This window comes from Sylvia atricapilla, chromosome 2 (assembly GCF_009819655.1).
Source record: "Sylvia atricapilla isolate bSylAtr1 chromosome 2, bSylAtr1.pri, whole genome shotgun sequence".
Lineage (NCBI taxonomy): Eukaryota > Metazoa > Chordata > Aves > Passeriformes > Sylviidae > Sylvia > Sylvia atricapilla.
Genome location: NC_089141.1, coordinates 84438435 through 84497651, shown reverse-complemented (window position 1 = coordinate 84497651; position 59217 = coordinate 84438435). Strand labels below are relative to the sequence as shown.

The 59217-nt window shown below is 40.1% G+C and overlaps 5 protein-coding genes across 5 annotated transcripts; 3 read left to right on the top strand and 2 right to left on the bottom strand.

Annotated features, from left to right (window-relative positions):
• The first annotated feature begins 7172 nt into the window (after positions 1-7172).
• Positions 7173-11580, top strand: LOC136375164 (lysozyme g-like). Its single transcript, XM_066340530.1, is given in 4 exon segments — positions 7173-7328; positions 7330-7386; positions 9164-9322; positions 9631-11580. Coding segments are annotated over 4 exon segments (423 nt in total). The 5' UTR covers positions 7173-7289; the 3' UTR covers positions 9799-11580.
• A 932-nt stretch (positions 11581-12512) lies between these two features.
• On the bottom strand, positions 12513-14784 carry MRPL30 (mitochondrial ribosomal protein L30). The gene is made up of 5 exons (XM_066313660.1): positions 14680-14784; positions 14281-14361; positions 13674-13820; positions 12789-12862; positions 12513-12695 (listed from the first exon to the last, which is right to left on the bottom strand). Exons 1-5 carry the CDS (start codon positions 14728-14730, stop codon positions 12563-12565), a joined length of 486 nt encoding a protein of 161 aa, XP_066169757.1. The 5' UTR covers positions 14731-14784; the 3' UTR covers positions 12513-12562.
• A 43-nt stretch (positions 14785-14827) lies between these two features.
• MITD1 (microtubule interacting and trafficking domain containing 1) lies at positions 14828-19195 on the top strand. The gene is made up of 7 exons (XM_066313648.1): positions 14828-15048; positions 15227-15328; positions 15792-15928; positions 16011-16097; positions 16780-16895; positions 17218-17278; positions 17365-19195. The coding sequence occupies exons 1-7, from the start codon at positions 14895-14897 to the stop codon at positions 17458-17460; spliced, it is 753 nt and encodes a 250-aa protein (XP_066169745.1). The 5' UTR covers positions 14828-14894; the 3' UTR covers positions 17461-19195.
• A 1251-nt stretch (positions 19196-20446) lies between these two features.
• LIPT1 (lipoyltransferase 1) lies at positions 20447-21950 on the bottom strand. The gene has a single exon (XM_066313625.1). The coding sequence runs from the start codon at positions 21733-21735 to the stop codon at positions 20617-20619; it is 1119 nt and encodes a 372-aa protein (XP_066169722.1). The 5' UTR covers positions 21736-21950; the 3' UTR covers positions 20447-20616.
• Positions 21951-28993: 7043 nt separating this feature from the next.
• Positions 28994-44233, top strand: TSGA10 (testis specific 10). The gene is given in 17 exon segments (XM_066340517.1): positions 28994-29093; positions 29096-29257; positions 29508-29586; positions 29588-29657; positions 30013-30197; positions 30371-30461; positions 32862-33013; positions 34038-34153; positions 35343-35506; positions 36334-36448; positions 36985-37093; positions 37095-37134; positions 37136-37181; positions 41298-41514; positions 41829-41937; positions 43054-43139; positions 44164-44233. Coding segments are annotated over 17 exon segments (1857 nt in total). The 5' UTR covers positions 28994-29047.
• The last annotated feature ends 14984 nt before the right edge of the window (positions 44234-59217 follow it).

Below are 59217 nucleotides of genomic sequence, written 5' to 3'. Positions count from 1 at the left end.
TAGCCTTTCAAATTAGCATTTTGGAGGTGTCAGGTACTTTTCTTCCAGCTGCCACCATTGCTGACACAGAAGCAATGTGCCTGGCAGTCATTGCCTGGCAGCAAGGGGCAGTGCTGTGCATCTACCTGGGCTGCCAGGCAGGGTCAGCACAGGCAGGATGAGAGCTGGATTGGAGACAGCTTTGCAAGCAGAGCAATTTTAATCCTGTGCCCCTTGTATTGCCAGTCACTCATCTGCTTACCATCATGGCAAGGACTCTGCATGATAAGCATACCTTACAAGTGGCAAGGACTCTGCATGATAAGCATACCTTACAAGCAAACTAATTTTATCACCTCTGGAGACCAGGGGGAACCCTAGGTGGTCTCAACTGTCACTGTTTTTTGGGTTTTTTAAGACTACCATAAACAGTTCAGCGTTGAGCAACCACAGATATTGAGCTATATTTCATTTAGTCTTTCACGAATTCCACACTATATTAATATAATGTTACTAAAATCATTACTTTGTAATACAAACGTATGAAACATATCACACGGTCGTCTACTTGAAAACTTATGTAAAATTCATAGAATGAAGCCTTTGCTGTATGATATTTATGTAAACCTCTGTGTTACAGAAACCTCTTATGTAAAGCATACGAATGAATTTTTTGTAGATCAGTGTAAACTTCAGATGGGGCAGGGAATCTCATTGCTGCCTATGTGTACAAAGCTGGGGGTTGAGTTCCAAGGGTGAACAATAGTGGAGCTTTCTTTGGTTGCCCTCATGTGATCTTCAGTGACTGCCAGCAAGCTTCTTGTCATCACTACTGGTGCTGCCAACCCTGCAGATCTCTGAGCTCCTCAGGAGTCCAATTTGTGCATGCATTAACTATGAAGCTGCTGCTTCATGTTGGGGTAGCAACACCCAAGGGCCTGCAGACCTACCTGCTGAGTCGTGCAGCATCACTACAAAGGATTATTTATATTTTAAAGTCTATTTAAAATTCCAAGTTATGGAAATTCCGTATTTTGTTCCAAATGTTGTTTTAGGGCATCAGCACTTTGCAGTGAATATAGAAAATCTCTGCAGAAAATGAGCTAAAGCTTGAAATTGGTAGGAAGGAGTAAATAAAGAAAGTTTAACAGTAGCATGCTGCCTGAAGATTTGAGCAAAAGGTTTCCTGACAAATAATGAGTTCAGTTTGTCATTCCCCTCTGATCTTTTTCTGGTCACCTTTGTCCATGTTACTGGAAGTTCCTTTTCTGTCTGATGTAGACAGAGCAACTGCAGTCACACTCTTGGTCACCCTTTTGACCCATGGCCCATTGGAAAAATAAACAAAAACAAACCCCAAAACAAGAGACATCTTGCAAAGCAAATAATCTAATGTCAAGCAACATATCAGAAAAAGCAGAAGCACAGGCAAGGAAAGAGAAAAGCAAAACAGAGGGGAAAGAAAGGTCCAGGGAATCAAAGACCAAGACACCTGCCTGAAATATCAAGGAAGACGCTAGAGCAAAGGATTGAATGGTTCCTTCAAGAGATCCTGTGGGACAACAAAGAAACTAGAAACTGTCAGGAGGGTTCTGGCAGTCTGCTTGGCAAAGAAAAACCATCTCAGATCAATTAAACTTTTTTATCTAACTGGGTTAAGTGGCCAAAGGAGAAACCATGGTTGTGCCATATCATGAGGTCAATAATGCTTTCAGCATAAATATAAAGTGCCCTCATATGTGAAGGGCTTTAAAATAAGTAGAAAAAGCAGTGTTTATGAACAGCTTCTGGCCAAACTGGTGAGATTTTCAATTGGAGCTACACCAGTCTGTCCTACACCAGTTTCTCTGAAATTTGTGGTCAGAAAATGAATGGAGGATATGAGCTATCAAACCATGGGCTACATGGAAATGGAACATGAGCACTTCCACTGTGGTTAGAAACTGTGGAAACCAGTCAGGAACCAAAGCACTGAAATCAATTAAACACAGGTGCAAAACACTAGATGAGGTCAAGAAGTGGTGTAGCGGGTGGGCAACCATCCCACAGAAAGGGCTGGGGATTCTAGTGGGAAACAAAGAAGCTGGTGCCAGAGACAGGAGAAATCCAAAAGTAGGAATTTTTGGGGATTATCTTCGTTACAGCACTGTGTGTGAAGCACCTGGGATAACTCTTCTCTCAGCTATTCAGCTGTCAGTCAGTGAGGCTTGGCAACAGTGTTTGAGCCTGTTGCACCAATAAAAATATATTCAGGACAATCACAACCCTGAGGGAAAGCACAGCCTGGGGAAATTATATTTAAAAAAAAAAAAAAAAAAAAAAGAGAAAGCACACAGTTATGATTCACTAATATGAAAAAAAAAAAAAACCCAAAAAAAAAAAAACGAAGGGCAATGACCAACATCCATTTCCCTTGAGGATAAGACAAATAGCAGTGAGTTCCAAAGGGGATTTGCTGGATAGTTAAAAAATCTTTCAGGATAATGAAGCAATGCAACATTTCCTGGGTGTTTTAAACAAAATTCAAGACTGACGTGTAAAAGTAGCTGTACATCATATATAATCACAGAATGGTTTGAGTTTAAAATGGCCTTAAAGATCACCAAGTTCCAACTCCCCTGCCATACATAGGGACACTTTCTACTAGACCAGGTTACTCAGGGCTCCATCCAACCTAGCCCTGAACAATTCCAAGGATGGGGCATCCACTACTTCTCTGGACAACTTATTCCAGTGCCTCACCACACTCACAGTAAAGAATTTTTTCCTAATATCTAATCTAAACCTGCACTCTTTGCAGTCCTGTTTTGTAGAGAGGGGAAATGCAATAAGTGCTGTTTAAGGACTTTTCCAGGCTAATGCTGCTGAATGAGAATCAGCAGTCAGCAGATGGAAAACAAAAGGCATACAGGGAAGAAAACCTTCTCTGTTGGGGTCCTGTGATTTGGTTTTACAACTGATGTTACTGCTGGGAAATCTATTTAAATGTGCTTCCTACAATAAAGAGCAAGTGTGAGGCGGAGTCTTTCTCTCTCATCAGCTTGTTAAGCTGTAGGTGGCGTGGGCTGGTCCCTCTGCGGCTCAGGCAGGGATTTGCCTGGAGTCTGGAGTTGCAATGACTGGCTTTCATAGAAACCAGGCAGAGGGGCCAATTAAACAATCTCTTTCAGCAGTAACTGAAGCAGCAGGAAAACACTGTCAAAACCAAGTCCCTGTCAGAGCCCTAAGCCACATGGGAGAACAGTTTGTTCCATTGGCTGATTCCGAATGCTGCAGCTGAATCTATTAGAGCCATGTCCGTGTCTCTCTCTCTCTGAGGCATGCAGAAAACAAAGGGAAACACCAGCACATCAGTGCAGTGCTGAGTAACTGTGTTTGTTGTGCTTTGTTAGTCATTGCACAACTGGGCTGGGATTTCCTAGCCAGCAACTTGTGCCCAGGATGGCACCTCATTTATTGCCCAGGATGGACGCCAGCCTGTGGTCCCAGGAACCCCTATGGAGCCTGTGCTCCAGCTGGGCTAAGCTGTTTCTAATGCTTGCCTCAGTTTATTTAATTGCCTGCCTTGAAACTGAATACTCTTATTGGATGCACAGGGCCTGCTTTTTCCCATGTCAGGGTTAAAAGAGATCATGTTGTAGGACTGCAGCCTCAGCAGCTTCCTACTAACATCCCTCAAACAAAATCCTTGTGCTTCTCCCTAGCATTTGTTTCTGTGCTTCAGCTTGTCCTAGAAGCAGGGATTTATTGCAACCAAAATTTCTGCTTCTGCACCTCATCCTAATGAAGCACTGATCCAGCCAGTATGCAGGCTCCCACTCGTGCCACCATCCCACATTTAGTGCTCCTCTGGCCTCAGTGACCACCCTCACAGAACTCAAAAAGGATAGTACAGTCCTACTACAGCTTTTTTATCAGTAGCAACTGGGATTTCCACCCACAGGTTTTTAAGGTGCTTCTCTTTTCCTGTAATGTTTTTATGCTGCAACATTTTTATCCTTCACATACAGCATCACTCCTCCACCTCTACATCCCACTCAGTCATTCCAGTGAGGCTGGCAGTGCTGTATCTCACTGGTTTTCTAACCTCCACCAAGTCTCTGAGACACCTTCTGTCTCATTTGGTTGTCATTTGGTCGAGGCATTTGGATTGATTTTGAAGTCTCTAGCAACTCTACAAAAACACTTGAAAGTTTGTCATTACTTAATGCTGCATTTGCCAAATCTTTGAAACTGTATTCGATTTTGTCTTTCTCATATATTGTGTTTATTTCCCTCATGTTTTTTTCAGAGGCAAACTGAACACCAGCCTTGTCCACCTTGCAGATCACATGAGTTCAAACAAAAGACTCCTCTCTACTTGTCAGCTTTCTCCTGCTTCTAGTGGAAATGTTCCTCTAAAAGCTCTTCAATTTCCAGTGACACGGGCTGTCTGTGCTACTGCTCAGGTGCAGCCTGCCCCTTCTAGACTGCAGCTCTCATCCATATTTTGCCAGTTCTTCACATGCCTCAACTATCTACAGATCCCTGCATTTCTCCATGAGGCCATCTTGCAGCCTCAGGACACAGACCTTCTCTCAGCATCCAGAGCACTGTGCCTTCCTAATGCAGGCTGGGTAACCTCCCACAGCTTAAATGGGCTTGATTGCCATGGGAAGCTTGTGTCACCCCAGTTTCTCCCCTGAAAACATAACTATGATCACTCATTTCTTGCCCACTCCTTATTAAGCTAATTAGCAATTAGGAGAAATGTTCAAGAGCATGAAAAAACCCACACAGCCAGGATGTGGCTAACCTATGACTCTACTACTGCAGCCCTCAGTCTTCCACAAGCACTCAATTTCCAAGAACTGGAAAGGTTTTTTGTTCCAAAGCAGGCAAGGAAAAATTTGACTCATTACTGTCCTTTAAATCAGGTTTTATTTTATGAATTCCCTGCTTATTCAGACATCCCTTAGCTGATTCAGATCAAGAAACTAACAAAGTTTTCAAATGCGTTTGGGTGTGTGCATGGTTGCAGAAATCAGAGTTATAGATTCCTGTCATAGTAATAAAAATCCTGGCAGCATATTTTTGTGTACCTTTCCTCTGGAAATGAAGACAAATTCTAAAAAGGCACAGCTGCATGCCTGAGCCATAAATGCCATATAGAGGACCAGATTGTCCCACAGATGTTTGTCCTGAACCACTTAATTGCCAGAGGCAATTCTTCCTTCCTGTCAGACACAGGAGGGAAGAGTGAAGAGTAGCTGGTACTAGATCTGCTCCAGTGCTCTGCAGAGTGGCTTCTGGGGAAACCAAATTGTCCTTCCCCTGTGACTCTTGTGATCAGTGAAGAGCTGCTTGCTAATCGATCATGGATACTGATATTGAGTGGATCACTGTGGCTCTATCTATATGGACTATAGGTGGATATCCTACACTTACCTCATGCACAAAGTATTTCAGCAGCAGGGCTGTCAGGTTGCTCTATATGGAGGCTGAAGAGCTAGTTGAGTATAAATAAAGTCCCAGGGAATTCAGGTGAAACTGTCTAGGTGTGGCAAAGGAAGTTTTTATAGAGAATATGGGCAGGGAATAAAGATGTTCATGGTGGGAGTGCCTCAATCACTGTGATGGAAGCAGCAAACTAGTACATCCTTTATATTTCTGCCCCAGAAACAAGGAAATAGTAGCAGAGACCATATGGAGATTAATGGCTTGCGAATCACCTTTGGTGGTATTTTGATTTTTTTTTAATGTTACTCGTTTTGAGCCACATCTGTTTTCCTTCCTGCCAGATGGGCTTTCCTCTGTTTCAAACCTCTTTACACTCAGTCATAATTGTGAACATGAAGAGCCCCATGCATGAGCTTCTGTGACTTTCTGCAGCTGGTTCTCTATAGGAAGTATCAACAGTTACAGCAAAAACTTACAGAATCTCTCAGCGCAATGACACGGGACGAATTCCCCCGTTAAAAATGTAAAAGGGCTGCTGAAAGAGCAAAACAGCATTTCACACCCACGAAATCTACCGAGGGGGAGAAGCGGGTCAGGATAGATTCTGCCGGGGGAGTTCTGCCATCCAGTGGCTGTTTTCCTTGCTGCCGCACAGCTACAGTAGCTTTGAAATCCACACTGCCTGCTAATTTGGCGTTGTTGACCTTTGTTGTCTCTGTGCAAGACGGGATAACAACAGGGGCCTGGCGTAGTCTCTTCATATCCAAATTCTCAGCAGTTGCAGCTCTGGCCATGTTATTGTTCCTGGATCTTTGCCTGCAAAAATTCGATTAGATCCAGAAGCGCATTTTCCCATTGTCAGCATGTTATTGCTCCCAAGAACTGAAGGGGAGCAGTCATTTTCAGACAAGCTTCCTCCTAGTTCTAAACTGCTAGCAATGGGATTTTAAATCAAATTAAAAGCTATTTCATTTTTTAAATTGTAATTGTGTTTTTGCTGTAGAACAGGATCCCTGTTGTGTTTGGGAGGATGCACAAGTCGTTAGGTGTTTCTGTTTCTTGTACAACCAGTGGGGGTGGGAAGTACACAGAGCCAGCTGTTCCAGAACACTGCCAGCAGATAGAAAGCCCATTTGTCTCCAGGAAGCACACTGAGAATGAGGGGAGACATCCTGCAGCAAACATGTCAGGTCTGTGATCTTTGTCTAATATTCTTGTAAATGACTCACTGTACCAAAGTCTGTTTTCCATTAGGTGTTAGCATTGCTCCTCTCGGTTGATGTTTGTGTGTTTTCCCTCCTGCAATGGTACGTTAAGACAACAGATACATGCAAATAAATTGCAAGCCAAACAATCTACAAGTCAGATAAATTGTAATGGGTGTAATTGAAGGATGTTTATCTTTGATTTGTAGCTATGGAAAAGCAAGCTGGAGCCAGTAAATAGTGTAGGATTTCAATTGACTCTCTTATTTTTTTCTTTACCTTTTTTTTTTTTTTTTTTAATTTGGAACAGAAAACCTGCCTTTTTGAGATGCCTTCCTCCACTGACCATGCAGGCAGCCCAAATCACAAGCTTAGATTAAGACAGCTAAATTTTAGGTAATTAGGGGAGATAAACTGGGCACAAAGTACCAATTCAGCTCACAAGATACACATGAGCTAGCATGACCAAGAGGTAATCCCCTCCAGAGCAGGCTGTACATCCCATGACTGCATCTGCTAGCACAAACACCTGCACTAGGATCAAAAGGATGCCATGGGTTACAGTCACGGATCTGAAAGCATTTTAACAGCATGAGTCACACATTGCATTGGCCTGACATCTGGTTGTAAATACTGCTCTGTGCTGGTTTCAGCTGAAACCAGCACATGCTCTTACACTGTTCAGAGCGTTATGGGAATATACTGAAATGTTGACACAACTGGAGCTTTGGAGGCAACTGTGAAACCAGATGGTCTGAGCTGTGTAGGTAGGCACTAATTCAGTTATTCATTCTTCCCTTACACACATGCACAAGCTCATCCCTATTATGGATCCTGGTCTCTGATTGTCAGTCATTGCCAAGCAAGCAGATTTTTTCACAACCAACAAAGATTCTACTTGGGCACATAAGTTTATGTTGCGAATAGAGTGGGAATAGAGTTGCCTTTGAGATGACATGTGAGACCATCACGGAAAAATGGAAGTCTGCTCGTTGCATCCAAACCCTGAACCTACTTTTCCCTCTCAGTTGACAGTTTCCCTCAAAACCTGAACTTCTGAACATTTCTACACTATAGTCCTACATTAAAAGGGACTAAATCTGGGATTAATCCACCCAAAGACTTAGATTTAAAATAAGACTCATCTCACTCTCAATCTGCATGCTAGAGAACTGCCCTCTGAATCTGAAGAAAAAAGTCTTTTATATCATCTATATATTGATTTCTAAGGCACCCCTCAGTAAAATTAGTCAATTCTATCTTTGTTTCACTCTAAACACATTCAGAAGGATTTAAAATGTCAGCTCAGCCATAAGACCTTTGGAAATACTGGGTTTGGATTCTAAAAATGAAAGGCAAAATCATGCATGTCATATTGCTCCTGCCTCAGAGAAGACAGCAGAAGAAGAACATGGAGAAATACCATGGTAAGATGACAAAAGCTGGCAATGGTGAGGGTCTTGCTCCAGCTGTGATTGACTGCTGGTATTACCTTTCAAGAGTCACATGCTGGGAGAGTGCTGAAGGATGGCCTGGGTGACCACGGGAATGCATTTGGCCTAATGCAGGTATGGTCAACCTTCTTAAAAACACAAATCTCATCCTTCCTTTGAAGCAGAGACAGAAGAGTGGCAGAGGCCCTGTTGAAAGGCAACCCCCTAAACCTTTTCAGCCAACTCTTTGGCCAAGCTAAGGCCCATGCCAACCAGGCTAAGGCCAATATTGACCAAGCTGTCAGCTCCCAACACCAGGGAAGGACCTGGGTGAGTATCTGCAGTCTGCATGAGCAGACTGCTTTTACACTGTGAAACTGATGATTGCTTGCCAGCACTCCCTTGGGATTGAAGAGATTAATTGTTCCTATTTCACACTTAATAATAAGTCTTGTTTCAAAAAGCACCTTTTTAAACTTAGCACACTGTAGGCTGCAGCTACATACCATCAGGTTAATTACACTTTATGCACCACAGGGACCTACCTAGTGGGAATCTTGCTTCATTATTCATGCCTACATTTGTACCTAACTTGTTTGCCAAGTTGTATCCTTATCTGTAAAATCCCTAAACATTTGCTGCATGCATAGGATCTGCTTTTGTAACAGCTCCAGCCCTCTCAGACTTGCGCTTTACTACCTCACGGATTAAGGGGAAATCCCTATAGGAAATGGATTTTCCCACCCTTGACTCAGCTGGGGAGGACAGGACCAGTCACCTTGTACCTGGAAACACTGTGAAGCAGCAGTAATCCTGCTTTCTGCATACTGCCACCTTTACAACAGCAGCTGTGCTCTTTTTTAGGGCTCTGACAGACAAGGAAGTAGGGCTGGAATTCCTCTTCCGTGCCCAAATGTCTGCCCTTCACACATCTGCTAGCTTTGCCTGCAGTGATTCTGCCCCCTCCATAAAGTCACAGAAGAGGTAAATCCTGAGATTAAGGACCAAAATGAACACAAGCAGCCTGTAAGCAACAAAGAGCTCTGTATTAACAATGGATAATAGTTCTGGTGTGGTAATGTTGCTGTTTCCTTTCAGGCTGGATAACAGCACCGTAGGATTGGTGCGCCATGGGACACTGAAGAGCACTCAGCACAAGACACAGAGATTTTATACAAGATGATAAATCCAGAAAAAAATCCCCAGCTTGGACAAAGGAATGACACCTCAGAGGTTGAGTTTTGTCAGTTTCGAAACCCTTCACATGTATAAAGTCAAGCATGACAATGCTGTAAGCATGGCAGAAAGTTAAATACACCCCAGTCCCTATGTTCATGTGGAATATTCCTTAGTATGCACTAAAATGGATAGAGTAGTAAGATTTGGTTAGCCTTCTAGCAGGTTTTTCCTTGAAATGTGGCAAATACCATGGCATTTGTCAGTTGCAAGGAGCAAAGGTGGGCTCTCCCCCTCCTTTCTCCATTCACTTTGTGGTTCTAGACTCACCTACAAAAAGCAACCCATCCTGGTTGCCTATCCTGGCAACTCTGAGGTATTATTTACAGATGAAGTAGCACCTTTGCTCATGTGTTTCTTTCACCCTCATTCCAGGTGGGCTCTCAGCCTATAATGCAGGAGTTAACACTGTCCACACCTACCACAAAATGGATGTTGGCAAAACACACAACTATGCCAACGATGTGGATGTGAGAGCCAGGTTTTATAAGGGAGATGGACATTGAGATCTCTGAGTAATGATTAGATTTGAGGCCCTGGTTGCATGTTTTGCTTCTAATTAAAAACATTCTAGATTTAGCCTGCCCAGAAACAGTAACAATCAGGGAGGACAAGGAAGCCAGGAACAAGTACAAACTTGCAATAGGGTTTTTTCCAGGTAAGCCTGTAAAAATAACTTCAAAAGTAACACAGCCAACAGTCCAAGATGTAACTTAACCTTTTGCCTTTTATTTTTCATCTTGCTTCATGAGACTATTCAGAATTTTCATCTGCACCTGAAGTTTCTCAAGCAGCAGATAAATGCTGCAAGGAAGTTCTAACACCACTTAACAAGATTTTATCCACCTTATATTTTATCTGTTGCCACACGTGTCTAACAGCTGTACAGAACAGCAGCACTGGCTGCTGAGAGAGGCTGAGCTGTCCTTGTCATAGGCTTTCAAGACCCAACTGGACAAAGCACTGAGCAACCTCATCTGACCTCAGTGCTGGCCCTGTGTAGAGCAGGAGGTTGGACTAGAGACCAAAAAGGTACCTTCCAACCTGAATTTTGCAATCATCTTAAGTCAGTCATTTGTTCCCTACACAAAAAGGCAACGTCTCTTATCTGTGCTTCACAAAGATCTATGTGGAGCCTTACAAAGCTCCATTACTGAAAGGTTGTGGACACACATTGTGTTTGTGCACCCTGCTGGTTCAAATTTTAGGGTTGAGAGCAAATCTTTAGAGAATGTATGCTCATACAGAGAAGGTTTGGGATAGCAGACTAAGTGTATGAGAGTGGGGGCCCTTGGGGTAATACCATTTCAGAAACACCCAAATGTACACGTATATTAGAAAGTTTGAAAAAATACAGTTTTCTTTTTCATTGGAACTATCAGCTTGTCAATTCAATTAAACATCTCTGTAAACATCTCCTGTAGCTGAATCTCAGTCAGATGTAACTGGTACTATGTATTTTTCCTTCTCTCTATGTGGGAGCCTGCTATTATAAAGCTCTGCTTTAGCTTTGATAGTTTATCAGACACTTGTTAAGCTGTGAATGGTACCAAGTCTTTCCACTAACACAGTCCCTCAGGAATGCCCCGCAGCGCCAGAGATCCATATGCATATTCATAGGCAGAGCCCTCTGCTGGAAGCTCCCCAGGCTGCAGTGCCACGGACACGAATCTCAAACACGCCTGGCAAGGCTGAGGCAGCCTGCTTCTGGTGCTCTGCGACACCGACCCAGGCACAAGTCTTATTTGCTATCCACCAGCAGCAAGATCCATTTGCCTAATTTTTTGTGTCCTAGTACTTGCACCATCTCTTTAAAGAATGCCCTGTGCCTTGGTTGCACTACACACATGCTTCAAAAAGGCTCAAATTCCAGCTTGTACTTCCCTGTTGGGAATACAATCAACACCTCACAGAGACTGCAGTTGAAACACACTGCAGCACAAGATCCTGAGCAGATGCTGGAAGAAAGGAGGGAGGTGAGAAAAGCAACATTAATTTATCTGAAAAATATTTAATTTATCTACAACGTGATTAATTTATCACTTTTCCCATGCTATTTTATTTCAGCTTAAATTCTCATTTCTGCCTTCAGCCTGGCCATAGGGGCCATTATGCACAATGCCACTACAACAGCCTATCCTTTTCTCCTTTTCTCTCTGCACAGTGCCTCCAGCTTTTATGCCCCTGTACTGATAAACAGTACAGTTTTGAACTCCTTTGAACTCCTACAGGTGTTTATTCTTCTCTGCAAACAGGCAGAAAGGATAAACACTGATTTTCAGCCACTGTATCCCTCTGATGTTCTCACAACATGAAGTCATTAATATTAACTCCTCTTCAGTGTGTTTAATGTGGGAGAGGCTCACAGCATGTTAAATTACAGAATTTATCCTGGCTCAAATTCCAAATACTTTATGATTTGATACAGCAGCAGCTTGCTGACTTTGGCCACAGTTCTTAAAACTGTAAATAAAACTACACATGCAGCACTGTTTTATAAGCTTGCAGCCCATAATTTTAACTCACATCAGAGGTTTGCTTCAGGGTCTCTACATTTCTAACATCTGCCATTTTAGAAAAGGAAAAACATTAACTTCCACACAGACCGCAGCTCTTAGGCTGTTCTTACTAAACCCTTAGGATCAGGGGATACATATGAAGACAGCAGGTTTCCTGAAGTTAGACAACCAACCAAGAGGTGATTAACTCCTGTTAGTCCCAAATGGAGAGTTCACATGCTTTGTAAGCTACAGAAGAAGCCAGATGACAGACTGTATGCTAGGGAACAAGCATGAGATCTGGATAACTGTAATAAATCACTCTCTGTGGACAGCCAGTCAGTTCTCATGTGACTACTAAACACGGCTTTCCAATTCCAATTACCTCCTCTGTGCAGTGAAAGTCCTGCAGTATTGCTGTAAATCTTTGCTGCTAGCTTGAAATGTCCTCACCATCATCAGCTATATCTATTCTACTCTCTTCCCTGCTTATTTGAATTTATAAATAAAGTTGTCTCACAGTTAGCCAAAAACTGCAGCAATCTAGCCACAAAATTAAAACACAAAGACAGAGAGCCTATAATTCATTTAAGATTTCAGGTAACTATTAACAACATTGAGTTTCATATCTGTACACCTGCAATTCTTCTTTAAGCATCAGTATCATCTTTGACATTCATAGCAGAGTAAGAACTTTTACATTTTATACACAAACTCTTAACTGGGGATTTAAAGTATTTATTTTATAAACTCTAAATCCAACCAGCACACCTTATGACTTAATTTCCTTCTGCTCCACAGGTTTCAGGCGCTTTTTAATGACAAGCTCTCCCCTGGTTGTCAGAAAGGTGCTGGACACTTCCTCTTCTGTTGGCAGCCCGTGGGGTAGTTTCAGTGGCTGTATTCTACAGGCAAAAGAGTTTGCTTAGTGAAGTCCTGTGATTAGAAGGGAATTACATTAAATGTTCCAAATATAAATAAACAAATAGTTAACAAACCTTATGAGATGTTTAACAACTTTCAGTCTGGAATTCACAGAAGGGATATTTTTGTGCAGTCTTGGCTGATGTGCCTACAAAAGGGATAAAACAAGTTTTACAAACGTGTTGCCAAATCTCAAATCTTTGTTCACTGAACTTTGCACATTACCAGTAAAAAAATAAACCATATTTGCAAATATAAGATTTAGAGAAGTGCCATGCATCAAGTACATACATAAAAATATGCAATCAAAACTTGATTCCAGTAAAAAGATAATTTCATTTTTATTCCTATTTCACTATACATGTATTTTTATTCCAACTGTTAAAAATACCACAAATGTAAATACAAGAGTTTAGGAGCAAAATTGCTTTCTTCAGTTATAACTTAAATTGTTTAAGCACACTTTTTTTTCATCTGCATTATAGCACTGACTAGACAAATCTTTGCACAATGTGCAGTTGGCCTGAAAAACTTGGATAAACACATCTTTGACACAAATTTTACAGTCTTGATTTGGAAGCCTTTTCACTGATAAGCGAGTTTTATTTACCTTCCTACAATTTCTGAATAATATGAGCCGCAGAGACCTGAATTCAAAGTATTTACAAACCTATTTCTATTATTTTAGAATAATTCTCAGGGTAAAGTTTTCCTCAGGCAATGCAGCACAATACCATACAGAGATATTCTGAATTCTCTTTAAAAGTACATTTGCCCCAAATATTCCTTAATATTCCTTTATTCCTCAGCTCTTAAACACATCATCATCACCTCAGATTGCTTTATGGCTGCTATAAATGTAATTCTGGTTTGTGACTGCAAAATGGAGGTCCTTATAAAACCCATCACCTTAGTGCTACATTTCTGATATACACAAGTATAAAACCCAACAATCATACTTTATCCAGTCCCAGATCACGTATTATCTTCTTTTCCCAATACGGGCGACCAACGACACTTTTTATTCTGGTAATAACGTGGATTTTGTGGGGCTCCTCAGGGTTACCTCCATACTTTTCATGATCTTCAGGCCGTGGCTGAAATACCTAGAATAAAAAGTTCACAAAACCAGAGGGTTTTTTTCCCTATATATCTTGGTCATCAGTACTGCAGTTAACTACTGTCTAAAACATACTTCAGCTTCGGTAAAAATTCTTACATATTTTTCTTTTCAGGCGGTGAAAGCACCAACAAAGTGACCTCAAATTTAGCTTTTATAACATGAAGTCAAACATATTTCTATAATGGTTTGCTGAAAAATATAGTAATTCTTGAGTTTAGCCACACAACGGCACAGAAATACAAGGACAACACCCTGTACCAGCACAACACCTAATTCACGTGCATTTTATCAGGAAGTCAGTGCTCAGCCTCTGGATGGCAAGTTTTTCCACAGGCTTTGAGAGTGCTCTTAGGGAAAAGAGCCAACTGACACCAGATGGTATCTCGCAAAAAATAAACTAAAACCATAAATGTAAAAATGTAAAGTGAAAGTCAAGCCCATACCGAGTCTGGAATTCTCGACCTGGTAAAGAGACAACGAACCCACACCGGGGACGCCATCCCCTCCATCCTCTTGCCCAGCACCTGCAAAAAGAGGAGGGCATAACTTGGCTGCACTTTCCTTCTGGCTCTGAATACTTGCGAACAGATGACACTGCTACGAGCCCCAGCTCCACCTGGGTCCCCACCTTCCCAGCGGCCGCGGAGACCCGAACAGGATGCCTCACTGCATCAACCCCCCCGAGACCCCGCTCGGATCCTTTTCCCGGAGCCGCATCTGGATCCCCACTTTCCCGGGGGCTGCAAGCCTCGGCCCCAGCCCAGATCTCTCCACAGATCCCCACCGGGGTTCCCCCTTCCCCCGGATTCCCCACACACCCGATCCGCACCCCAGAGCCTCACCTTCCCGGCGCCCGCAAGGCCCAGGCCCGCCCGGCCCGCCGCCGCCGCCATCTCGGTGCGCACGGCCCGTCCCGCCCGGACACCGGTGCTGCGGCACTTCAGTTCCGAGCGGGAGGAAGAAGAACGCTGAGACACCTCCGCTCCGTTCCCCCGCCCAGTCCCCGCTCCCCGTCCCGCTCCCGTCGCCGTCCCGCTCCGCGTCCCCGTCTGGGTCCATGTCGCGGGCGGGGAGCGATGGCTATGCCGCGCTGGAGCGGGCCGGGGCGGAGACGGTGAAGCGGGCGGTGCAGCTGGATGTGGCGTGCCGGTTCCAGGAGTCGCTGGTGTGTTACCAGGAGGGCATCGACCTCCTGCTGCAGGTGGTGAAAGGTACCGGGCTGGGCGCCGCGGTCGGGCTCGGGGCGGCCCCGGGGACACACGAGCGGTGTTGGAGCCCGGCGGGGAGGGAGGGGAGCCGGCGGTCTCCTCCCGGGGGAGCCGGGTCAGGCAGGGCTCGGGAGGACCGGCCCCTGTGTTTAACCGGCCCGTGACTTTTTGTCATTCGCAGCCACGACAGATGAGGCGAAAAAGCAACGCTACCGGCAGAAGATAAAGGAGTACATGACCAGGGCCGAGGACATTAAAAAACACATTGAGAAAGAGAAACAAGGTATAAATACCTAAATGGAGGGGCTGGTACCAAAAGGAGGAAGTTAGGCCCTTCCCGGAGATGCCAATGACCAGGACACGAGGCAAAGGGCAGGCATTGATGCACAGAAAGTTCCACTTGAATATGAGGAAGAACTTCTTTACTATGCAGGTGGCCGAGCACTGGAACAGATTGCACAGAGAGGCTGTGGAGTCTCCCTCTCTGGAGATACTCAAGAACCGTCTGGACACAATCCTGTCCGTGTGCTCTGGGGTGAACCTGCTGGAGCAGGAGGTTGGACCAGATGTCCCACTGTGGTCCCTTCCAGCCTGACCTGTTCTGTGATTCCATGAGCTGTCATGTACCCGACGTCCCCCTTTGCTCTTAATTGTCTGTTGTTGCGTGAATGTTTGATGGGGGAGGTGGTTTAACATGGAAATTATGTCCTGACCTTTAGTTTAAAAGAGATTTACTTTCCTTTCAGATGGCAAATACCATAAGCAAATCAGGATAGAGGAAAATGCAACAGGTTTTGGCTATGAAAAGCTTTTCCACGAGTACCTCACTGAGATTGTTTCTGAAGTTTGGGTAGAGGACCCCTACATTCGGCAGGTTCATCAGGCAAGTAGACATTTGGTGTAACTGATACAAGTGTAGCCACTAGAGAAATTCCAAGCTACTAAACTAAATAAAACTTTTTCAGTTGTATAACTTTCTACGATTCTGCGAGATGCTAGTTAAGGGGCCGTGCAAGGTGAAAACAATCCACCTCCTCACTTCCTATGATGAGGTAAGTGTCTAGATTTTGGGTTCTATTTCCCTGTACTCAGATGATGCCACATGCAAAACAAAATATAAAAATACAGACTTGTTCCTGCTTACCAGGGCTTGATATACTCAGGCTGTGATGCTTTCAGCAGAAAACACAGATTAAGAGAAAAATAAAAATGTGATAGTTGAACATAAGTAATTTTGTAAGTTCAGAGTTTTCTGGTTAAGAAATTCTGGGTAAACAGAATTTTAAATTGAAATTTCTGTGAAAGTTTTATTGTGGAAAATATCATAAAAACCAAAGCATCTGTTGAGACAAGGAGTTTTTTGTTCCTCTGACTGCTGTACTTGTCATTTTAGAGACTTTCATGAGCTGAAATCTCTCAAACTACCACTGCACTTATTTAAACTACTACCACACTTAATTTGGCTCAAATAGTACATATCTAGTTTCAAAGGGCTGAGAGTGAGCTCCTCCTCCACATCCCTCAGCAAATATACCTGAAGTCTGTCTGTTTTTTATCCTGTCTTTGAAACTGTTAATCTGCCTTCATCCAAGTTACTTTCTTTTGGTTTACTTTGCTACTGAAAAGGTTTTGTGCATGAGTTTAAGCAGTGGTGACCAGAAGTAGAATATATAGTTAAAAAAAGAAAAGAAAAAAAAAAAAAACAACCTATCACATTATTTTTACTTTTGGTAGGGTAGTGGGAGGAGTCAACAGATGACTGCCTTGGAAGAAATAAAACAATCATTGAGTAATTATGGGGTAACACTGAATATTGACTTCTCATCTTCAATACATGATCGAGAAATCAGGTGGGTGATATAAAAAAAGACCAAATGTCAGTTTTTTGAAGTCAAACTATTTAACCTTAACTTTTGAGATAACTGCAGCTGTGGTTAACAAAGTAAAAGGCAGTGGCCCTCATTAGATGTAATCAGCCCTCTGTAGTTTCATATTTTCTAGTTGTGAATATATTAGTTGTCTCTATACAGAATGGTGCCTTCTGTAGTTCACACAGGTATTGGTGACACTAGGAAATAATTGTGATTGAAACAAGGAGCTTGTGCATCATGTGCATATAACCTTTTTATTCAGCATACTCATAGTATTCAAATTTGTGCATTTTTGAAACAGATTCAACAATGGGTGGATGATTAAGATTGGAAGGGGTCTTGATTATTTTAAGAAACCACAGGTAAGGATGCTTTGACTTTTTAATTAACTTAAAATGAGCTCTTCTACAGTATATGCTCAACATGTCAATTCTGTTCATTTCTGCAGGGTCGTTTCAGCATTGGATACTGTGACTTTGACTTGAGACCTTGTCATGAAACAACAGTGGATGTCTTTCACACTAAACACACAAAGAAAATGTGATCAGAAATGACTGGTTTTAATAAGTGTTTTCATAGGCATAAAAATGTAAGACTGAAGGATGTTGCTTGAGTCCAGCTGGTTGCCCACAGAAGCAAGTCTTCTAACTACTTACTGCAGCTTTTATAATCTATATGTTTAAGAATATTTGAGACTTTCCAGTCTGAGAAAACAAAACTGTGTGATTCCTTCATTGTACTTCTTCTGTAATCTTAATTAATACAATCCATGTTGAAATTTTATCTTGATTTCATATCAGACCCTCAAGAGTGTCTTTCAAAAGCCTCTTTACTGTCATTTCTGCTTTTACTGTTGATTTTGTCTTGAGCCTGTTTTGAATCTTCTATCTTTAACTGACCACCTCATAATCATTGGAAGCTGGGCTGCCACATGTCCTCTTTTACAAGCAGTCTTATTTATTTCCTTTAATTCCTGTATTCTAGTCATGACTACTATTTTTCTGGGGTTTTGTAAATCCTGTGATACTTTATTTCCCAGACTTTACTAGTAATTCCAAATTTCACATTCCATTTTCCAAGCCCTTTGCCTACAAATGTGGTAGTGTTCAGTACACAGTCAGTTTAGGGTTGTCTTATGTGTCTCTGCATAATGGATTTGGGACTGGGAATGCTGCAAACAGCTGTATTCTCTTCCCTGTCATTCCTATGTGTTCTTTTATTCCATGATACATGGTCATCTACCTGACATCCATCCTTTGCATTAAGTGGAAAGGATGTGTGATCTTCTCCCAGTCTTACTCTTTAAAGTCCAATGACTGGCTTTTCATGCCACTCTCAACTGCAGTAAGCTATTTTGCTACTACTAAGGTAGTCCTCTGAAAAGAATAAATTTATGTTCTTTCCGAAGTTGGATACCCTCAGTAACTCAGTTGGTCAGAGCATGGTGTGAATAATGCCAAGGTCATGTGTTTTATCCCTGTAAGGGCCATTCACTTAAGAGCTGGATTTGATCCTTCTGGGTCCCTTGCAACTTAAAATATTTTGCAATTCTAAGCAATATGCTCTTTAGAATAAAGATAAAGTCTTCCCTTGTCATTCCTTCAGGCTTTGGAAAGCAGAAGGTATTACCAGAGGTACTGCCTTTTTTTTTTTTTTTCCCTCCATATACAAGAGTCCTTTGTAAGCAAGAATCTGCCTAAGTCATACACTCTGACATAAAAAACAGGCAGTGGCCTCTTTTTCAGGTCCCATGAAAATCTTTTCAGCCTCAGGACTGACACGTGCCTTACACCTTCTGCCTTGTAGTAAGCAGACCTCTATATTCTAGTAATATATTTATTGCTAGAACCTTGTTTCTTTTTCCTGATGGTTAGTGTATTCCATTATTTTTTTTTTCTTAATGTGCTTTATTTTTTAATTTTCTGTCATCTAATGCTGCTGTTCTTTTCCTCTTTCTTCTAACAACAAATCTATTCCACAGCAATCAATAGGAAATGGAGCTGGTCTTTGCCTTGTTTTCTGGGTCACAATTTGCCAGTGGTCTGCCTTATTTATCCTTTCTCATAATAGTATTTCAGCTTTGCAGTGTTGCATCAGCAAAAGGAATAATATGTGTGCCACAGAGCTGTGTGCTGTTAGTCATTCCCCCAAACATTCCATAGGAGCTCCCTGGCTTGCTACTGTGATATGAAGTTTCTAGTCACTTGTGAATTTTATTCAATTGTGTACAATATATGTCTATTTTTAATGGGAATAAAGGTTATTTTTTATTATTTGTAGCTTCAGTCATCTGTTTGATTTCTTCACTACATAAGGAAATTCAAGGAAGCTATGTAATGCCTCATAGATCCAGCCATGTTCTGGAGAAAGCTCACTGTAAATACAGTAATTTCCCAAATGTGAAGCTCTGTGTCTTTTAACCTAGTCCAGCAATTTCAAACGTAGAAAATCACAGAATTCACTAGGCTGGAGAAGACCTTTGAGATCATCGAGTCCAACCTATGACCTAGCATCATCACCTTATCAACTAGACCATGGCACTGAGTGCCACATCCAGTGTTTTCTTAAACACCTCCAGGGATGGTGACTCTACCACCTCCCTGGGCAGCCCATTCCAGTGCCGAATCACTCTTTCTGTGAAGAATTATTTCCTAATGCCCAGCCTAAACTTTCCCTGGTGCTGCTTAAGGCCTCTTGTCCTGTCACTGGTTACCTGGGAGAAGAGCCCGAACCCCATCTGGCCACAGCCATCTTTCAGGTGTCTGTTCTGACCTAATCAAAATTGCATTACACTTATTCTTCAACAACAGTTAAATACATATTGAGCCTTTCTTTCATAATTTTAATATATATATATATATAGCTATTACTTAATATTAAAACTGTCACCTTCAGTTCATTGTTGCCTTTTATGAGAAAATCTGCTAGGTGATAACATAAGGAACCTTTCCCCTAGATCTGTATTTGCATTTCCAAATGTTTAGCTTTGACACCAGTACCCATGGCAGCAGGGAATCCCAGGTTTGTGCCAGGCACGAGAACAGAGGAGGCACATGTGGCCTCTGTCCCAGTTAGCCTCTCCTGCCTTCATCACATACTCCCCCACTGAACTTCCTAATCTTCCCCTCCCCTTGCACATGCATGGACAAAAGCCCTAACCCACGGTGGACCTACAGTGATTCACTACCCAGTGGTGAGCTGAGCTCACTACAGTGCTTGTACAGCAGAGGCACAGGGACACCAGCACTCTGCAAGAAAGGCCTTTCAGTCAGAAACCAGGGAACATCCCTCTCCAGACAGCTCACTGGCTGCAATATGGACTTTGGGCTACTGTCCCCAACGAGCAGGATGCAGTTTGGGGCATCCAGTGCAGCAGCACAACATCAGTTTTACACCTACCCCATTTCATTTGTGTCAGCCATTTATACCTTCTCTGCTCCAGGGCCAATTGGGATGCCCCCACCATCTTCCCTGGTTCAAGCAGCAATTATGTCTTGTCAGCAGTGGTTTCAATCCTACAGTTTGTGAACATCAGGTGCAGGAAGTGAAATTTAATTGTAATATTAAACAAAAGCACAAGATCGAACAGTTTGTTTTCTACAAGGTGAATTTTTCTCTTAATAGTGAATGTTTTAATTGTGTTTTCAATACATTAAATAAAAAAGCAGCAGAAGTTAAACTTACATTTTCAAAATGCAAGTCACATTAACCTTATCATATTCTCACATAGTAGACTCCACCTGCTGTGCAACTCATCATCCTGTGGACACACCTTTAGCAATGTTGTCACTAGCATAGTGATTTCATTTGGGCAAAACTTACTGCCAGTAAGACTCTTGACCAGTTCACTGTACAGGCCTGGTGGCAGCCACTGTTCTGGCAGATCAATGTTACAGGCTTCAATCCTTCCATGCTTTACATCCATATCTACTTTAACGTCAAGAACAGAATCTTTATAGGCCATGTTAAGACACGTGCTGATGCTGAACTTTGGTGTCTTTCCATAAACCCATTCCCAGGTTTGTAGTTCTTTAGTTTTGTTACTAATTCCAGGAAGCAGAGTCTCATCAGCTGGATTTATTAAGGTGATATGGTGATCTATCTGGTGTTGCACAGCATATTCTTTAGCAATGGCATCCAGGAGTATCTCAGAAGTTAAACTAGCATCCTCTTCAAAGAGGTTTTTCACTGAGGCAGGCACGCTAGGAGTGGCATTGCTCTTTAGCCCTTTATAAGGACTTTTAAGCACAGAAGACAGAACAAACTTATCTGCATTACAGAGTAAGGTACAGTGGTGATAAGCACTTGTCCTTCCCAACTTTGCAGCAGTGCCTGAGATTTTGTACTGCTTGTTTAGCAAGATGTCGTATCTGTCAGTGACATGTACATCTAACTGGGGTCGCAAGGTTTTCAGTGCCTTCACAACGAGTTTCAGGTTTCCCATTCGTTCATATTTTTTTCTGGTTGTGAAGAAAGTCAAATTGACATTACCTAAGTCATGGTAAACTGTCCCTCCTCCACTTCTTCTCCTGGCTAGTTTTATATTTTTTTGCCTCAATAGCCTGAGGTTGCATTCCTGCCAGGGATTCTGATGTCTCCCTATTACCACAGCAGGGGAATTTCTCCAAAGGAAAAGGATCTGTTGCTTCTCTAAATCCATGTGGTCATGGATCCAGTCTTCCACAGCTAGATTTTGGTAAACATCATTAGAAACAGATTGGATAATGAGGCCTCCACCAGCTGTGCTCCAGAAGCAAGCTTTTGGAGTCCTGAGGACACAGGGCAGCCAAAGGCAGTTTTTTAATGACGGGAGTACCATGTTTTTAGTAACTGGACAGCGGATGGACGGAACGCCCGCTCTGCTAACGCTGAATGCGGCAGGCGCGTATCTGGCTTCTGTGACAGGACTGAAATGCCAGTGGGGGCATGAGACAGTCAAGCCCTTCGCACAGCAGCAGGCGCGTTCCAAGGCATGGTGCTCCCCCGGTGATGCCGCTCAGACCCTGGCGGGAGCCTCACAGCACATCTAGGGGTGTCAGCAGCTGCTCCTGCAGTCCCTGGTGCCTGAAAGACCAAAGGGAGAAACGGAATGTGTATTTTCCCCTCACTCAACGCAGCCTCGCTAATGCGGTTTCAATTTGCGTGGTGCAGCTTTGTTAGGGTTTTCCGCCTTCTTTTCCATGGGGTTCCTGGCGCGGAGCCCCCTCAGTCCCCGGCGCCGCGTCCCCGCCCGCACAGCCCCGCCGGGCGCCCTGCGCTACTCACGGCGGGGAGCGAAGCGATCCCAGCGCCGGCCCCGTGCGCTCCTCCCGGCCAGCAGCCTCGGCAGCGCCTTCCGCTTCCCGGGTGAGAGGTGCTGGGGGCGGGCGCTGCGCCGGCCCTGCGGCCGGGGAGAGCCGGGGGGAGCCGGGGGAGAGCCGGGCAGGGCCGGGGGAGCCGGGGAGAGCCGGGGGAGAGCCGGGCAGGGCCGGGGGGAGCCGGGCAGGGCCGGGGGAGAGCCGGGGCAGGGCCGGGGGAGAGCCGGGGCAGGGCCGGGGGAGAGCCGGGGCAGGGCCGGGGGAGAGCCGGGGGGAGCCGGGGGGAGCCGGGGAGAGCCGGGCAGGGCCGGGGGAGAGCCGGGGCAGGGCCGGGGGAGAGCCGGGCAGGGCCGGGGAGAGCCGGGCAGGGCCGGAGGAGAGCCGGGCAGGGCCGGGGGAGAGCCGGGCAGGGCCGGGGAGTGCCGGGGAAGTGCCAGGCAGTGCCGGGGGAGGCCCGGGCAGGGCCGGGGGGAGCCGGGGAAGTGCCAGGCAGGGCCGGGCAGGGCCGGAGGCGGCGGGCTGCGAGCGCGGCTCGGTGCTCGGTGGGTGCCGGGCTCCCGCCTGTCCCAGCGCTGCCGCGGCACTGGGCGGCGGAGGGAGCTGGAGAGCGAGAATGACCAGGTCACAGAACCGGTCGGGTTGGGAGGGACCACAGTGGGTCACCTGGTCCAACCTCCTGCTCCAGCAGGGTCATCCCAGAGCACATGGCACAGGATTGTGTCCAGACGGTTCTTGAATATCCCCAGTAAGGGAAACTCCACAGCCTCTCTGGGCAGTGTGTTCCAGTGCTCGGTCACTTCCACTGTAAGGTCTTCCTCATGCTCAGGTAGAATTTTCTGTCCATCAGTTTCTGGCTATTGCTTCTCATCCTATTGCTTGGTACCTCCAAGAAGAGCCTCACTTCATCCTCTTCACACCTTTACTTCAGATACTTATGGGCATTGCCCGCAATATTTACAGGGCAACAACAGGCCGGTGCACAATGCATAAAATGGATGATTTTTCTTGCAAGACCCAGATGTGCAGTTCCTCTCTGCACGATATTCTGGATGCTACAAGCTTTTATGAGTTCACAAGGAGACAGAGTTAACACAAATGCGCAGAGACTTGTGAAATACACTGTCTATGGTGCTCATGAAGATATGGAAGCTAAATGTCAATAGTATAATTCATTAACAAGCTGAAAAGTGATCAAAGACTAGACGTATTGCTGGCAGCAGATTGTCCTCAGATTTGCATTTAAGCCATTCTCAAAGTCTACCAGACCTTAGCTATAATTCTTTTTCAAAAGCAATTGTCCTTGCTTAAGCTTACTATGTTTAAGCTTGTACTGTGGGACAATGTTCAGTGCCAGCTGAAGCTTTTTATCCACAGTAGTATCCCTATGGACAAATATGTGCTGCATTTCTCTTGTTCATGAATGTGTATTTCTAAAAGGTACATTACATGCCTTTGTCCATTCTGCCTTAAAAGAACTGGATGGGTGTAGTAGGGTAAGTAAAAAGTAAGGAACCATAATAACGTGTGCTGGTGGTGATTAGTGAGAGAAACACACTCTGAAAGGAGCTTGATGTAATGTGTGTGCCAGCACCTTTAATGTTGTACTGTCACATTAAAAAAAAATTAAAGCAATTTGAAATGGACATAACTTTTTGCTGAATTAGACTGGTAATTTTTCGCTACAGTGAACTATTCTGTAATGCACAAGGTAAAAAGCATGTAGACTTTGTCATGAAAATGTGCTGGAAATCAATGTTGAAGGCAGTTGACAAGATGCAAACGTGAACCCGTGCATTCTAGCACTGGTCAGAAATATGGAAATGCATCTTGTGAGGCAACAGATGTTACTAAAACCCTCAAAAAATGTGGGACCACTTTTCTTCGTTTTGACACTTGCTTCTTTAACATTTGCAATGTGTCATTTTGCCACGGGGTGTCCCTAAAAACCTACTGAGAGCTGTTGCAGTCTGTGTTTTTCTAGTCATAAACTGTTTTCATAGTTAGAGCCATAATTTGGTAAAAAAGGTAAAGTGTGCAGAATAGTAGGTGGACAGATAAAAATATCATGGGTCTGTTTCTGATAAGCTGAAAGATGAAATACACGTGCAACAATAAATGTCTTCCTATTGTTGAAGACAAATCCAGCAAGATAATTAGAAATAGTCTGACAATAAACAAAAAATATAAATTTTTAAAAGCATACCATTTATTTATCTCTTCTGGACTGGATGTTTAAATTTGTTTATGTCCCAACTACTATTGTGTAAATCACATACCTGTAAAATACACCAATTATTATTTTCACTTTTGAGAACAGTCCTGTGTATGAATTTAATCTCTTTTTTTATCAACAAAGCATTTTTTGGTATACAAAAAGCAATGCAACTGCTTTGCACAACATTAACCAGCATTAAGATATAAAAGATAATTCGCCATATGTCCCTTAGAGGATATTTTAGACATACCAGAACAAAACCAATTAAAAATGTATCCTTTCACTCCTAAAATGAATTTTCATGAAGAATAATTTTGTTAAAGTTGTGAAAATATGAAATGCCCTTTTCACATCTCTTTTTAGAGATAGACTTGATAATGCAGAGTCTCCTCTTCCACCATGCCAAAATCTGAAATCCAGGATGGGGAAAGGGAAAAGGAAAATACTTGTTTCTCTAGCTTTGTTTCTGGAAGTTAAAGTCTTCCAATTTCTATTCTGGCTTTAAGTGGGGATTGTATTTCAGAGGTGTTATTCACCCCTAATGTCTGAAAAGGCAAGCTGTATCCATGAGTGCTTAATAGTGGCTGCTTGGCAAAAACTCCCATTTTCACCCTGCATTGTTTCCAGAATATTAAACCTGTGCTAGTGGCTAGCAGGCAAGAGAGGACATTTTGTCTAGTTTCTCAGCTTGACTTTGGGAATACCTGAAGCAGCCTCTTTCAAAGGCTGTTTATATCCTTGCCATGAGCAGGCAATAGGAGTCCCAGGGTTCACATGGCCTCCTTACCCTTTTTGCATCCCTTTTTTCGAAGGCACCAGTCTGCTTTGTCCCTGTCTGTGCTATTCCAAGAAGAAGAAAGGTGCAGCCAGAGGTACCGTAAATAAGAACTCCTATATAAGAAAACGTAAAAAGTATTTTCTCTCAGATGATTTTGTTGGCGGAATAAAGAAAAGCTTAATAAATAATAATAATAGCAATAACAACAATAATAATAAGCTTGTAAATACTCTGTAAAAAGCTTGTAATACTCTGATGTTTTAACTTCACAATGACTAACATGTTAGTCCTGGCATTAAAAATCAGGCATGAGTTCAGACTGGAGTTTATCATGTGTGAGGCTAATGTTTGACACTGTCAAGGAAAGAGTGTAGTGCAAAGAGTAATATTTATTCTGGATGATACAACTGGCACATAGTCTTACAAATTATACATAAATTAGATGGGTTTTGGATAGAAGATAAGGTTTAATTAAAGGAAGCTATTTTTGCAAGATTAAGTCGGTCTTATCTAACACTTGTTTTGTTCTTGTCAGGCCTGAGAGATTGTGTGGCAATTGCTGGAGTTTTCATCTGTAAAAGTGTCTCCTTGGATATTTGTTTCTGGAAGAGATGAGCCTCGTTAGAGTAGAGGTGCTTAGCTGAGCTCCCTGAGTTTGCTGTCAGTCCCACCTGATCAGCTGTGGCAGTTTCAGAATACCCGTCTCTCTCCTAGGGCTGGACTGGCAAGACTTGGCTGCTTGGCTTTTTCTCTGAAATCTTCTGACCTGCAAGCATTGCTCATATTGCCGTTCCCTAAGGCTTTTGCATTAATCACTGGCATGGCCTATGCTTCATGTGTGGGCCCGGGAGGTTTGGATTAAAGGTGCTTTAAAAGAATTCTTTAAAAGAATTTCATTCAAAACAACAATGGGTTGTGGTATTGCGTGTGTCTGAGTGTGCCAGTTTATCATCCATCCTCCTGCTTCCATCCCCAAACAGCTATGAAGGATTTAACCATTATTTGAGAAAGTCATCTTTTTATCTGCCAAGGTGTGGAGAGAGTGTTGTGTCACTTGAGGAGAACCTTGGCTTAACTCCCTCCTCCAACATAAAAGCTTTTCAAAAAGATGTAGCAGCAACTAGTCACTCAGTGTTCATTTGTACTTAAAACCAGAAAGAAATATGAGCACCTTTCCTTGACTTTAGTAATGTTTATTGAAAAACTGTGCTCTGTATCATAAACCTGATACAGAAAGTTGAATTTCATAGATAAGAGGTATTCAAAAAACCTCCCAAAATGAAACTAAGTAGAGAAATAATTAAAGTTTCTATGAAAGCAGTGGTCATAAATATTTATATTAGCATTAATGGGGAAAGTGTTTTACTGATAATTTTGTACAGGATTTTACAATGCATCTTTTAAAAAATGATTTTTAGGAGTATTTCTAACATCTGATTTTGTTTTGCCTTTAGAATTTCAGTCATGGACACCTATAAGGACAACAGATGTTATGATCATCTTGGAAAGCAAGAATAAAGGAAATAAAAGTGCTGAGATGTCATGCTTGCTAGAAAGCTGTTCAGGTAAGCTGTTGTGCTGGTACTGAGCCAAAAGTCAATGTGTTCATCACAGCTGCTTGGCTGCTGTCCTACAGAACTCCTGGCTCAAGGAAATCAGAGACATAGAATAGTTTGGATTGGAAGGGACGTCAAAGATTACCTACTTCCAACTCCTCTTCCATGGACAGGGACACCTTCCACTAGACCAGGTTGCTCAGAGCTCCATCCAGAGCTTGTTGAACACCTCCAGATGTGGGAATGTTGAACACCTCCAGATGTGGGAATTCCACAGCCTTTTTAGGCAATCTCTTCCAGTGCCTCACTACCCTCCAAAGAAGTGAATTCTTCTTGAAAACATTGGATTCCTGCCTATTATCTAATTTAAACCTTCCCTCCTTCAGCTTAAGGTCATTCCCCCTTGCTCTATCACTACATTCCCTTGTGAAAAGTCCCTCTGCAGCCTTCTTGTAAGCTCTGTTTAGGTACTGGAGTCTCCCTGAAGCCTTCTGCAGGCTGAGCAATCCCAGCTCTCTCAGCCTGTCTTCATAGGAGGGATGCTCCAGCCCACTGATCAGCTTAGTGGCCCTCCTCTGGACTTGTTCCAACAGATCAGTGTCTTACTTGAGCTGAGGGCTCCAGAGCTGGATGCAGCACTCCAGGTGGGGTCTCATGAGGGCAGAGTAGACAGGGAGAATGACCTCCTTTGCCCTGTTGGGCATGCCTCTTTTTCTGCAGCCCAGGATGTGGTTGGCCTTCTGGCTGCGAGGCCACATTGCCAGCTCATGTTGAACTTCTTGTCCACCAGCGTTCCTAAGTCCTTCTCCCCAGGGCTGCTCTCCATCCATTCTCCTCCCAGCTTGTGCCCATGTCACTGACAGATGTTAAACAGCACCAGCCCAGTATCAGCCCTTGAAGAGCCCCACTGGTCTTCGCCTGGACACTGAGTCATTGGCCAGTTTGAGTGCAACTGTCCATCTAATTCTTTATCCACAGAATGGCCCATCTGTGAAGTCCCTGTCTCTCGTGATTAGAGACAAGGACATTGTGCAGGACAGTGTCAAATGTCTTGCACAAGCCCGGGCAGATGATTGCAGTTGCTTTTTCCTCACCACTTACTTAACACCTCTGCTGTAACCCCCTGGTGGAAGGCCACCAAATTTGTCAGGCATGATTTGCCATGGTGAAATTGTGCTGACTGCCACTAATTACCTCCCTTATTTTCTGTGTGCCGTAGGATAGTTTCCAGGGGGATCTGCTCCATGATCTTGGTAGGTACTGAGGCAAGAGTTAGTGGCCGGTATTTCCCTGGGTCTTCCATATTTCTTTTCAAATCAGTGGTGAAATGTGTCACAGCAGTAAATTCTTACCACTACATGGCAAGTGTAGCACAAGTATATATTTTAGGATATATAAATATATTATCATGTTTTCCAAAAAGTGCTCTTTCACTAGTTGGTAAAAGTAATATTGTGAGTGAGCAAACACTGTGTGTAAATTCTGTGTGTAAATTTGAGTCCTCAATGCTCAGTGAGGTACTGAGGGTGCCAATTGCTTGATTGCTCTGATCTGTTCCCTTCCCTAGGACTAGAGAAATGCATATAACTGCAGAACTTCAAAGTGCCTCTTTCAGAGAGAACAGTATATTATGATGGGATTCACCTAATCTAATTGATATGTCAACAGTGATGTCTAGGCTGTCTTTATCATCAGAGGTACTCCTAGGACATGGTTAATTTTAGTATGAATGGCAAAATCTATTGTAAGAATCTCCTTCTAGAAATTACTTTTTGTAGTGACTCAAAATTGCAGTAGCTTACTCTTAAACAAATGGGATTTGAGGTGCAAATTTGAATTCCAGAATTGCAGTTTATCTTCAGAATCTTTTTTAGGCTATTACATTACTTTCTGGATTTCAATAATACTTACACAGCACTTTATTTTCATGGAAAAAGTTCACCTTTCGTGGACCTTAAACAAACATGGTGGCCTACTTTCTATCATATTTAAAAATTCATTATATATTCCAGTACAAATCTACTCTTAGTTTTGAACAGATATATTTCATGTTAATTAATATTTATGTCCCTTTCTTCCTTGTTAGATCCATATTAGAATGACATTCAGGCATATTTGCAGTATAACAAAAAGAGAAAATACGGGCATTCAGAAGTTACTTTAAAGTGTTATATGGATATTTATTTTAATTAAATGTCTGTTTTGTCTTCATTTTGAAGAGTGTATTTATATTGAAGTATCACTAATTACAAAAGTTTTATTTAGGTCCATGCATTCTCTCATTTATGCTGATACAGGTTATGTTACAAACAGAATCTGAAATAAAGCAAGGGAGTCAACTTCAAGGCATGATGCCTTTATTAAGTCACTGGAAAAGGACAGAGATTGCTATAAATGTAAGACTGAGAATTTGTTGAAAGTATTAAGAGACACATTCTCAAGTGAACCTCTGCTTGTGGCAGCATTAAAAAAAAAAAAATCATCCATCCAAATGAGCTTGGGAAATCACTTTGGAAGAGGAGAAATATATTTTTTAGAATATCTCCCATGTTAAAATATTAAAGCTGTAACTTCCAGGAAGAAAAACTAATTGATTGTAAACAGAGGGATGCATAAGATCCTTCTTATGGGACCCTTCTTTTGGGAACGGGCCAATAATAGAAGTTTTCAAACCAGATATAATAAGAAAGTGTTTCAAGTTTTGTTTCTCTACTTTAACACTGTATCACCATATTCTTTAGGGAGTGGTTTCTGATCCAGAAGTCTTGCAAATATTGAGAGAATGTGAAGAACGTGAGTCAACCTGGAAAATAAATGAACATTATGGCAGAAATTCAGGGTAACTTCCAAGTCTTAACAGCTGAGAGAGACTAAATTCTCAATCTTTATGAACAGGTAATTTTACTTATATTTGTGTGATTAACTGAAATAACAGGGTAATGTACAAGAAAAAATTATACTTTTGGCTTTGTATGAAAAAAAGGAAGAAAGCAAAGTATCTGTTTAAAAACATAGAAAAAAGAAAAGTTAATGGAAATTCTGTAATTTGAATCTGTCAGTTCAATATAAGTTTGTAAGTGCTGTCCTGAGTTAAAAATGCTTTGCTGAATCAAAGAATGCATGCACAAATGATTACTTCATCTCAGATATGACACAGTTTCTGGGATGCTCTACGTTACCAGCCACAGGACCCAGTAATATATTGATTATCTATTCCATGTTTCTGTTATTCTCCTGTTTTTAAAAACAGGCACAGGAGGAGATTTCCCAGCTTTGTCAGGAAGTTATAAAATGCCCCAGGACTCCTAAAAGCATTGTGACAGCTCAAGCTGTATTAAGACACATGGAGATAGAAAGGGATACAGTGCTGTCAGATTTCCAAAGGATGCCTACAGAACGTGCTAACCTCAGGGAGCAGTTACAAGGTTTGATTCTGTCCCATCCCACCGCAGCCCCATCCCACAGGTTATTTAAACATGAACACTACTTAGCAGTGTAATTAAAATTAAAATTACTGCTAAGGATTTCTATTCTGGTCCTGAAAATTAATTGCTTTAGAAGTCTGTGGTGAGTTGAGTTTTGTTCTGTATGTGATTTTGTTGCTGCAGTTATCTGATACAGATTTCCCAAGAAACTGCCTTTAATGAAAAGGCTTATTTGGAACGGAGAATTGAGGAGCTTGAAACTACTATTCACAATGTAAGGAAAATAATTATTTATGGAATTGTAGATACAAAACAGGTGATGTTCATGGTTAATCCTGCAGGACCAACCTGATTGCTGTCAGGAAACAGCAGGCTGAGAGCAGTGGATGTCATTTACCAAGACTCTTTCCCCTCTACTATGCTCTGGTAAGACACCACCTGGAGGAGTGTGTCCAGCTCTGGGTCTCCAACACAATAAGGATATGGACCTGTTGGAGTAAGTCCAGAGGAGCCCATGAAGATGATCAGAGTTGGCTGGAGACCTCTCCTACAAAGGCTAAGAGAGCTGGGGTTTTTCAGCCTGGAGAAGGAAGGACTTTAGGGACATGTTTTGGCACATTCCAGTACCTAAAGGGGACCAACAAGAGAGCTGGGGAGAGTTTTCACAAGAACATGTAGTGACAGGGCAAGGGGGAATGCTTTTAAACTGGAAGACAACAGGTTTAGATTAGATACAAATTAGAAATTTGTGACTCTGAGGGTGGTGAGACCCTGGAATGGGTTGCCCAGAGAAGTTGCGGATGCCCCATCCCTGGAAGTGTTCAAGACTAATCTGGATGGAGCACTCAGCAACCTGATATAATGGAAGGTGTCCCTGCCCATTGCAGGAGGTGTGGAACAAGATGGTCTTTGAAGTCCCTTCCAACTAAAACCACTGTGTGATTCTGTGATTTTAAGACTGTACCAAGCTTTTGACACTGTTACCCACAGAGATCTTATATCTCTGGTGAGGATAGGCTTGTTCCACCTGGAGTAGAAGTGTCTTAAGAGGGACATAAGTCCTACCTGCCAGCAGGTATGACATCAAGAAGTCGTAAACAGGCTTTTTACTGCAGTGCTTGGTGGAAAGATGAGCAACAGCAGGCATCCATTGAAACCAGAAGGGTTCAGGCTGAATAGAGGGAAATACTTGCTTCTTATGATGACAGTCTGGCAGCCTCCAGTCTTGGAGATTTTCAAGACTGGACTAGACAAAGCTCTGAGCAGCCTGACCTCAGAGCTGGCCCTGCTTTGGGCAGGGACTAGAGACCCATTCAGATGTGAATTATCTTATGACTGTGTATTACTAAGACCTGATGCTTCAAAGCTAAATGTAATTGCACTGTTCTGGCAAGTTGTATTTAATATGGTTTAAGTTGCTTGTGTGTGCAGTTGTTTGCTAACAAATGGGACTAAAATAGAAAAGGAAAACATTAATAAAATTAATATAAATCATAAATTTACTCACAGTTATGGTAGAACTTGATTTTTAAGTAAATTAACATTGATTTCTGCAGTATATCTTTCTTCTAGATCTTGTGGTTATACATTCCGGTTTATCTTCTTTTTCCACCTCAGCCTTCTCAAATCCTGCCAAGCTTATAAATATAATACCACACATTATAATATTAAATGGAGTGCATCTGATATGAAGAATACACTGTAGGCTGAAATAGCTCTGAGTAGTAAATTAACTTTAATCACACGCCTACATATGACGTGTAGTGAGTATTGGGAGCCCTGTTTTAGGTACATCATCTTATGTCTTCAGTTCTTTTGGTACCCTTTGGGGGCGATGCCTCTACATGAAATTTATGGCATTAGTATGGAAAAAGCTACTGTATACCAGAGGCTTACTGGCTTGCTCTTTAGAGGCTACCTTTGATTATAAGTAACACAGAAATTAGTACTGAAACATTTGGTAAAGGAGGAGAGGGATGAGGTGAGAATTTTTGTACTTATAAGAGTTTCAAATAATTTAGAAAGGACAGTTCTTTGAATGTTAACTGTACACATTTTAATAAAAAGATAGAGCTTTCTCTAAACTGAAGATTTCAGACCAGCTTTGCGGGAGACTGTGCAAAAGTCTTTGGATCTATTCTTTGTTTTAGCTGAAGACCTGAAGGCTTCATGGTGGTAACTTGGTTACATAGTGCTTTTGTGCAACTGTTTCAGAGTAATTTCTCTACCTGGTTATTGGCATAGGTGTGTAACTTAATAGAGGCCTAAAACCATTATTGGTCATGTTGTGTCCCAAACCATGGTTTCTACCCTCATACACTCATAATGGGTTTTTTTTTTATGTTATTGTGCACTGAAAACTTTTCGTGTTGATCAATGACAAACATTTTTGCCCTTGGGCATAATTACCAACCAAAAATTTACATGAATAAATGAAAATATTCCCAGAGATCTAGAAAATGGGATATTGGTTTACTCTCAGAAGAAGTGAAAGTCACATTTCAGGTCTTTGCCAGCTATCTTCAGTAAACTGAGTCAGGCCTTGAGTAAATGAGCTGCTTGGACATTACTTTCAGCAAAAGATTTGTGCTAAAAATGGAGTAAAAATTGAAATAAATTCTGTAAATCAGCTCTTTTTTCCCCCTCAGCTGCTAATGTTTGATTATATTTATAGTTAGAGAGTGAACAGTTAGAACAGATGTCCAAAGTGGCACTAATGAAAGACACCATTGATTCTCTGGAAACTGAGATTAAAAGATTGACAAATAAACTACTGGATTCTGAAACTGAGCTGAGTTGACAGGAAGCTGAATGTGCTTCTCTTTGGTAAGTAAAAGTATGTAATTGCATTAATTTGACTAGTAACATCAGCCTATGCTCACTGGTTTTTGTAACTGTTATATGGCTCAAAGGAAAAGGAATTTACAAAAGATGCTAGTGAGCCATCCTGCATTTTGGAATGAAATTGTTTTCCTCATTGCTTATTTATATGTAAATGTTCTTGTCTTATTGATATGATGATATGGTGGAAACCATCTTCAGTGAAAATTCACTTACTTTAGAGTTAGGAGCTTCCTATTAGAAACTACAGGGATTGATGGGTTTTGGTAAATAGCATATGAATAATTTTATTTTCATTTTTATTGTTTTTTTATAAAAACAGGTAAACACGTATAAACTAGTGAATGCCTTGTTGATGGTTTTAAATATCCGTTTCTTAGTCTTGGAGCCTTTTAATGAGAGGAAATAAAACTGAATCTTTGCGTAGGGCTTGTGGTCAGCTGTTCAACTGGAGTTCCCAGCCATGTTCAGAAGCATAGTAGGACTAGAGTTGATCAAAGTCTTTAGGGAATAAAACATATGTCAGTGAGTGCTGCTTCATAATAAATTGTCAGATTTGAACACTGTTGAAAACTAGTTGCTGCTACCAAAAGATCTTTTTCTTTACACCACCAAACCAAACTGATAATTCTTTTTAGTTTCTTGAACGGAAGAATCCTCTCAGTGTGAAAATCATGAACATTGCTACATTTGAACAGATAACTTGGTTATTACTTGAAACAGGTCAGGTATTCCAATGGATGTCCCAGGGAATGATTTTTATTTTAATAATTTTTGTGACTTTTTTATAATCACCTGTTGCAAAGAATTCTTCTTACTTTTCTTTAATTTTTTACACGATCATTCAGAATTTAATATACTGACATTAAAGTTAACATTAAGAAAATGTTCCAAACAGTCTAAAATAGAAAAATCTCAGTTTTTTCTATCATTTGCAACTTTAGTGAACTTTCCAAAAGAAAAAAAATCAATGTCTGAATTCTCCTGTTTAATTCTTCTGCTTTTCCAGCTTATTGAATGAAAAGACAGAACTGAGGCTTTCAGGGATTCAGTGAAGCCTTGTGAAGAAAAAATTTGAAATGCATCTTAGCCAAGAGAAAATTATGCATTTAGATGGAAAAACTGGTGAGTGACAGATCCAATTTTTATAATAAAATTCAAGAGGCTAATTTTCATATTCTTCAGTCATCTTTTTTTTTAATGGGTTGAAAGAAAAGGCATTGAATGCAAATAAATATACTTCTGAAAGCTCTAACATTTTGAATGCAAAACTCTTGTTTTCTTTCATTATTGACAGGTTTTTGCATTTTAAAATTATGTGGCAGAGCTCTGGCAAGTGTAAGTTTCAGTGACAGCACATGCTGTCAGCTGAACAGCATGTGCTGGTAGCAGTGTGCAGTGTCTGAGCATATCAGTTATATTTGTGATTCACTAAGGCAGTGGCAGCACTTCTCAGCACCATAAAATATTGATGGTGGAAATCAGGAAAGCATGCTTTATCGTATATTGCAGAATATATCTTGTACTGTGTGTTGCACCTTTTTTATATTATGGGAGTAAAGGAAATGGATGCAAGGATTATTATTCCTGTAATGCCAAGGAATATGTTCTTCCAAAACTACAGCTGTAGAGTGGTGATACTTTCCCTAATGCAGAGCAAGATATTGCTTGGCTTCTTTACAGCGAGGGCACATTGGTGGCTCATGTTCAACATGATGCACATCAGGACCTCCAGCTTTCCTGCCCAGCTGCTCTCCAGCTGGGTGGCCCTCAAGGTGCACTGGTGCCAGGGGTTGTTCCTCCCGAGGTTCAGGAATTCTCTTTGTTGAACTTCATGAGGTTGTTCTCAGCCCATTTCTGCAGCTGGTGAGGGTCCCTCTGGATGGCAGCATGACCCTCTGGTGTATCAGCCACTCCTCCCAGTTTATTACCTCCTCGGTAATATCAGGAAAACAGTCTCTTACTTCATCTATAATTACATACTGCGGTCTACATGTTGCTTCTGTCTATAGTAATTCTGTTTAAACTTTTGTTATAATTCCAAAGAAAGTTATTTTTAATGATCTAAATATTTGCTCTTGAAAAACAGATTTGTTCTGAGCCATGTCATTTAAGGCCCTGATCTGAAGAAGTATCCAGTTCCATAAATAGGATTTATAGATTATTATTACTATATTTTAAAAGGTGCGTGCTTCAGTGCTTTCTTGAAGGGCAACTTTTGCCTTGTGCTTTTTGCTTTAGAAGTGTATTAAAAGAATTTTAATTTCAAATGGCTTGAATTAATAAAAATTGAGATGTTTCTGATTGCATCCAGGCAACTTTTCAAGATAAAGTCTTGTACAACAAGAGAAGATCTGTACTTTGAAAGCTACCATTGCACAGCTCAATGTGGAGAAGTCATCTTTGCAAGACTGTGTGGAAGAAGGAGGAGAGAGGATTAAGAAGATTGCTAGTTTTCAGGAAAGCCTGGCAATTAAGGTGTGTTCTAATATTCAAATAGTCCCAAAAGCTAAATAGGGAAAGGATCTGTTGGGTTATCACATCTATCCTGTACTGGTACCTACAGCAGTGCTCTGTGCTGGTCTAGTTCTGCTGCAGTTTAAGGGCAACAGTAAAAGCTCATGTTGACTCCGACAACAGTAGGTTTGACCTGTTCTGATCATCCAGCTGAGTTCTCCTACTAATTTGCACAGAAAAATTTCTGAACTGTGCAGTTCAAGACAGTCTTACTGCAGTTCTATTTCCTTCTTCTGTTCACTTTCTCAAGCAGTAATTCTCAGAAGTTCTGTGTCTGTTGTCTTAATACTTGTGGCTTTAATTTTCCTGATTGGGTGATAACCACTTAATTAATTATCATGCAAGCAATTCCATAATAATTAAATTACTTAATTTTTTATCAATCTTCTACTTCCTAAAATATAGGCTTTTAAAAAACTGCAATGTAAAAAGAGATGGAACTGATTGAGCTCTGCCTGTTAAATGGGACAGGCCTTTTTATGACAATCTAGCTGCTAAATAAACCATCTGTTTTTTTTTCTTTTTGACTGCTACATTCCTTTACAGACATTTTTCTTCCTTCGAAGAAGACTTAGCATTATTTATAAGTAAAAAACACATTTTTCACAAAAGAAAAATTTGGTTTATAAAAATGCACATAATTTACATTTCATATAGCCTTTAAAAACTAGCTAATAAAGCACTAGACCTTTGATACACACTTATCCTTTTTTTCTTTAAGGTACAAGCAAACCTTATAAAACCTTTTTCCATAAGTAAACCTTATGGAAAAGCACCTTTCTTCATAGGTACTATATAAAAAACTAGCAAAGTACCAAACTGAGCATGATGATATGAATTTGAAAGCTCAGGATTCAAACAGAGATAGTTTCAGGCTGAAGTATGTGCTGAAGTCTAAAGTGAGTGTACAAACTAAAACTGTTGCTTTTTAACTAAAAATGAAAATTTTAGGTGTCTCCATAGAAGAATGTGCTTCCTAAACAAAACTCATTTGCATTCCCTTAGTTTGGTTTTAGTAGTTTGAACATATTTTCATGGCTTTTTTTGCAGCACAAAATTAAGGTAGAATATTTCATTGTGGTTATAAATATACAAACACACGCGTGTATATTAAACTTAAAAAAGCAGACAGGGAATAATACAGAGACTTGGAACTCTTTTGTCTTTATTATTTAATGGAATTAAAGTAAAAAAGAAATATTACTGCACTTTATTGCTATACCTTATATGTCTAATGTTAACCTAGCCATTCTTAACAAATGTCTATTGATCATTAAAATGTACTCATCTTGAACAAAACTCTGGTTCTTGAGAAGTCTCTCAATGTTTTCACTAAATGGCAAAATTTTCAGTGGAAAGAGTATATCCAATACCATATCTGTAGGTCTATAAATATCCCTGTTTTTTTGAAGCTTACTGTAAATTATTAAATAAACAAGCTTTGTGGGTTTGGAGAGAGAACTGTGAGCTCTTGGAGAATTATCACAAAGCCTGTGAACAAGGAGAAGGTTGGGAAGCAAAATGCCGTGAAGCAGAAACAGGCTTTTCCTGTTACACTGGCACTGAGCAGTGCAGTCTCAGAGCCACAGTTGGAAAGGGAAAATAGAGTCCCTTGAAACACAGATGGAGCAAGTGAGTTGAAATCATTCTTTCCAGAGTTCACCCTTGAAATGGTCTGGTAATATTTTAAAATTATGTTTAATGCCAATTCTATTTTAGGGAGATTTTCCACCCTGAACTGTATACGTTTTACTTTATATAATAATATGATCAAAATTCCACTAGTCACACATGAGGAAAAAATCTTAAAAAAATAAATTCAAGGAAAACAAAAGAATTAGATGCTCTCATGGTTCAGAATCACACAACTCCACATACCTGAATCATATCAAGTACTGTGTCACCTGTGTCATGTTCCTGTCCCTGGTCTTCTTGCTTTGAGCTTCTTAGCCTTCTTTCCGCTGTTTTAGATGTCCCAAAGAGCCTCTTCCCACTTGAAAATCTGAAGAACTTAAAGAAAAATTCATATCTTTCTTTGGAAATATATCGTGAGAATATAAACATGGCTTGGGAGTTCTCCCATTTTTGTTGCAGATAATTTCTGCTTCCTGAACATCACATAAGCTGCTGAGGGCTACTCAAGAACATTAGATACTCTAGAGGAACCCAACTGTTGCTGATCAGAAAGTGGATGTGAACACAGCAATAACAAAATATCACAGGAGTGTGGAGTGGCAGGTTTTTGCATTCCTTTAAGATATAATGAAACTGGTACATGGTTCTAGTTTGTCCAAGAAACCTAAAAATAGCAGTCATATCATCCTTGAGTTCCTTCCCTCATGACTGCTATTAAGTATAGGAATAAACAAGCTTCTTCATGAACACTATGTCAACATGTTTGGTCAGAATTCCAAATGTCATATTCAGGGTTCATACAGTTGCATGTAAGGCAAATATCTGAAACACAGAAGTTTGTATTCAAACATTCTAATGTTCTCAGCAGTGCTCTGTGTTCCTTGTGCTTTTTTTTGGTGAGACAGAGCTAGAATAAACATGATGTGCTCCCATAAAATAATCTCTTTGGATGTCATTTCTGGTAAGTCCTTCAAGCAAATCACAGTGCCTTACCTCTCACTTTGCTCTGTTAACCTCCTATATTCATTCTGCCACCTGCTGAAACTTAAGGAGTTGAAAGTGGCTGACCAGGAATATCACTGGGCAAAGTCCAAGCATTTTTCAAAAAGGAAAAACCTAGGTTATGTTAATTTTAAATGTATAAAATTCTTAATGCTTTTAATCAGACCTGCCGCTGCTGCCTTGTGGACTCCAATTTAATGTGACCTCCTTATCTCTTAGTCGTGCCTGAATTTATTTACAGGTGACAGCAGTATGAATATGACTCCAGAATCTCAGCATTCACAGATCACCTACATACAAAACCAAATTTTATGGCTAAACTAAGAGGGTCTCATCTGAAAATAAAATGTGGTCCATAGTAGAATTTTCAACTTTATTAACTCTGCAAAAGGAGTAGAATTCTAGGAATAGAGTTTAAAATGCCAGTAGCTAATTTCAGTGTCAGAAGCGAGAACTCTTCTAGCTTTTATATACAGGAGATATTTAAAGAAATAACTTTAAAGTTTACTGTAGAATAAATTACTGCTTCCTCTTAAAATTTGCCACAATTACATAGGGATATTTTGTAGGAGTTTGGAAACTGTTTTAATTTTTTTAGTAGAGTTTTATATTGCTTTACTGTAGAATTTAACAACAGAGGCAGCATACAAGTCTCCTATTTCTGTCTTAAGCAACTGTCTTGTGAAAATGGGCAGAGGACCTCAAAACATACATTAGGAGAGTCTCTGTACTTGCAAATGTCACATCTACACCAGAACTTTGCGTTAAACTAGATGCAAATCAAAGAATGATTAAATTAGCATTTAATTTCCACAGCAGAGAAGGTAGAAAGTGTATGTGAAATACATTAGAAAAATAAGATTAAGTTAATGTTATGCTTAGGGGATCCAAATACACTTTAGGATCATGAATGATCACTTTTTCAATTTTTTGAATGTTCAATTTGGCATATCTCAGGGACTTATTCCTCAAGGGGAATGACTTGCACCCTCTTTAAAAAGGACACTGCCTCACTGCTTTGCAGGGCTTCACTATGATCACTCATAAGTCAAGGCTTAAAATTACTGTTCTTTTGAAGAAAGGCATCTTAGATTTTACATCTCGTCACTAGGTAAGAAGAATAGCTGGAGCTGTTTATTAGCAATACTTGGTGTGGACTTTAAAATGACTGACTATTTTAGGAAGGATCAATATCTTTAATCTTTCCTTAATTTCCCTTAGAAATCAGTTTTTGTTGACCTTGAGTTTTACAAAAAACTATAAAATTAATGTGGGATACAAACATTTTTTAAAATTCAGTTTGGATAAACTTCGAAAAGTTGTTAATACACACTCCAATTATTCAAGTATTTTCAGTATGATTCTATTACTGACCTGTCCATCCTCTGCTCCAGCTAAGGTAATTTCTTGTTCTTTATAGGCTTCCAGCAGTCTCTTTAAACCTTTATGCCTTTTGGAAGCACAATGTGCAAAGCTGCTGTTTGCCAGTTGGTTATGCATTCCAGCCTAATGTGTGTGATGTCTTTTGTATCCTTGTGAAATCCTCTATGATTCTTTTGACAGGGAAGAGTTCCAGCATATGACATTTATCTGAAACTTTTACGAGATCTAATATGGCTAAGCCTCCCTGAATCCTTCTGTGAAGAGGATTGCTGGGACTGCGGTGAACAGCAACAATTTCAGGAAAGAAAACGGCAAAAATGCAGTTGGAGAATTAGAGAAAAGTCGGAAGTCAGAAAATTTTCACTAATTTTTCTGTATCTTTCAACCAGTAGTCTTTCATTAGCCATGTATAACTTCCAGATAAGGCTCTTATTTTACACAGTATTCCAGTACAGAATCTGCATTATTAGATTGCAGCATATTTATATTCAGAAGTGGAAATGAAACCTGATTCTGAATAATATTGTTCTTTCAGTGTTTCTAATACTGTTTATTTTCGTGTATCTTCTGTCTACAGTTTTCAGTATTCTTTTGTTCTGAAATACAAATGTAGACTATCAAAACTGTTTCTCTGCAAAGGAATTAGGTTTTTGCATGACAGTTCATAGAAAATGGGATCTTTCAGAATGAAGAAACTTTTCAGTTTAGTTTCGTAAAAGAAAAGAAATTATTTTTGTTTTGATAAACAACAAATAATTTTTTCATGCTTTTATTTTTTTTCCCCTTCTGTTGGCCTATGATATGAGTTCTTCCAGTATCTTCCTCCTTTGAACACACAAATGGTTATCTTCTGAAATTTCTGAGAAATGTGCTGGAGAGGTGGAGAGTTTGTTAAGATGTCTCAGTTCATAGCTTTCCCATGACCTTTTGCTGAGCATTATTGTGCTTAATGTAAACTAGGCTTGAGTAAAATACAGATAGAAGTTTTGCTGCACCCCAAACAGACCCAATTAATCAGGCTATAATGCATACATGAAAAGATGAAGGGAAAATAGCATCCAGCTTACTTATGCTAAGATTAAAACAGGCAGTTTTCTTTGTCTCTGCAGCTGATTTTCCTGATTCTCAGTCTCTGGAATTATTATTTTAATGTGTGTGCAGCTATGTCTCAAGTATGTCCATTGTTCCCTTTGCAGTGGAATGTACTAGATTTTTTGGGTATTCTTTTTTTGGTTCCTCAAAGATATGTAGATATTTAATATCTTTGTTTGGATTTTATTCGTTTTCCTTTCCCTCCCAGTTTATTCTTCATGCTCCTCTAAGTAAAATAAGTGTAATCTCACTTTGCTGGTGATGCTGGTATAAAACTAATCTCCACATGTCATTTCCTGCATGCAAACAGTTAATCAATAGCTTCTTGCCTCAACAAAATGTGAAACTTCCTTCCTTCCTCTTCATTAATGATTCTATCTACAAAATCCATTGATCCATATATTTCATAGCATTTTGTCATTTGTATTGAGTACATTTATATTAAGATATATACATTGGATGATTTTATAAATCTGACGGAGGATTTTGACTGGGAAGATAGAAAACTAATCATCCATCTTGGAGTGAAAAATTCTGTCATTGATCCAAGACTTCCTTTTTTATTTTTATCCTTTTTTTTAAAGGATTACCCCACTAAAATGCCAGAAAGCTTGGTAGACATACACCTGGAACTTTAAAGTCTTTGTTTATCTGCAGAGCAAGTGTGAGTCAAACCATTCTGAAACAGAGCTGCTGAGAAAACAACTGGGAAATGAAAAAGCATCTATGAAAAACCTGGAATCTTTGCTTGTGTCCAATTGTGAGAACAAATTTCAGTCACAGAGAGCAAAGCAAGAAAAAGACTCTGAAATTCAGTTTCTCAAGGAACAGCAGCTTGCTTTAGTAGAAAATAATCTGTGAGTAAATGACCAGAAGAGTATTGCAGTTTTTCTCATTCTTTCCGAGTGTATTTAAACAGAGGTGGTTTCATATCTAGCTACATTTTCAAATGACCAATGTACCTTGATTACATTAATAGCAGAAGATACCAAAAACCTGCTTGGGATTTATCAGTTAACCCATAATAGACTCTTCTTCAGAGTGTTATATTTTGCTCCAAAAAGTGTTCTTAATCTCAGTTGCATGATATGGCTGCCCTTTTAATTTTGATTAATTGCACATCCTTGGAGAATTACAGTTGCTATCTAGTTACTGTGTATGGACTTCACAGTGCTGTGCAGAATCATGATTTTACTCACCTCAGAAACAGAGCAGCTCAGTTAGAGTCAGAACTGGATATCACCAGAACACAGCTGGGGACAGAGCGCTTTGATAGGAAAGTATGTTTTTGTATTGTGCTTCCTGCAGCTAATTGGGGTGAAATGCAGTATAGTACTAAGGCTAATTAGTCAGATAACCAACAAAGTTTGGATTTACACTGCTGTACATCTCCTATACGCTCAGACACTATCATGTCACTAAATTTAGTCTGTTCAGCTGTTACACAAGATGTCTAAATTAGTTGTGTAGGTAGCCTGTATAGCCAACAGAATGAGACAGTGAGATTAACTATCCTCTGGAATAGCCTGGTTTAGGATGAGGTGGGTCACTTTCCTGAAGATGCTCATCTCTCTTCGCTCATTTATACTGATGCCTGTCTTGATCTATAGTGAAAATCTGGGTGATTAGTCATTTATACAAGTGCTTTATCACCTACTAGTTCTCTGCACCCTCTGGAATGATTTTAGCCTGTACCAACCTCCATTTTCTTAGGTACTACCTGAAGTGCTATAGACGGTTCCCAAATGGCAGTATGACTTTTTTTTTTTTTTTTTTTTTTTTAATTTTGATTTCGCCAAAAGAGAGTTTAACAACATGTAGGAACTATTTCACATTATTTGGCCACAGCACCAGAGAATGGTCCCTGTCCTGCTTCATGCATTAATTAATCTATGTAGTCTTGGTGTCTTACATAGTTTTCTTATCTTTGAGACAACAATACTTCTCTATTTCATAGATGTGTTGAAGATAAAATATTACAGATTTGGGTATTATTTGGATATGTAAAAGAGAGAGCTAAAAGAAGCAGAGTTGATTTGATTATAGCACAGGTCTGAGAATGAGGTGTCTTGTTTAACTAGTAAATTGTTGATATTCTGTTCTCTCATAAGTAAGGATGAGGGGTCTGGGGAGGACATCTCTGCTTTCATGGGAAGAAATTAAGCCAGCTTCTTAGAGACAATCTATTTTTCTGGCACTGGTAAGTGAAAACCAGAAAATTTGCCATGCAAGAAAAATACTATCATTAAAGTCAATGCCATGTTAGTACATAATGGAAGCAACAGCTCTGAGTAGTGACTGGTTTGGTTTTGTTGTTAGATTGAAGAAGTGGGTGTGTGCTGTCCTTTTTATAACAGTAGCTGGACTAGTTGTGCTGATTTACTGCCTTGATGCAGAATGGAATAATGCCTGAAATTAGGAGGTGGAAGTGCCAGCATTGTCAGGTGTCATTGAATGGGCACCAAAACAGTGGTACCAGAAGGTTTGATCCATCAGTCTGGCTTTTTCTTTACCAGCCAGGAAAAGCACCTCCCCATCCCTCCCATCCCTCTGACTGCAGAAGCAGTTTGGACTCCTGTGGAAACAGCAGGTTTTAATTATTGTTCCCCCCTGGCTATGGTGAGCAAACACAGGGACTGTTGCAATTGCTGGGCTGCTGTTGCTAGAGCAAGTCCTTTTGTCATCCCTAGATGCAGCTCCCTGAGCCAGTGCTGAGTGTGGTCATTCCTGGCAGGCTTTAGTGACCTGCTTCAGTGGTCCACTCCACGGGTAGGTCTGTGGTAATGGCTGAGCCACACTAAAACCCAGGGGTTGTTGTAGCCACCCTACTCTAGTTTCCCAATCCAACACAGACTAGATTCTCCTTGTGTAAACAACTGACAGACTGACACCAGGATCCCAGAAGAGTATGTATCTTCAAAACTTTCCAATGGATTATCCAGTCCCACATACTTCCTTCCCATACAGCCAGATGCAGGAGTTATGAGTTGATCTAATATCCAGGCCCCATCTCTTGCCCTCAGAATGACTGGACTTCCCTTTTGCAACTTTCTCATTGGGGATTCCAGCGTCTCTTAAATACTCATCAGTTTCAGAGCACATCAGTAGACTCTAGTCCACTGGCCTTGCCAACTCAAGCAGCACAGGAATACCACAAGCAGCACTGTTCTCTACTTTTGAATTACCTTAAAATTAGGCTTTTCTTCCCTGGAGATGTTTACAGTTTTTAGTTTTAAACCTGCAGTTACCATGGCTATCTTCTGTCTTTCAGGGAAAATTGAGACAATGGATATTGAAATAGGTAGAAATAAATCTCAGTAAGTAAATAATACAAAGAGATTCACTTATCTGTCCTTCAGAGAAGTATATGATGAAGACTACATTTCCTTTTAAAATAAAATTTAGAAGCTGACAATCTTAGGACAAAAAGGGCTTATACTGACTGTGAGATAGTTTTAAAAATTTTTGAAAAAATCTTTAGTCTCAGTAATATAATGTTTATTTAGGGAACTTCAAGAGCTTCAACATCAGAGTTGTACAAATTCACATCAGTTAAGCTCTACATTAAAAATATAATGACTTCAGCATTCCCATCATTGGTCTCCTGATGGGTGTCTGGACTAGTCCCTGGAAGGCTAGGTGTTTTCACAACATTTAAGTTCCAAACACTTGGTGGGAAATAAAAATAAAAGCATGAACTCTGATACTTCTTGTTGAAATATCAACTGAATTCCATGGAATTACATTCATGCAAGAAAGTTGCAAGAAAGTTGCAAGAAACTTACAACAAGATTCAGGACCACAACCTTTTGATGATGCTCTTTTTTTATTTTATTTTGTTTTATTGGATTGTATCAAACTAATCAACAGCAACTAGTTGTCCTGGGATGCTGTAGTTAAAAGTTCTTAAAACAGTAATGCAAATAATGCTACAGAAATTCTCAGCTTGTCACTATTTTGTACAAAGTGTAGATGTAAATATTTTCATATTTTTTACATAAAAAGTCTTAACTATCTGGTCTTTCTTCTATTTTTCAGAGTAGTTTTTACTCTATATGTCCCCATGTTTTTACAAGAAATATAAATGCATTCTCTTAGTCTTCAGGTACTCATAATCTTGAGGAGGAGCAAGCCCAGCTTTCTTTTTAACAATTAATGGAATGGAACTTCCACAACATAGACCTACTCCTGGCAGTTTCAGCTGAATTTCCTATTTGGTAGCTGCATGCTTGTTGCATCATGCGCTTTTGATAGATTGATGGCAGCATGCATTAAAAAAATATTGCCAGTTGAGGAGGGAAGAAGTCTCAGTTCATGACTTGCTTTTGATATGATTATGTACTTCCAAGTTTAATTTGTTCACTGAGATTATTATCTTTGGCACTCGACTAATCTTTGCTATCAAAGGCTCCTCTAAGCATTAAAAATGGATCCCAATAATATGAGACAAATTTCCTCAGATCAGCGAGCTGGTTCTGGTGCCCTTAGGAAGAGAGCACAAGACAGTTATTTTGTAGCTACTGCCAGTCCTTGATAGCAAGTACAGGGAGTCCTCATTCCTCTGATAGAACTGTATCTACTCCTCTTTCATCTGAGTACAGTGTAGCTCCTAACTTTGTTGAAAGAAACATTGTGTTGTTTGGAACAGTTTCATTTACTTCTAATTACCATAACACATTTTTCTGGTTTTGGTAGTTACAAAGAAAAGAGGAAACAATCCATGTAGTCAGCACACTAGTACTAACAATTATGGTGCTTTTTCTATTTGCATTACTCCCTTTTCGGGGTGATAAAATTCCATTCTAAGTAGTAAAACTCTAGCTAAATAACAAATGAAGACTAATCTTCTACAAGCTAGATTAGGAATTCAATTCCTATCTTGCTTGATGTTCCTTTTAATTTTTTCCTGGTTTTGTGGAGGATTTTATCTTGGTGTTTTGTTGCTTTGGTTTGGATATCCTGGTTGGCCTTATGTGACTTTTTCACATTCCTAGGGTACAATGAGTTTAAAGACTAAAAATGAAGTAAGTGAGTCAAGTTTGTTTAAGATTTTCAGACTGTTTTAAGCTAAGTTTTTCTTAATTAAATCTATGTGGCTTTTGCATGGCAATGAACATGTTTCTTCTGCTTGGTTATTTTTCATTTTTGAGAATTCAAGATATATAATTCATATACAGTAACTAATATAATTCATTACTTTTCTCCCCATCCAAGTTCTTGTTATACTTTTTTTTTTTGCTGCATGGGAAGCACTGAGGTTGTTTCAGACTTACAGAATCCTGGAATCCTAGAATGGTTTGGGTTGGAAGGGGCATTGAAGACCATCTAGTTCTAACCTTCCACTTGACCAGGTTGTTCAATTCCCTTAAACACTACTTAGTTACTTGTTTATGCTAGATAGTTTGGGATTGTTTTCATTTAAAAACCCCCATGCAGTTAAAATAATAACTGAAACATTGGCAGTCTGTGCTACATTTTAAAAGCTTAAATGGAAAGAATATATCAGGTTTGTGTGGTGTAGTGATACAGAGATGAATAAAATAGCCTGTTAGAAAAGGCTCTCCTAAAACAGAGCAGAGACCTGAATCTGGAGATGTCTGTGTAAGTGATTTACATTCGTTTTGTGTATTTGCTTAATGTCCACAATACTACAGTACTTGATAAATTTTATGCCAAGAACTTTGAGTGTCAATCAAGAACAAGATGGAATAGTAGAAGTGTATGAAATATCTATGTATTATAATTTCCCTCTCAGCTAACTCTAGAAAGATTTAGAAAATTCATTAAGACCAGAAGGAAATAAAACAAATGTAAAATATTGCCTGAGAGTAAAAGCAAGAATATTAATGCACATAATTGGGTGTAATAATCAGCAGAATCACAGAATTAAGACTTTTAATATAGGTATTTGAGGAATTGATGAAGTACGATCTAGGTGTAAGTTCCTGATAAGTAGTGTACTACTATTCCGGGAGGGTCCTTCTGGAGGGGAAATCTCCTTTTTCAGCCACTTTAAGACAAGCCACCAAGGATTGAAAAAGATATTGTAGAAACAGCTGCTTGAAACTGGAGAGGCTTCTTCCATAGCTAACGTGGGACTTGGCAGTATACATGAAGTATAATGAGATGGTAGCGTTGGAATCACTATTAATGCCCTTCCTTCTCTCCAGGTGCTATTTCAGCAGACAGTCTGTGATGGGAGATGAGGCACTCACCTTTTCCTTCCATGGAGGATATCAGAAGTAAATTGGACAGTAACTTTTTCTTATTATTCCATCTTTCTCTGTGTGTTATTGTAGCAGAGCCCTTGCTCCAGTAAAGTGAAAAGGATGTGCCCTGCAGCTTGTATTGCAGACCTGGTGGGGAAGACCTTTTCTGTCTTATTTTCTCAAGTGATAGGAGTCCAAAACTTGCCTTACACATCAAATGCGTTGTGACATCTTTATACCATAAAATCTAATCTGTCAAATGATCTGGATTAACTAGGAAGTTTCCTTAAAGTGCTTTTCAGAATCCACACCTAGATCTGTCCTTTTGCTGTCTTCAAAAAAGAATTGATTAGGTCTCTAGTTTATTTTTTGCAAGCAAAGGCATGTTGGTCACAATAATGGGTTAAGCATAAACTTGTACATATATTCCTCTATGCAATTTTTTTTGTGATAAGCTGACTGCTCAACATTAACATACATGCAAAAGACAGCACAACCATACAAATGCTCCTAATACTGAAATAAAGCAACTGTGTTGCGTTTTAGGAACAGGTGGCTTTAAAAAGCCCCTAAAAATAGTTTCATGAATAATATTTTAAAAATTAAAGTGTAAATAGATATGTGCAATATAAATTTTAGGATTATCTTCCACAAGAGTAAGAATATTTTTCAGTACAGTACTGATTTTAATTTGGAGGTCCAGGGTCTTCATTCCTTATTTGGCAGTCAGCCACAGAAGTCATATCGGCAGTCACCAGTGTTAATGGGACTGCTTGCTGCTGCAAGTAATAAAGAATGTAGGAGCAGACATAATGATATTAACCATTGCCACATTATGCAGTTAGCAAAGGCATATTGTAAACTTTTCCCAGATGAGAGAAGATGATAATTTTCAATATCCCAGAAGATGAGAAAGAGATTTGTTGTTTTGCAATCATACTGTTGTATTGATTTTTTTTTCCTAGAAGATGATCACAAAGCAGTTGAGATATGTGATCTTGGTCTATAAACTAAAACCCTGTCATCTAGAGGATAAGAAGCATATATTAGATAAACTAAATACAGATAAAAGGAGTTCTTTTGGAGTGGATATGCTGTGCAGAGGCCCATGTCCTGAGATGTAATTCTTTAGTTGCAGTAATGATGCATTTCCATGTAACGTAATAAAGAAGCCATTAAGAGGTGCTCACCTAAACAGTAAAAGCAGAAGATTCTTGAGCAATTTGTACTAAAAATTCTTCTCTTATGCAGAGAGGAATAAGAGAATATGAAGATTATAAATATCAAGATGTAATAACCCTGCTTTTTCTTGAGTACTCTGGTAAAGTAATAGTCTTTTTATTAGGATTAGCCTTTCCTTAAAAAATGTTTTGGAAATGAAAACTTTAATTTTTTGCAGGAAAATTGCAAAGGGATTACAAGATCATGGATGGAGCCAAAGGAACTTTTGTCAGTGGTGATGACATACAGACTTCAAGTGACTTCTGACAGCAATTAATTGCTGCATAATTTTTGATGGTTAAGAAGAAAAACCATTCAAGTGAGTATATTCAGAGAGCAAGATCCTTGTAGTAGCAATCTCCCTATGTCTGATCTAAGTCAGAAACTGAAGGAAAGAAAAATTGAGAAATTAATTGAATTTGCTGAAGTTTGCAAACAATATATTTTGTTTGACAATAAACTTGCTTGTTGGCAATGTCTGTATTAATAGCCCAAGAGGACTGGAACAGTGTTTGTTGGTAGGGAATTGCATGCACTGCCCCAATAGTATATTCTAAAAAAACCTTCAGACTATGATTGAATATTAAAGGTCAGTAATGAGCTCAGAGTTTTTACAGTTCTTACTTTTGGTTGTAAACCCTCTAATCTGTAATATGTCATAATTTTTTCAATACCCAGGAATTACTCTTGTATATGCCCAGCTTGAAATGTGTTACACACTTTGTGATAGTATCTATTTCCTCATGATGTGGGTTACTTGTGATTTTCTTGGTCGTTGCTTAGTACATATTTTGATGGGAAAGAGACCTACACCAAAAAAAAAAAAAAATTATCATTTGTTTGCATTTGTGACACTTATTTGCAACCATGAACAATGCTATACTTGATTTTTTTACATATATTTAAATAATCTCTTCCACAATATTTTTACATTGGTAAACCTGAAAATCCAGTTTGTGATTTTATAAAAAAATAAGAGTATTTTAAATTCAACTATACTGTTATGACCTAAAATCATGTGGTTTGTATAACAAAGAAACCCATAGTATTTGTAAAAGTATTCATGATAACTTTTAGCCACGGGTTATAGAGTGTTTTTCACTAAGTTTGCTTACTTGTGGCAATGGAAACTGTCCCCACTACCCCGTAGAAGCTATTTCACTTGAGCATAACTGGTTTACAGGGTTTGTAGAAGAAAGAATTCAGTATTTCTGGTACAGTCCTCCTTCTTTCCTTTCTGCATACTAGAAGAAGCAGGATTTATGGATACAGAGTGGTATCTCCATTACAGTATGACAATCTGTTGGTCTCCCCTTTTTGACCGCTGCCATCATTCCATTTTTAATTTTTTTTTTCTTTTCAGTTGCTAATAAAGCTTGAACTTCAGCAACATGTAATCAGAGTTAAGATTCTGCTGTCAGTGTTAAAGCAAGTGGTTTAGGTCTTTGAGCAGAAAAAATGTTCATGGTATCAGGTCGTCTTTGGTAGTACTACAACTGAATTTTTTGTTCTGTCCCCCTTCATTTTTTCTCAGACCAACTAATCCTGTCAATGTCAAGTGTAGGCAGTGGAGTATTAGCAACCTGGCTATCAGCAACAGATACAGTTTAGCAGTTCTGTTACTCAGGTGCTTTTCTATATTTATTTAATCTTTGATATTGACAGTTACAATGATAGAGTAGAATGCATAAGAAATTAGTATAGTTTCCATATTTAACTAGTTAATTTGCATTAGCTTCTCCTTTCCACATCATTTTGGAATGAACAGCCCTGCAACAAGAAAAGCAAATTGATTTACTGATACAGAATGGAAGGTCTACAAGAAGTGTGATCTTTTAATAAAAGAAGCAAAAAGAGGCTTTTTCATGTATATTGCACTCTTAATGATCTTTCCTTGATCTACTGAACTTTACTGCTAATTCCCAGCAGAGGAGTAACTGAAATAAGATGAATGAATCCATCCATAGCTTTGTGGTATTACATGCACAGTTATCTGAGGACGTGGAAAGATATTTCACATAGTTTTACATTTTGGACACTTTCCAAACAGAAGAAAAAGAGCTTCATAAGATGGATAAAATTTTCATGTGATGTGACTTCACTTGGATTGAATATATCAAAACACAACCTTATTTCATGACAAGGATCAGATAATTTATTAATGAACTTTAAACACAACGTTTGCTTGTAATTAAATCAATATGTATGAAGGCATGGATGTTCCCTTCCAATGGATTTTTTTTTTACCTGACTGTCTAATACACTGTAATTCCATTTTTCTCTAGGCTGTCCCACATTTGATTTTTATTAAAATCCATGAAGCAGTTCAATAATTTATTTCAGCAGATGCAACACTAACTTAGTTTTAGGTTTCCTATCTTGTGCTTCTTGCTTGTATTTTTGGTGCTTTTATTTCCTGAGGTGGGAGAAGAACAAACATTTTTTATTCTTGAATGGAGCTACACCCAAGCAATTATACAGAGTACACAAAGCAGAAAACGTCTTTGTTGTCAGCGCTGCAGTGCAACCAAGCAAGTGAACAATGTACTTCTCGGATTTGCTTTACATGAGGATATGTCTTCCTGCACATAGAAATATTCATGAAATCACTTTTGCCAGTATAGCATAAATATTTTAAAACAATGCTACTTGGCAGAAATAAAATCTATAATTGAATTTCTTTTTTTGATCCTCTGTGAGTGCTCTGGAAGTAGTGTTGAAATGATTTTTCATTTTAAGGCTGAGTCAGTGTCTCCAGCTTTCCCATTTCCATTTCTTCCTCCCTTATCAGTGCCCTAAGAAACAAGCAACCTCCACAGATTTTTCACTCTAATACTTTTGCCTTGGACTGCAAGGCAGTGTAGTGTTCATTCATTTATCAGGCAACACCTGTATTTTCTGTCCAGCTGCTGTCCTCAGACTCACTGACTTTACACGGGAGGGACCCCTTAGGGGAGGAAAAAAAAAAACCCAGCAAAAACCCCAAAACAACAACAAACAAACAAACCACAAAAAAAAAAACACAAAAAAAAAAAAACAAAAAAAAACAAAACAAAAAAAACCCAAAAAACCAAAAAAAAAAAAAAAAAAAAAAAAAAAAAAAACAACCAACCCCCACCAAACAACAAACAAACAAACAAAACCAAAAAAAACTGCTCACGTTGAAACCAGAACTCTAAAGTCTGAGAGAAATTCATTGGAATAGATAAGACGCGGAAGAGGGGAATTACATACCCGATGTTATTTTGGTTAGTTCAGTTCTATAATTCAGTTCGTCAGGCTTCTTTCTCACCTCTTGCATAGAAGCTAAGCTTCAAATACCCCATTCAAAGATCCCAGGACTCTACTCTTCGCAGATCCAAGCAACTTCAGCTAAAGCCTTTCACCCTGATACCACCGCAAGGATCCTGACTTTGGCTACGTGCTGCAACTACCCCACCACCTCCAACACTCACTCCAGAAAGCAAACTGGAGATGGCTCCTCGCTACCTTAAGCCACTTAGGGTAGGCAACGGGGGCGAGAAAACCGAGGCGGAAAGTTGTAGCGGTGAAATCGCCCTTTCCCAGTGCCTGGTCGGCTCCTTCTCCACCCCGCGCGGCTCTGTGCCCCGGCCGCGGTCAATGTCTCGCTGAGGTGGAATACACCTGAGCGCCGCACCCCGCCCGCCCCGGGGGCGCCGCGGGCTCGCCTCGCCTTTGGCCCCGCGGGCGGGCCCTGGCCGCAGGTGGCGGCGGCCCGGGGAGGAGCGGGCGGGCCGCGGGCCAGTGGCGGCAGGTCCGCGGCTCGGATGGGTCCGCACCGCCCGGCTCTGCCGCTCCCCGCCGCCGGCACCGCTGTCCCGGGCTGCCGAGGGCTGCGCTCCCCGCACGGGCTGCAGGTGAGTGAGGGCAGCGGCTCCCGCGGGCGCTGCCGTCGGGGGAGGCTGGGCGGCGGGCAGGGCTTCGCTTCCCTCCCCGCGTCTTCTCCGGAGCCTGTTGGTCTGCAAGTGCAGCGACGGGAGACGCTTAACCCGAAAGAAAACAGGCGTTTAATTTAGGGGCCACATACACCTAGTGGGACAGCGGTTTCCACGTACGCGAGCGGCTCCTTCGCGGCCGGAGTTTCCAGGATTCTCGAGGGTGTAAATTGAATTGAGGTGATCAGGTTTGTGCTCCCACCAGCCCAGCTCCCTGCAGGAAGGCCGAGCTCAGCAGGCAGTGTTTTCTTGTCCTGAAAGGCTGTGGCTTTTCCTCTCCCATTCCTTAAATATCTCTCAAAATGCTGACTGATCCTGTACCCTGAAGTTACCCATAAATGGTGTGACTTTCCCCCGTCTTTAATATATTTTCAGACAAGAGATCTGAAATACACAAATGCATTGTTTTCATTATTATGCTAGCTTCTGTTGACAAACCTTACTGTCCATAGTATATTTAGTGTATTGAAATTAATTGCCACTGATGGATCTTAGGTTACTGTATAGGAATCTCTTCAATTCAGAACATCTTAAGAGCACAATGAAATTTTAGTTGTGAAAACATCACTTTGCTAGTTTTGCCATACAATTAGCTGAAAACCACCCCAATATAAAGAGAAGTTTATAGGAACACCCCAACAATATAAACTAATTGTTTGCATGTTTTCATGCTAATTAAACCCTTAATTTTCTATAGGTATTTTAATTGTATTTAAATTGGATAAAGAAATGTGTGTCTTAGGCTTTATATGCATATAAATACCAAAGCAATGTAAGTATCAGCTAGAAGCATGCAGTGGACTGTACATTCCATCCTTTCTCTGAAAGTAAATTGTTATTCCAGGTAGACACACAAGATCTTCCAGAAACTTTTCTTCTTCTCTTATTTTGCCATTATAAATCTTAGGTACCACAATTATCTCCCATAAATCGTTCTTTGGTTGGACATTATGTTCTCTACTCAGTACTTACATTCTCCTGTATTTGTCATCATTAAGAAGTTCATTTGCTTTATCACTCACAGATCATTAGCTTCCAAAAAATAGCAACCATACATCAAAGCCTGTTTGATGCTGATACAAGGCTGTACATCATTTTTGCATTAGAGTAATTTTTCAGTCTTGCATCACCATGCCAATAAACACTGGGGCAACAGTTCTTTTCCATGCAACATGATACGGATTGTTTTTATGTAAATTTTAAGTGGAACTGAGCTCCCATCAGCAGTTTCTACAGGGCAAAGATTAGATTAGAGAAGAAAAAAAAACGTAACTTTATTACTGGCACTTGCCTTGTAACTCTTTAATCATTGAAAGAAGGCGGTTTCATGGTAGGAGTTGGCTTATCATTAAAGCAAAGGGAGCAGGTGCATTTAAGCTTATCCAGTGATGAGGTAGGAACTGTCTGTGGTTGTTTATAGTGATGGGTAATTAGTTTGCCTATGTACAGACGTCACAGTTTATAGAAAGTAGAAGGTCATGTTTCTTTGCTTTCACAGAGACCTTGTGAACTTAAATTCTGCTGTGTTTTTAATTAAAAATGTTTCTTTAGCATGTGCTTCTGGGTGTATAGGGTCTGATTCTTCTCTTGGACAAAAACCAGCTAACCTGGCAGTGTTGCAGTGGATGGGAATATGAGTGTGCGCTGCCTGCCATTTTTGAGCTCTGCAGAGGGGAGGGTTCTGCTCACACTCAGCCTGTGGTGGTGCTGACAGCCTCTGCTGTCCTCTCTGTTGTGCAGGACATTAACAGCTGTACAGTACTTGGCTGGTAGCCTCGTATTTGTAGTCAAGACAAAAGCGTAGCAAAAAGGAGAGGAAACTCCTGAATAACAAGACTGGCACTGAACTGTTACCAAGGAACTGAAAATAGGATTGAATTATGGAAATATCTCAGGCAAATATTTCTTGCAGTAGCAAAGCTGCATTTCAGATTCACCAGAACAAAGTGAAATCATCAGTGTCTAGCAATATATAGACAAGTTCTCCCTGTTTTGTCATAAATGGTCATTGCCTCACAGCTCAGCTGTTCACTCTTGATTTCAGATGTGTTTTTCCAGCACAAATGGTCATTGACTGGAGGAGTATAACCAATACACATTGTAGATAGGGATCTGCAGAGAACCCACTGTGCAGAAAGAGAAGATGACTGAAGTCTGTTGTATTAGTGTCACAGATCTCTTGTCCAGTGCCCTGCACAGCTGGAATGCATCAGTTCTCTTGTTCTCTGCAGTCTTGCTTCATAACAGCAAGCTCAGGCTTTGCCCATTAAATGTGAATATACCCAGCAATGCACAGTTCATTTATCTTCTTGTTATAGAAGCCTAGAAGTGCCTTTCTTCGATTGTAGATGATGAACTGAATATGGCTAGTTTGTTGAAGTCCAAAAATACTAATGGACATCCACTTGAACATGGAAATCTTTGTTGGAAGGCAGTAGAATGAAGGCTGTATGTGCCAGGATTGTAAGACGCTCTTAAAAAAGCTGCTTTATTTCCCAGCTGTGCATATCCTGGAAGAGTGTTAACAATCACAAGAGAGATGGAAATTCAGTCATAAAATGTAATTTTATCCAAGGTATTAAATATACAGTCTTCTCTTACTGCAAGATTTATGGTTCTGTATTATTAAAGAGAGAGTCTATGCAAAAAGGTCAGGAAAGGAGACCATTTCCTACCCATTTATTGCAGTGAAACATCCATTCATGGACATTGTCACTTAAGGAAGATGGTTTTATCTGTACCAAAGCATTTCGGTGCATCTCTGCTTGTCCTCACGTCAGCAGAACTCTCCCAGAATAATTTGGGTTTGATAAGCTTGGGTCCTCTCAGTTTATGTTTTTGAACTGGCCAGTACTTGCACAAATCCTCCCCAGTGCCTTCTCAGTGTGGTACTGCAGCCTCTCTCCTTCCATCACTACATGAACAGAGTTAAGCTAAGACAGGCTCATTAGATCTGTGCCATCTCATAAAGTCATTAATGGAAAGATCAAAAAGAACTTTGACACAGTATCAAATTTGATTAACTTTTTGGAGGTGGATGTGGGTAAACAGTGAAATATAAGGGGCGAGAAGGTGTCTGACTGCTCTGAAATACATTTAAAATGGGAAGTTTTGAAATTAAACATAAAAGTAAATAATGCAATCAGTACAGGAATTCTGGAGTACTCCATTTTTTGGTGTCTATAAAGAGTGCACATAGCTGGTTGTAGAATTCTGAGTGTAAAATGCCTACATCTGTTTGATGAGTTATAACAGGATGAAACTAAAAGTCTTGGCAGCTCGAAGCCAAGCAACTGGGTCTGTTGGCCCCTGGGGAAATACAGACAGGAGTCTGGGAGCAGAGTGTAAATGAATTAGTAGAAGTTTCTGTGAAAATGATCAGCAGTGATGCTTCTAGTGAAGCTCAGACTTAAATAATCATTGTCTAATTTGAAGGGTTCCATTTTACTGTGTTCATACCTCTTGCAAGTCCTATTACTCCTGATGCCTGTACTCTATATAGCCTCAAAGGGAGTCAACAGAATTTCTCTTGGCAGTAGTAGCTTATCCACTAGTTGCAGGAATGTAACAAAAAAGTGTCTTGGAACCCTGCAAACGGCAGATGGTGTACCTGCTTTTGTGCAGCACTTTTGAAATGCACCTTGGGAGCAAATTTCACTGTTGCACATTGATGATGCCTTAAATTCTGACAGATTTTGAAATAATCAAGAGGGGATTAAATCAGTGACTCAGAGAAATACGCATCAAAATGGGTATAAGATATGAAGTGGGACTTTTTAGCAGTTTATCACCATTCACTCTTCCTGACCTTGAATGAGTCTAGTGAAGTGTAATTACAAGAGTATTTACTTAGGGCAAGTGGTTTTTTAGCCAGCCTGTTGATGTTCAAAGAGAATGAGATAAAACAGGACACTGATTTCTTTGGTATTTCTTCCAGTGCATTTTGTTTCTGAGAATTCTCAGGCCTGTGGTTCTTCATGCTCCCAGCTGCTTCAGAGCAGACTTCATCACTCAGCTCCAGGAGTATGGAAAACCTACACATGGATAAGCTGGCACATACATTCAGTGGTGTCCTCTGCCAGCTGGTTCTCTGGTGAAGTTTGTTGCTAAGTTAAGACAGAAGTAGCTTTGAAAAGAGTTCTTCAAGGAAAATTTCTTGACAGTACTCGACAGCACAACTTTTTCTTTTATGAAAATACTAAATGATTTTAGGGATAATGTCTGAGTTTACAGGTGAGATATTCGTGAGAGTACACAGTTATAAGAAGTGCTTCAGCTCCCACTGCTAAGATACAGTCCTCATAAACAATTTGTTCTGTTCACACAATAGCTCTGCTTCTTTTTTAACAGAAAAGGAGTTTATTTTTTAGAAGAATCAATTTATTTTAAATGAAATTGGTTAATATTGCATCCCTGAAAAGGTAAAACCTCAGTGTGTCTTGTTTGTTTGCAGCACATAAAAGTTCTGGGCAAGAGAGACAGGTTGCATTTTTACTTCTTTGTATCTTAAAGTGGTGAGTGAGATGGGAAGATTACACAGTTCTCATTCTCCATGTCATTCTTCTTTTATCACTTCAGCTTTGGCAACTCTTTAAAAGAAGTAGAATATAACAAAGGAACTGCTTAATCTTCTAACTCATTGTCTAATACAATGCAATCAGCTGCCTGTATTTTAGAATTATGGGGTTTGTTTGATTCTACACTTGAGCAGATTACTTTCCTTCCTAAAATGGTAAAATATTCTAGAACATAACAAAGATGCTATAATACATATAATGTGGAACTTAAAGGACTCAGGGCACTGTATACCATCAAAATTAGTAGCCCTTTTAATCTTGCAGTTGTGGCATTCTTTCCTTAATACTGGAATCAGTATTACTAAGCTTTTTTCAAGGTATTGGGGGTTTGGGCAGATGCAGAAGTTGCACTGCATCAGCTGACAGTGGAAACACACAAGAGTTTCTATAGGTACTTGGACAAATTGGAGGTTGAGGAGGGACAGACATATGATCTGTCTATTTGTTCTTCTAACTAATTCCATTCTTAGAAGAAGAAAAACTGCTAATTTCTGAAGCTACAGGCCTTTTTAGTTGGTGTAGTGTTTAATGCATCACCATTGAGTCAACAGTTTCATAGACAGGGACACTGTGCAAAACATCCCTATGACTTAGGTCTCAGCTAGTAAGAATACAGGACAGAGAGATTCCAGGTCCACATCACTTGTGTGTTGCTCTGCAGTGGGAGGCATGCATGTCTGGTCTATTTGAGGTCTGATTTTTACTTAATGGTAAGTTAGCTTCAGAAAACTATAGTACGGAAAGACATGGGGAGAGGAAGAGAATTAATGTCTCTGCTTAGTGGTCCTAATCAGAATATAGAAGCAGAGGATGAATGGAGTATATATATGGGAGTATCTGTTCTCCATTAGGCCTCTCAGAAACTTCAGATCTGATTTCCATCCTGTCTTCTGCACTGTAGGCTGGTTGTATAGTGGTTTAGGCAAGATCCTGGTGTTTGGAAGGACACATTCATGCTGGTTTGGTAGTTACTCACCTCAGAGTCACCCGTTCTTCTCAACCTGCTGAAAGCAGTCTCTTCATCAGAACATCAGTATCCAAAACTAGGGAGATTACGGCTGGGGGAAATCACAGAGGAAGATGACAAAAGCGTGTGCCCCAAAACATTTTATTTGTGTTCTCCCTGTTGGGTGGGTGATGTTGAAAGTTTTAGCAGAAGATAAACAATGTAATTTTTAGAAATTTAAATGCAAATCAAAATGTGCAAGAGGTAGTGTGGTGTTCAGAAAGACTATAGGTGGCAGCATCATAATAAAATAGAGTTTATTTGATGTCATTGGTCAAACAGAAATCAGCCCTTAGTTTCTTCAGCAAACTGTTACAAACAAATATATAAGACCATGTGAAAAAAAAAAGAGCAGATGGGAAACCTGGAGTTGATCATAATTTATGCAAACAGTTAAAATATATCAATCAGTCTCTTAATCTGTGTGATGTCAGCTTGTGGTAAACATGAATGAACATGTCAGACTTGCAGAGATCCTTCTCCATATCTTGCTTGGTGCATTCAAGCTTTCAGTGGTGCTGAATTTTGCCACACTAGAACATATCCAAGCAAGAAAAAGAAAATGCCAATCTCATTAGGACTGTTGTCTCAGGATTTTAAGAGGGGTATTTGAAAAAAGACAAGTTAGTGTATTTCAGTGAAATGTCCTGAATTTTTCTAGGTGGCTAATGAGACATTGAAGGTGGATTAACGAAAGGTGAATTTTTATGAAGAGGAGTACTCAACAGTTATGAATGTGGAGTTCATTTCAAATATTTTAGATTTAGCTTCCAAACATGAATACTTCTAAGTTAACTCTGAAAAAGAAATCTGTTGTTAAATAAGGAAACATTACTTTTGTCTCTCTGACTTACCATTAAGGTTTATAGAAGCTGTTAGTGAGGACCATTTTCTTGTGTCAGTGTGCGCTATAATTTTCTCCTCGTATTGGTTTATAGGAAGAAAGAGGAATTTTTTCCCTGCAGCCCCAGGGAGAACTGTCAAACCCATTCACAGATTCACTTTCTTTCTTGTCCTAATGCATCCCCTCGATCACTCACAGTCCAAAATTATCGAAGTGAAGTCTAGACTGTATCTGTCCATGGGTTTCTTGTTCCTCAGCAGCCTGCTTTATAAGATACTGTAGAAGTTACTGCTCTCAAATATTCAATAAATATGTACTTCTCTCAGAAGTAATTCAATACAAAATCATGAGAGCACATATAGTTTTTTTATTTAATCTTGTAGCCTAGCTCTTTTCAAATCTTATTGTGAGATGAAATATGGTGCAGACTGTAAACTCAGTTTGTCTAATTGCTACTGAACCAACTGAGAGTTCGTGTTTCTTTATTGGTTATCTTTTGAAGTGAGATGCTAACTGTACCTCAGTGTTTTAAACTGATTGTTCAGATCAGAGTTCTGGTAACTTGCATCAATGAAAGGATTCTGCGGGGTGGGAATCAATGTCACTCTGAAAATTATTTGTTCTTTTCTAATGATTTAAGGTCCTTTTTTAAAATTATGTCTCAAAAACCTTTTTGACCAAATGCCAAACCAGTGTGAATTAAACTACTAACTATTTTTGCCTGTCTTGTGTCTCACCTACCAGGCA

Coding starts and splice junctions, on each gene's coding strand:
- MITD1 (XM_066313648.1), top strand. CDS start 14,895: ATGTCGCGGGCGGGGAGCGATGGCTATGCCGCGCTGGAGCGGGCCGGG. Junction 15,929..16,010: donor ACATTCGGCAGGTTCATCAG/GCAAGTAGACAT, acceptor AAACTTTTTCAG/TTGTATAACTTTCTACGATT. Junction 17,279..17,364: donor ATTATTTTAAGAAACCACAG/GTAAGGATGCTT, acceptor TCATTTCTGCAG/GGTCGTTTCAGCATTGGATA.
- MRPL30 (XM_066313660.1), bottom strand. CDS start 14,730: ATGGCGGCGGCGGCGGGCCGGGCGGGCCTGGGCCTTGCGGGCGCCGGG. Junction 12,863..13,673: donor GTGATCTGGGACTGGATAAA/GTATGATTGTTG, acceptor TCCCTTTTGTAG/GCACATCAGCCAAGACTGCA. Junction 12,696..12,788: donor GTTGTTAAACATCTCATAAG/GTTTGTTAACTA, acceptor TTTTGCCTGTAG/AATACAGCCACTGAAACTAC.
- LIPT1 (XM_066313625.1), bottom strand. CDS start 21,735: ATGGTACTCCCGTCATTAAAAAACTGCCTTTGGCTGCCCTGTGTCCTC.